This window comes from Panthera leo, chromosome C1 (genome assembly GCF_018350215.1).
Source record: "Panthera leo isolate Ple1 chromosome C1, P.leo_Ple1_pat1.1, whole genome shotgun sequence".
NCBI classification, from domain to species: Eukaryota; Metazoa; Chordata; class Mammalia; order Carnivora; family Felidae; genus Panthera; species Panthera leo.
In genome coordinates this window covers 105,799,026-105,867,729 of record NC_056686.1, presented here as the reverse complement: position 1 = coordinate 105,867,729, position 68,704 = coordinate 105,799,026, and the positions used below count along the sequence as shown (strand labels likewise).

The window sequence follows — 68,704 nt, the reverse complement described above, 5'->3', positions numbered from 1 at the left end:
TGGTTCTCTCATTCCTGGGGCCAGCTTCCCAGGTGGCTCAAGACTTCAGCAAGTCCCATCTTAGCCAGCGTTCAGTCTTCTTTCCCCCAAAGTCAGAAAATACTTTTCTCCAGGATTTTGGTGAAAGGTAGGCTGTGTCTGTGGTTTTGCTGACGCATCTCCCAGATCTCAGAGAATTACCAGTTTTGCATGACCAAAATCTTAAAGATCGATTTCTGCTGTTCAGTTTCTCCAACTGAAGCTCATTGGAAAAATAATGCATAATGTTATTTGTTTTGTTATAGTAATTATTCCTAATTAAAACAGTATTTAGTGCAATTTCCAGTTATTTTTCTTTGGAGAATTTTGCTATTACATTACCTTGAATGTTGGGAGGATGTAGTATGTGTTGCGTGTTCCTTACAAAAATAAGTAAGTACAATAAAGTGGATGCTAAACTATCAAACACATAAATGTCCCTGCCCTGTCCCTGAATGTGTAATAAGCAAGTATAATAAATATTTTAATTATAGTTTTGTTATAAACATAACTTATGAAAAAAATATTTGATAGGAATAATACCGTATATTCCTAATTTTTAACTTGTCCCTACTGGCAAACCTTATGATTGAGAGACCTTCCTCATATACAGTATTCAGTGCACAGAAATCCTAGGATTGGTTCAAGTACAGTAAGTTCAGTGAGTTCCAACTAAAACTCTTAAGTCCGAGTCTGTGTTTATAGTTCTTCTGGCGATATGTTTTTGGTTTCAGGGTTCATTATGCCCTTCATTCATCTTTGGGATTTGAGAGCACTGTATTTGGGAGAAAGTTAAGAAATATATTAGGAAAGAATGAAACAGTTAAAAGTTTTACTTTCAGAGATACTCTAGGTGCTACTGGATTTCATATTTCAGACTTGGTTTCCTTTATGGATCTGTTAGTTATTCAGTAAATCCCATCAGTCTGTGTAATATTTTAATTGTATAAAATTCCTTTGTTACTTTATAGCCTGTGATAATGTATGCCTTTTACACCTGTTGCAATAACTTTACTGAAATAATAACACATTAGTAAAGCTTTTCTTTTTTTAATTTAAAAAAATTTTTTAATGTTTATTTATTTTTGAGAGAGAGGGAGAGACAGAGCATGAACAGGGGAGGGGCAGAGAGAGAGGGAGACACAGAATCTGAAGGAGGCTCCAGGCTCTGAGCTGTCAGCACAGAGCCCGACACGGGGCTCAAATTCACGAACCGCGAGACCATGACCTGAACTGAAAGTCAGACATTCAGCCAACTAAGCTACCCAGGTGCCCCAGTAAAACTTTTCTTAAACAAACAAACAAGCAAAAAAGCCTTCACAGGACGTAATGAAAATATTTATATTCTAGTCTTCTGGGGCAGCCAAACACAGAAAGCAGGTGGGACAAAATCTGTAAACTTCCCTATTAAATCTGTTTGGTCTTTCAGAAACTGCCAAAAATCACCACCACCATCACCATCATCATCATCATCTCCACCATCATCATCATCACCACCACCACCATCACCATCATCACCACCACCATCATCATCATCATCACCACCATCATCATCACCACCATCACCACCATCATCATCACCATCACCACCATCATCATCACTGCCACCATCACCATCATCATCATCATCATCACCACCACCACCATCACCATCATCACCACCACCATCATCATCATCATCACCACCATCATCATCACCACCACCACCATCATCATCACCATCACCACCATCGTCATCACTGCCACCATCACCATCATCATCATCATCACCACCACCATCATCACCACCACCACCATCATCATCACCATCACCACCATCATCATCACCGCCACCATCACGATCATCATCATCATCACCACCACCATCATCACCACCACCACCACCATCATCACCACCACCATCATCATCATCACCACCACCACCATCATCATTATCATCACCACCACCACCACCATCATCATCACCACCACCATCATCATCACCATCACCACCATCATCATCACCGCCACCATCACGATCATCATCATCATCACCACCACCATCATCACCACCACCACCACCATCATCACCACCACCATCATCATCATCACCACCACCACCATCATCATTATCATCACCACCACCACCACCATCATCATCACCACCACCATCATCATCATCACCACAACCATCACCATCACCACCACCACCATCATCATCACCACCACCATCATCATCATCACCACAACCATCACCATCACCACCACCACCATCATCATCACCACCACCATCACCATCATCATCACCACCACCACCATCATCATCATCACCACCACCACCACCATCATCACCATCACCACCTTCATCATCACCACCACCATCATCATCATCATCTACCTTCACACAGTTCTGACCTTCAGAACATGCTTTTCTCCAATGAACTAAAAACTGGGACTTATAGTTGAAAACTGGCAGTTTTAATTCAACAGAACAAATATCATCACCAAAAAAGCCCACAGGCCTGCAGACACTGGCTGAACACTCCTCCGACCTTTCCCCTGAAAGCCACCTCTCTTCCAGGCTTGCCAGTGACAAGGCCACCACTGCCCATCTCCCCACCTCACCCTCAGCACACAACCTCTTCCCTGGGGTTCCAAAGCATGAGAGCACCTTGGCTAAGCTGCTTCCTTCCAAATAATTTCCTTTTTTTTTTTATTTTTTTAATGTTTATTTATTTTTGACAGAGAGAGAGAGACAGAGCATGAGCAGGGAAGGAGCAGAGAAAGAGGGAGACAGAATCCAAAGCAGGCTCCAGGCTCTGAGCTGTCAGCACAGAGTCCGACGTGGGGCTCAAACTCACAGACTGCGAGATCATGACCTGAGCCGAAGTTGGCCACTCAACTGACTGAGCCACCCAGGCGCCCCATCCAAATGATTTTCTGTCTCTGCCTCTAAGATCTTCCCCTTCTCGTGTGTATCCCCACGAGGGACCAGCAGGTGGAGGCTTCTCCGTGCCACCCCTTGTCTGGGATATCAGAAGGGGCAACTGAGAGCTGTGAGGTGGTTCTCTGAGGGCCAGGACCATACTAGGGCTTTTGTGGTCTTGCTGCAGAGCACATGCCCCAAAGGCTCCACCACCAACACACACAGGCCCTCCCCCAACATCCTCCAATCAAGAGACAGACCTCCATTATTCTGGGGATCTTCTTGGATTGTTCCCCAAACACTTCAGGGCAGCCCTCTGAGGCTCCATGTACCATATGCTATTTCTTTATGTATTTTTTTTGCCTCGTTAACAAATACTTCTTTCTGGACTCAGGCCAGTCCTGTTAAACCTTCATTCCCAAACAGCATTAGCCCCTCCCCAAGTGCTGGGTGGGGCTTGGGACCAGCTAAAGGCCCCAAGCATCTGTGGGTGTTGTGTCAAACCAGCCCCATCTTGCCTAATCATCTGCAGAAGCTTGCTGATGAAAACCTTGTGACAGAAGGGGAGAGAGACTTGTCTTAGAGTTGGCTGTACCAACAGCACCAGGGTGCAGCTAAAGAGCACTCACTCACTTTGCTGCTTCCTTAAGAGCCTGCCAGCAGCCCCACCAGCCCCAATCCTCACACTCAGCCATGATAAGGAGAGGCTTCCAGGCAGTAATAAGACTTGGCCACCACAGAGTCCTTCCTGGAGCCCCCCACGTCCTGCCCAGACTCAACCGCACCTCAGCGTTTGGATCCTCCACAGACTCCCTGGTGAGTAAGTTCCCAGCTCAGCCAGGCAGGCGGCCCTTCTCTTGGGGGCTTAAGGCATAAAGAGCACTCCAAATTTCCACTTCCCAGATCATGGATGGGCAGGTGGGCAGTGTGGTGGGAAGCTATTTGATTTGGCAAAGGGAAGGTGCTCTTGGAATACCCAGATCAAGGGGCTTCTGGCTGGCTCGGTAGAGCATGTGACTCTAGATGTTGGGGTCATGAGTTTGAGCCCCATGTCGGGCCCAGAGATTACAGAAGGAAGGAATGAAGGGAAGGAGGGAGGAAGGTGTGGAGGAAGGAAGACAAAGAAACCAAGGAGCCAGGATCCAAAACTAAGACCACTAGGACACTTTTGTCCTGGTCTTAATCTTGTGTGGCCACCAACAAGTCGCTTTCCTTCTATGGCACACAGACCACTGCAGCTGAGTTGGGGGGTTCCAGATGGAGGGGTCTGTGTGTTGGCAAAGCAGCTGGCCTACTGCCCAGAGCAGTGACTGATCCGTGAGCCTTCAATGCCATAGAGGGCTCACGTTGTCTCGCAGATGGTATCACACTTCTGTGGGTGCCAAAACCGTGTTTCAAAGGAACTACTCTGCCCAGGCACACTCACAGCTATAGTCAGAGCTGGAGTAGCCCCTCAGGTGTGGGGGTGGTAATAGTGGTCTTCAACAACTGTGGTCGCATCCTGTAGGGTAGACAGTGTCTCAGAACAGGCTCTAGTCTGACCATCAGTTCTCACACTCACAAGCTTCAATTAATAGGAGCAGTATTCGCTATTATGGGAAGTTTTATTCCCTGAAACTTTAGCCATATTTCCTCAGTCTCCCCATTTGTACAATGGGGCTCAGACTAGCAGTTCTCAGCCTCAAAGGAGAGTTCACAGGTTTTAAACGGGACTGCCACACAGCAGTATGCCTCTACCTGTCAGCCCTGGTTCCTTTTTTTCCCCTTCCTTTGCAGTTTAGCATCCCCTTACCAGTCACCCACAGGTGTCCCCAAACCCTCTACAAGGAAAATGGGCTGTTTCTTGTATGTCAACACTGGTGGAAGGGCTTGAGGAGCCAGGAACCCAGGAGCAAATCACCTAGAGGTCTCACAGCCCAAGCAGCAGCCTCCGTCCCCCAGGAAGCTGTTTGGTCTCCCTGATTTTGCTGCCCAGGTTTCAAGATTCTGCCTGGAGAAGACGGATTTGAAGGATTATGCCCTTCCCAATGCCAGCTGGTGTCCAGACATGCTGAACTTGTACCAGGAATTTCTGGAGAAGACCAAGACTGATGGCTGGATCAAACTACCCTCCTTCAAGTCCAACAGAGACCACATCCAGGGGCTCAAGCTCCCATTCGGGTTAGCAGCTACCTCAGGTAAGGGCTGGTCTGGGAGGACCCCTGGGCACACCCAGCCCACCTGGGGGTTCAGCCAATCCCTTGCCCTGCACTGACTCTCCACCCTCAGGAAGGAGATACACAAACTCCCTTCCAGTTCTCAGCTGGAAGTCCTTTCTGTGTCTGCCCCACTCCTTATACTGCAGCCCCAGCAGGTGGCGAAAAGAAGAGTATGCACTCTGGTCTCTAGCTCCCCACCTCCCATCCAAGAGAATATAATCAAGTGGCTACCTTTGCTCCCAGCCAAGAGCAGCCCCCCTGCCCTCTGCCTTCTTACCTGGTGTTCTTCCGTATTGTCAAGCCTTATCCCAAATCGTCCTCTCCACCCAGTCCCCACCCCCACTGCAGGCCTTGGCATACCATCCTTATTCTACTGGGCCCATAGCCAGTCTCTCAAAACACCCACCAGATGGATAGAACTTTCCACCTTCGTCTTTCTTCTTGTGTGTGCATGCATATGTGTGTGTCAGTGGGTGTCCCTATTTTCTTGTCTCATTCACATATGTGGTTTTCCTGCCTACTCATGAATGTGTGGTCCAGTAGACAGATGACCTTTAGGTTTATGTCACAAACAAAGCAGGTCACCAAAATAATTTTTTTTTTTCGAAGAACTTGGTATTCATCAAAAAAAGATGTAGTTGTTGTCGTTGTCTTTCTGGGGGGAAAAAAACAGAACTTTGGTAGACTTTTCTGCACTTATTTTACTTTTTGGGTTTTTTAAAGATTTTATTTTTAAGTAATCTCTACACCCATATGGGGCTTGAACTCATAAGCCTGAGACCAAGAGTCACATGCTCTACCAACTGAGCCAGCCAGCACTCCTATTTGACTATGTTTAGTATTTTACTGTTTGTTATTTTGAATTATATATGAATTACATGTTACATTTTAAATTTTCAGTGTTTAAGATCTGTTAAAGTCTTAATCTGGTCCTGATCCTATCTCTACACTCAGCCAGGGAACTTCCTGACTATTCCTCCTTCCAGACTGAGGGATCCCTGAGAAGAGGGCTCTGTCTCCACTCTCAGACTGAAGGCTCCCTGAGGGCAGAGACTGGGTGTCCTCTGGTTCTCTCCTAGACCCTGTGCCTGAGACAGGGCTCCAGACATGGTGCTGAATGGCTGGCCCTGCATCCCAACGGGCCCCATACAATCACGAACTCCTCCTCCAGCTGCAGCCCTTCCCGTCTCTCCCCAGACAAAAGCGACTGGCGCATCTTTACCAGGTGCCTCCAAGTGGAAGGACAAGGCTACGAGTATGTCATTTTTTTCCACCCGTCCAAGAAGAAGTCCATCTGTCTTTTCCAACCTGGCCCCTACCTGGAGGGGGCCCCAGGGTAAGGCCACAGGCAGGGCCTGGGTGGATGTCCTCAGCTGCTTCCTGGGCTTACTCAGTTGATGGATTAGCCACACACCAGGCCCTGGAGTCTGTACCTCTCCTTAAGGAGCTGGGTGGGGGTAGTGGGAACTGGGCTTCTGTCTCAACATCATGCCTGGGAGGGCATCCTGGGTCGTCTGCTCCAGTCCCCATTGTTCAGACAAGGAGAGCCTCCTTGTGGAGATCTGAACATTTCCCAATAAGAAGGTGGTTTTGGGGGCCACTTTGAGAGAAGGGTGTGGTGACCTTGGAAGAGGACAAGATGTGAAGCCAGGCTTCCAGTCCTGCTCTGTCTTGCTGGCCTTTGGACCCCAAGCAGGCAGTTTAACTTCTGGCCTTCAGCCTCATTACCTGAAACCTGGGGCAGTAATATCCATCTGCCTAAGTGGCTGAAAACTATAATATTGTATATACTCATGAACCATACAGCACAATATAGCTATCAGACACCATCTACCCAAACTTCATATTTTACCCGTGGACAAACTGAGGCACACAGAGGTAAGGTAACTTGCCCGCAGGAGCACGGGTAATCAAGGACAGATCAGGACTCTAATCTGGGTCCACCGATCTCTCTATTGTATTCTGCTGTCTTCAAACTTGGAATAGACTGCTAGACATAAATTCCACAAGGGAAATCAAGCTAGCCTTGAGCCTCTTGCCCAAGGCCACTGTGCCACTAAGTCCGTGGTTGTTTGCCTTCTGCTCTGTCACTGTTCCTTCTTTAAACAATCGCTGAAGGCTGTTGGTTCCAGAGTCCCTGCAAGACAGAGGGAGAAAGGGGGAGGCAGCTCTAGGGTCCCAAGGCCTGAGAGGGACTCAGTAGCCGTTAAATTCAGAGATTTGTTTTTTTTAATGTTTGTTTATTTTTGAGACAGAAAGAGACAGAGCATGAACAGGGGAGGGTCAGAGAGAGAGGGAGACACAGAATCCAAAGCAGGCTCCAGGCTCTGAGCTGTCAGTACAGAGCCTGACGCGGGGCTCAAACTCACGGACCGTGAGATCATGACCTGAGCCGAAGTAGGACACTTAACCGACTGAGCCACCCAGGTGCCCCATCGGAGATCTTAATCGATGTCAGCACCTCCACAGGCCATGGTTTCAGACTGCAGCCCTTGGTCGCCTTGGCAATACCAAAGCGGTCTTCCATGGGGACACTGGTTTTCATACTAATGCATGCTGACACTGAGGGACTAGGTCAGAGCCCTGCACAGGTCAGGGATCCCCTTCCTTCTAAAAAGGAAAACCCCAAGTAGGGGGTGAAGTGTAGCTTTTATTTAGGGGCTCATGGATGTGGGGCAGGAGAGACAGAGGAGGACCATCCAACACTGAGGTCAGTAGGTTGAGGGGTCCAGGAAAGAGATTAGTACTGAATAGAAAGAAACACCCAGTTCAGTCTACTGTGTAGGGAAAAACCCAGTTCTCCTCTACCATTTCTTTCTCTCCTGTGTGTCTCCTTACTGCTCACACAGGACACTTTACTTCTGACACTTCTTATCACCACACGGGTGAAGGCTTTTCCCCACACCAAGCAATTCTGTGACACCAGCTGGGTGTCCTGCAATTCAACTCCATTCTGACACCATCTATCTGGAGAGAGCATCAGATCCCTCAGAGTAAGGGCTAGTCCACAGGCCTGCCCCCCACTTCAGATGTCAATCACAAGTAGCAGGCCCCCAGGCTCCCATGACTTCTATCTGATTTGGCTATGTTGGGGAGCAAGAATTTCCTGCTGCCTTCAAGGGTCCTTCTAGCTGGATGAGGAATCATATTGATGTGAGACAGATGAACAAGAGGAAATCAAACGTAATAGTGTATAGGGGCGCCTGGGTGGCTCAGTCGGTTGAGCGTCCAACTTCGGCTCAGGTCATGATCTCATGGTTCGTGAGTTTGAGCCCCTCATCGGGCTCTGTGCTGACAGCTCGGAGCCCAGAGCTTGCTTCCAATTCTGTGTCTCCCTCTCTCTGCGCTCTTCCCCGGCTTACACTCTGTCTCTCTCTCAAAAATAAACATTTTAAAAACATTTAAAAAAATTATTTAAAATAATCTTCGTGTCAAACTGGCCCATCTTGGGGTGGCTTGCTTTGGCCTCTACCGTTACAATTTGGAGGTTCCTACTAGCACCTCCTCACGTTCAATTACTTTGCTAGAGAGGCTTACAGAACTCCAGGGAACACTTATGTTTACCAGTTTATTAAAGGGTCTGATAAAGGATACCGAAGAATGGTCAGATGAAGCACGTTCATGGGCAAGGTCTGGGAAGGTCCCCAATGCATGCAGGAGCTTCTGTCCCTGTGGAGTCAGAGTGCATCACCCTCCTACTGTGCCTGCGTTCACCACCCTGGAAGCTTTCCAAACCCTGCACCATTGGGATTTTATGGAGGCTTCCTCACACAGGCATGATCCGTCATTTACTCCCTTTCTAGCCATCCTCCCTTCTTGAGAGAATGGGGTGGGGGAAGGTGAAAGTGCCAAGATTTTAATCATAGCTTGGTCTTTCTGGGGACAGCCCCCATCCAGGAGCCATCCAGGAGCACGCCCAGAGTTGCCTCAATAGAACAAGACAGTCCCATCACCCAGGAAATTACGAGAGTTTCAGCAGCACTGTGTCAGGAATCAGAGGCAGACACCAATATATATTTTCTATCTTGTCATAAGTACCCACCCAGCCCATAGGCAATTAGGAGGGGTAGGTTACCGGCTGGCCAAGGGCTATCCTGCAGAATCCACGCACTTACCAATGGGCCCCTGCCTGGCCAGTGAGGATAAGGAAAGAGTGGGTTTGGGGTTCTTCGGCATCAACTCCTTTATCCCTCTTTCAAGCAATGTGGAAGTACACAAGGGGTTTTGTAAACATTACCTCATGTAATCTGATAGGAATTATTTTTGTTTAATTTTTTAAATATTTATTCATTTTTGAGAGAGAGAGTGTGAACGGGGGAAGGGCAGAAAGGGAGACACAGAATCTGAAGCAGGCTCCAGGCTCTGAGCTGTCAGCACAGAGCCTGACATGGGGCTCAAACCCACAAACCAGGACATCATCACCGGAAGTGTCCAAAGTCGGACACTCAACCAACAGAGCCACCCAGGCCCCTTAATAGGAATTCTTTTTATTCACAAATTATAGTGGAAAAACAGGCTCAGAACAGCTTAGCAATTTAGCAGCTCAACTATTTATTTAGGAACTTGCTCAAGATCAAACAGGTAGTGAGAGGTGGAGTCAAACCAGGTGGGTGTGTGGTTCCATGGCCCCAGCTCTCTCCCCTCCTGGTGGTGAGAACAGGAGGGGAATCCATGCTAGCACAGTGGGGCAGCTGGGCTGGTCCATGGAGAACCAGGCTTTTGAAAATGAGAACCCTGAATCTGTTTTGTGCTATCTGTTAGAGTTGGACACCCTTCTATGTTCCCCAACCTCACCAACAGTGAAGTAGCTTTGGCATGCAGGTCAGTTTACATAAGAATGAACATTTCTCTCACTTTAAGTAAAGCAAGAGTTTGCACATCCTGCTGAAGCAGGTCCTTTCTGCAGGCAGCCTGCTGGCTGCTCGGAAGGCACTAGAGAGGGCAGAGGTCACTTTTCACATTTAGCCGCCTTGAAAACGCAGGCTTGGCCCTGGCACTAGCTATAGTGACAGATAAGGTGGGGGCTGACCCCAGGCTGTGCCTCCAAGCCCAAGCCAAAAAGTACAGGGACTTTCCCCTCCCCTGTATGAGCGCACCTTTCCAAATGATGGCAATTGCTGCCAGCAGTTAGGTGATGAATCAGAAAAATGTTTTTCCATGAACTTTATCAGAAAAAAAAAAAGCCCAACATTTTCCTGGCAAAATAAGATAATTGTGTCAGGGGTGCTAACATGCTGAAGCAACACGGGAGAAAGGCTGAAGTGACTTTGGCCAGTTTGATCAGCTGGGATCCTACTCTGTTTCCTTTCCCGTCCTGGAGAAAGGTACAGGCAAGGTGGTTCCATGGGCAGGGTCGGGGTCAGGGGGAGGCCCATAGCCCAGGCCTTATTCTCCCCACCCCCAGGTTTGCACATGGAGGGTCCCTGGCCACCATGATGGATGAGACCTTCTCTAAAACTGCTTACCTGGCTGGAGAGGGGCTGTTCACACTAAGCCTCAACATCAGGTTCAAAAAGTAAGTATGAATCCTTGAGGTGTTGGCCAAAGTCACACCTTTTTTTATCACTGAGGGCTGGCCATCCTCAGTGTTGGGTGCAGGAGCCCTGTCTGCCGCTCTCCTCCCCCAGTTGCTGCTAAGCTGTTCCTCTAGTCCCTGGCCAGAGCACACCCTCTCCCATCAGATTCCAGGAGCCTACAAATGGGCCCTGAGCCCTGGGCCACTTGTTTCTTGGGGCAGGGTGGGTTGAAGAGAAGGATGAAGTGAAGAGGAGTGAAGGGATGGTGGCCAGGGGTTCACATGATGGCTGGGCTAAGCCACACCCTCTTTCAGTTTGATCCCTGTGGGCTCTCTGGCTGTGCTGAACGTTGACGTGGAAAAGATCGAGGACCAGAAGCTTTACATGTCCTGCATCGCCCAGAGCAGGGACCAGCAGAGAGTCTATGCCAAGTCCTCAGGTAAGGAGGTTCTCAGCCTCAGCCCAGACTCTGTCCTGCCACCATCACCCTCAGGACAAATGGAAGGAAGAATACTGAGGATCCGGTCCCAAACTGAGGTCCAGCTTTTTAGAGTGGGAATGGGCACCTGCTGTAGACTCTGATGAAATGAGGGAGAACCCGGCTAGGATTTTTTTTTTTTCTATGTATGAGTGGCCGGACCTGTACCACAAGGACAGGATCCGGTACTAGATAACAGGATGCAAATGCTCCGTGCACCACATCCAGCTCCTGCCACTCAGCTTGCCCTTCTCCTGCAGGTGTTTTCCTTCAGCTGCAGCTGGAAGAGGAATTGTCCCAGTGACAGTCACTGTGCCTGCTCAGGACCCGCTGCAGAGCAAGGAGGGGTCTCCAGGAAGTGACTGGTGAGATGAAGAAGAGGGCACTTTCCTCTGAGTAAATAAAGATTCACAACCTCCTTCTCAGGCTAAGACCCTTCTGTAGTGGGAAGCCAAGATCCTGCCAGCACCCCCCACACACCCACTTTCCCATCATCACCAACCAAGAGATTTCTTCAGCACCTGCACGTCGAGGCCCTGGGTGAGGCACCGAGCACACAGTAACGAGAGACAAAGACAGAGCCCCGGTGCTGAGGTGAACAACAGCAGGCCACAAGCAGGGGGCCCTCAGCTCCTGCCACCCCACCCTGGCTCCTGCCGTGGATGCAGTACAGACACAAAGGGAGGGGTCAATTTCACTCTATAAAGGAGATTTAGAAAAAAAAAACACTTTCTAGAGGAAGCAGTGCTTAAACTGAGTCTCAAAACTTGAGTGGTGTTCACCAGGCAAGCAAGGGAGGGGAGGACTCTCCAGGCAAAAGGGATAGTAAAAGCAAAGGAACGGGGTAAAAGGGCAGAGTGACTTTGGAGAAGAGCAAGGTTTTGAGTAGGGCAGGAGTTTAGGGAAAGAGAAGGGGGCAGGGCAGGAGCAGACCATGGAAACCTTCCCAAACCCAGCTAATGCAACTTGAACTTTGTCTTGTAGGCAAGAGGAAGCTTTTAAAGGGTTTAACGTGGAGGCCGGCAGGGGGCAGACATAAAGTTTTGTTTTTTAGGAAGACAACTCTGGTGGCAGTAAGGGGGGAGTCAGTAAGCCTGACGGTGGGAACACTGGCTAGGAGGCCCCTGCAAACCCCCCAGCTAGAGATAGGAAGGCCCTGTCGTGAGTCAGAGCTTTGACAATGAGAGAGATGGAAAATGTTACACACACAAGAGTGTGAGACTTTGCCACTTATTATATGTACTGGATTTGTGAAGAAGAATCTTCCAGAATGACTCCAAGTTTCTGGCCTGGGGATGGCGGGTGGCCTTGCTGGGAGAACAGAGGAGCAGTTCTGAGGTGGGGGTAGACAATGAGTTCAGTTTCTCACACATTGAGCCTGCCATGCCCGTGGTACTTTTGCCACGTGGCAAGCACCAGCAGGAACCTGGATGTTGTGGTCTGGAGCTGAAGACTGGTGAACAACTGACTCGGTTTGTAAGTCATCAATATGAAAACTGACACAGGACAGCTGGGAGAGAAGTCTACAGAGTGATGGGAGGGGAGGGGAAAGAAATGAAGGATAGGGAAGGGCTCAGAGATAGAACCTTTGGTCACACAAAGGGTTAACATTGGGGCAGAGGACCAAAGAGTCACTAGAGGCCTAAGATAGGACAGGAGTGACTATTCTGAAGAGGGAGAGGTCAGCAGTGTCAAATGCTTAAGAGAAAGCAAGACAGATGAGAACTAAAAACAGTCCTTTGCCTTTGGCAGTAAGGAATGTGAGGTCTTCTTTGCCGGAAGGTGGGCACAAAATCCAAATTATGTTGAATGAAAAATGGATGGAAATGACAAAGTGACTCTAGATGATTCTTTCTAAGAATTTTGTTTGTTGTTGTTGTTGTTGTCAATGTTATTTAAAGAAAGAGGGTTGAGTGTATTTATAAATTGCTTTGGAAGGAGCCAGTGGAGAGAGGCTGAAACTCTATAAGAGAGATTGGCGTCATCCAACAGAACAGCTGTCTGGTCTTAGAGATGGATCAAGAGCACAAATGGCAACAGCATCAGTGACTCTGATACCAAGCAGGATGGGACGCTGAGAGGATTCACGCCAGAGCACCTCAGCTTCCTCGGTGAAACAGGAGGCAAGGCCATCCTTGGGGAGAGAGGTCTGGAGGAAGGGCAGTGATTGGGATAGGCCACTGTGGGGATCAGGAGAACAAACCAACCAGGTCCATGTGGGCCAAGGCATGCAGAAGGCCCAGGTGCTGATGGAAAACGGGGAAGTGCACTGACCTGAGGTGAGGAGAAGGCGTGAGCCAGCTGGCAAGACCACGGGACAATGGCTGATAAATCAGGTGAAGAAACAGTGGTAAAGGAGAAAAGAGAACATGGCCAGAGTAATGGTCTGACATGGAGAAGATTACAGACAGGAGGAGGCACTAGTTATCCAGGAGAAATCAGAACCTCCATCTGAGCTACAGATGAGAGAAGTGGAAAACCGAGCAGCCTCCTCAGGGATGGCAGGATTCTGTTAAGACAACTGGGTGCAGGGGATGCCCAGGAAGAGGTCAAGGACTGGAGAAGTTTTACCAAAGAATGAGAATTCCAAAGGGCATATCACAAATGATTGTTAATTATTAAGTGTGGTGAAGCCAAATACTAAAACAGGTAAACCTTTACAGCTCCATAGCACAACCCATATCTTAAATAGAATGGACTTCTTACGCACATAAAGTCCAGTTGTTGGTGTATAGGAGTCATTCAGGAATCTGGCTGACAAAAGTTCTGCCATGTCCAGCATATAATTTCCAGACTCATCCTGGGTGTTGATATCCAGTTACCAGATGGGAGAGGAGAGAATCACAAGGGAGGTGTTTGGGGGCCAAGCTTCAATGTATTTCCATTGCCAGAACTCAGTCATGAGGCCCCAATAAACAGCAAAGGGAGGTTGGTTGGAGAATATGGTCTAACTATATGTTGTAGAAGAAAGAGAAAAGGGATTGGTGAGTAGCCAGCAACTACTGTCTCAGTCTGAGAGGAGGATCATCAGAGAAACAGTCTACGCCCAAACCCTTATCCTGGCAAGTGAAGAATTCAAGTTCAGGCCTAGGCTGAGGTTCCAGGATCTGGGGCTGGGGCTGGGGATTCAGGGGATCAGAGAGAATGGACCCCTTTGTGGCATGGAACAGGGCCAGAGAGTTGTACACAAAGTCAGCAGTGGTGGGGAGGTAGGGAAATCAGGTTCTCTTTCTAGTAATTAGACCACATACTTTCTAAGCCACCAATCTTGAATAATGGGTCAAAGATTGGTGGACCTAGATTTGAAAGGCCTTGACCCAGTGGTCCTCAAAAGCTAGAGTCATACCAGAGGCCATAGCCAGAAATCTCATGGCAGCCAACTTTCCACCCCCCCCCATATATTCACATCAAAACCCTATTTTTCTGTGTTTACAGTTGCCCTGATAATCTACAAACACAGTGCATACCAAAAACTTGATGGACCTGATGGACCTTTATTCACAGTCAAGGAGAGCCTATTTGTCATTAAAACACTTCCAATCAAGGAAAAGAATAAAAACAAAATAGTTGTACTTAAGTTTCCATCTTAAAACAGATTAGATTCATCTGATACTTCTAAAAGAAACAGGTAGAAATCTACAGAGGTGGGAAGGCCCCACAACCTGTCTGAGAGTGTCAGGCTTCACTGGATAGGACCAGGAGGGTGAGCAGGGACACTGGTAAGTGAAATGTTGTCATCATCTCTAGGCTCTAGGGCTTTGACAAACACCCCTCCCCTCCAGGAGGCCAAGTTGTGCAGCTTTCTAGGCAGAAACAGGGGAGGTGCTGCCTCCACACTTAAAACAAATTTACCTAGAATGCAACTATTGTAAAAGTAGATGGAGTGGAATCCAACTGGCCATCCAGACAAACGTGGCAGCTTCTCCTGCTTACAGCAGAGGATATGTGTTCTCCAGAAGCCTGAGTCAAGTGTCAAGAGAACTGAAGAGTAAATAAGACAGCTGTAAGAACAACCAGTTCAAGAAGGCAGGAGACATTGGGAGCTCACCCCAGCTCTTGAAGAAGGGACCCCTAAGGCCTTCCTGGAACTGCAAAGCTAGATCATTCATCAAAGGTCCTGGGTAAGGAGCCAGAGCTATCAGACACAGTAGATCACCAACCCCCTCACCTGCCAGCACCCATAGTGAGCACTGGTGGCCAAGTTATGCTACCTGAGGCCACCCCTCAAGGCCATGGGACAGACAGCTTAGCGAGACCCAAAAGCCCAGAGAGTCCTGTAACTGTTGCCTGTCTACCTGGAGGAAAGGCCTGTGCCCTGCCTGCCTCTTCATCAGGCTTCAACCCAGATAAACTCTTTAATGCCCCGTCCTCCAGGTGTGCCTCTACAATGGCATTGGCAGGAAAAAGGAGATGAGGGCCCTCAGTCACATGTAATGTCCCCCAGGAGCAGCAGTGATGGTGCTGGAGGAGGTGAGGAGGCAGCACTCTGGGCCTCATTCAAGGGAGTAGTTCTGCTCAAATCCAAAGACCTCTAGGGTATAAGAAAGAACAATGCTCTTTGAGACAGAAGATCTTGGCTTCTAGTCTCAACTCTGCTACTGTTTGGCAAATCATTTCTTTCCAGGTCTGATATCTTACTGTTCTCATTAAGTCATCTTATGACTACTCAGTGTGCCAGTCATTTGTTTGATGGCTCCCAGATCCCCACCCCTCCCCTACTCTGCCTTAGATTGTGCAGAGCTAGTGCATACAAACTACAGTTCCCAGTCTCCCTTGCCACCTGTCTTTGAGAGGCCCTAGTGGCCGACTGGAAGGTGGAAAGTAGAAAGAAGTAAGGGTAGTTCTCCCCTTCTCTTTGCTTTGAAAGGTGACTCAAGTAGTGCCTGTGTCTCCATGGTTCCAGATCCTGGTAGACAGTCCTCACCATCCTATTTGCCTTCTTAGCTTCTTCAATACCTTTGTAACAAGTTCCCTGTGTTAAAACTCCCTCTGTTGAACTACCCAGCAAGTGCTGTTTTCCTCACCTGACCCTGACGGATACAGCCAGGCTGTGGATTATTTGTAATCAGTTCTCAGTCCCCGCACTGTGCAGCCCAGGTGGTGTGCACTCTTATATGCACCCCTGACTTCATCCACCAAGAGAAGGAAATGGAAGGAGAGAGGGAGCCGGAAACTGAATCGTCAACCACTGAGCAACAGTCCTAAACCAAATCTCTGCCCATTTTCCCCCTACATCTGTACAGCTGAGCACAGCTAGAGAAAAATCTTGCAGCCATGCTGCCCAGTCTCAGCATAAAGTCATGGTTGCTCTCCTAAAGGTGAGCCTGCAGTACTGCCCAGGACCCATCTTGCATTTTCCCTAGAGCATCCAGTCCCCTGTCCTCCTGGGTGACTGTTCCTTTCCTGGTCCCCTCTACTCAAACCCTAAAGCCACCTTCTCCTGCATCAATCATCACTCTCAGCTGGTGACCTGAGTAATTAGAAGCATTCAGAGGAAACAAGTTCCCACCACCCACTCCTCCACCTTCTACCTCTATCCAGTTACTCTATGTTCTCCCCAGTAGCTGGGTGAACTGTTTACACAGCAGGCAAAGGACAATTCCCAGAATGATTTCTCACACACGACATCTATTTCTTCAGGAATATTGCTGCACCAATTCTCCTCTGTCTCTTCTACACCAATTTTCCCCTTCCTATGGGATCTTTCCCATCGGCATACAAACACACCACTATTTCTGTCATTTAAAATTTTTTCTCTTGATTCCACTCCCTCCCACCCCTGGCCACTACCCCATTCCCCCGTGCTCTTCTAGTAAATCCTTCAAGAGAATTGTTTTTGCTCTCTCTTTCCCCTAACCTTTCGGCAGCCCACTCCAACCAGGCTTTTGCTTCCGCCACCCCATTGAAACTGGTCTTCTCAAAGTCACCAGTGACTTTGCATTGCTAAATCCAGTGATCAATTCTCAGTCCTCACCTTACTGGATCTTGTCACAGCATCTGGCACAGCTCGTTCTCCTCCTCTCCCCTCTAAATATCGGCATGCCCAGGACTCAGTTTGAGTCTCAAGCCTCAGACCCTTACTCTTTTCTACCTACACTTCAAGTCTTGTGACTTTAAATTCCGTCTTCATTTCTCTTGGTGCCCACATTTATATTTCCAGTCTGGAACTCTCCTCTGAGTTCCAGGTTCATAAATCCAATTGCTTACCCAGCGTCTCCATTTAGATGTCTGGCACGCATCTCAAACTTAATAGATCCAAAGCTGAGCTCCTAAACTTTCCTCTTCTCAACAAATGATAACTCCATTCCTCCAGTTGTTCAGGCCAAAAACTTTGTATCGTTCTCTTCCTCTTCAGGTGGGGATGGGTCCATTTATTGGCTTTAGCTTCAGAATAGATCCAGATCCTGAGTCATGCCCCAATCATCTTGAACAAAGATTATTTCAATAGTCTCCCATCTGGTTTCTTTAATTATGCCTTTATCCCCTTCATTTCGTTCTCAACACAGCTGCCAGAGCAACTCTTTTAATACGTGTCAAGTCATGTCACTCCTCAGCTCATTATAAGTAAAAGCTAAAATTGTCACAGTGGCTATAAGCCCCAACAGCATCTGTCCCTGTTATCCCTCTGACTCCCTCTCTTCTTCACTCATTCTGTACCAGCTATGCTGGCTGCTTTGCCTCCTTGAAAACTCTAGGCATGCCTCCGCCTCAGAGCCTCTCACTGGTAATTCCTTCTGCCCAGAATGCTTTTCCCTCAGATAACCTTCCTCTCTCCTTCATGTCATTTCTAAAATGTTCTCTTCTCAAGATGGCCATCCCTGACCACCCCATTTAAAATTGAGTGCTCCTCTATAATCCTTTCCTACTTTTACTTTCTCCCCAAACACTGATTTCCTTCTAATAAACTGTACTATTTTTACTTTTTTTTTTTTTTTTTTTTTTTCTATTATCTTTCTTCCTCCACTAAAGCATCAACTTCAGCTGGCTAGGAGATGTATCTCTTTTTTCACTGCTATATCCTCAAGTCCAACACAGTGCCTGGCACATGGTAGGTAGTCAATGACTGAATGAATGAATGAATGAGGCCACAGAATCAAACTTGTCTGAATCCTACCCCACACCTGGACTTATTATAGAAGCAAAAAATGTCTTATTGTCAAGTCCAGATTGAGTTGGGTTTTCTGTTTTCTTGTACTTTTAGCAGAAGTGAGCTGAACTGATGCCCATGTATTATCTGACTTAGTCCTCATACTAACTCTGAGGATTAGGTATGTTCTCTCCGTCTTCCAGATGGGAAAAGTGAACCCTGGACAGATTAAGTTATATGCCAGAGATCACACAGCTAGTAAATCGCAGAGCTGAGATCCTCAACCCATCTGACTGATGCCAAAGCCATGAGTTCTTGGCTGCAGCACTCCGTGCAGACCACCCTCCCGAGAAAGGACACCAGGGCTGAGCTGAGTGAGGAGCTAAAAGGTCTGGGTCAGTACTAAAAGGTCTGGGGCCACCAGGGACCTCCATAAAAGAAACACTTGCTTTTTCAAAACTCTCAAGTATCAGATGTTAAAATACCATCGTGTTTCCTGCATTTCACCATTTGTCTTGTTGTTGTTGCTTGCATCTTTATTGTCTGTCTCTCCCCTTAGACTGCCCCCCATTCTATATATCCCCAGCACATAACACAGTGAATGGAAGACTGAATTGATTCAGGTATAATTCTGCTTAATGTCATTAATTCATTCAACAAATCCTGATTAAGAACTTGCCTGTACTAAGCACTGTCCTCATGATGCTTACGGTCTAGTAAGACACTAAATAATCACATACAAAAATCACAGAGAAAAAAAAAACCTGTGACCAATGCCAGAAAGGAAAGGTATGGGGCACTGTGAAAGTATACAAGAGAAGTCCCTAATTTATTTTTTTAAGTTTATTTATTTGAGAGAGAGACAGAAAGCCAGCACAGGAGGGTCAGAGAGGGGGAGACAGAGAATCCCAAGCAGGCTCCACACTGTCAGTGCAGAGCCTGATGCGGGGCTCTAACTCATGTACCAGGAGATCATAACTTGAGCTAAACCAGAGTCAGAGGCTCAACCAACTGAACCATGCAGAAGTCTCTAATTTAGATGGAAGGCTATCAGATCTGAAGGATGAAAGGGGGGTGTGGTCCTAGGGGAGGAAATAGCCTATGCAAAGATCCTAGGTAGGGAAAGAGCCTGACACCTTCGAGAGACTGAAGGATGGTGGGTGAAACTGAGGGTCGCATCTTGCCAGTGGTGGCCTGTGCTTCCTAGGATCTGCTTGCAGGAGAGGGGAAGGAAAGGCGAGGCAGCCTCCATGTTCACAGTTTAACAGCCTTCTGCCAAAGACAGGGAGCACAGGCCAGCTTGAGCTTGGCCCAAGGACAGAAGGAGCTTTGTCCTCAGTGTCTCTATGTTCAGACATTTGGATCCTGGTCACTTTTCCTTGGGCCAGTGTAATTCAGAGAACTAGTCACAGAAAGTCACTCTGTCTGGGAAGCTATTGTGATGGCTCCAGAACTGCACAGGGTGTTGGGGGGAGGGGAGGGGGTAGTCAAAGGATTCCAGCAAGGAAGGCTTTGCAGAATATGTGGTTTGTGTGATCAAGGCGATGGGTTTCACCCAGCAGGGCTAGGGTGTGGCCAGTGCAGCACACAGGGTGGTGGAGGCCACTGCCCGATGATAATGACCTCCTCACTGCAGCCCTCCCAGGGGCGGGGGGAGCAGAGGAGGCTGGGGTCCCAGGACCGGCTTGCTGCTAGAAAGCTGGAGGAAGGAGTTAAGAAGGACGGGCTGATGACCGTGGAGACAGAGCTCTGTTTATCCAGGAAAAGAGGTCGTACGTAGGCAGCGGAGGCCCCTGCCAGCTCCTCCCAGAAGGACTGGGCTGGGGGAGCAAGCCGGAGAGGAAGCTACTCCCCTCCTGGCTCTGAACGCCTGCTGATCAGAGGCCAGGAACCGGCGGCGGCCTACAGGTGAGGCCTGCACCCCGGACGTCCGACGGAGCCTGCCATGGGCTCGGACTCCCAGGCGGACGGCCGGAACGCCGCGGTCCCGCGGGTGGGGCGCGGGGGTGCGGTAAGCGAGCGGCAGCGGAGCCTCTGAGGGAGCCGCTCTGGGGGTGGCGGAGAATCAATACCGCCTTTGTGCTCAGTGGTTTCCTGGGGAGAAAAGGAGTGGAGAGTGGGAGTGGCGGCCCAACGGCCGGGCCCGCCCGGCAGACTCGGGATGTAGCGGGGCGGGGAGGCTGGGAACGGGACAGTCAGGGATTGGGGTGGAGAGGATTCTGTGTCCCCTAGAGGTGCATCTCCTTGGACGGCCCTGAGTGCTCGCAGGACAGCGGCCAGGTGTGCAGCGAGTCCGCTTCTGGCCTCGAGCCGCTCGGAAAGGAGAGGGAGGAGCAAGAGGAGGCAGGTGGGGCTGGGGCCAAAGGATGGCTCAGTCTTACGAGGATTTTGCCGAGGCGCGGGGAAGGCAGCCAAAGGGGACGCCGGACAAGATCTTGGAGGAGAGTCTGCGTCTTCGGGACGCGCGAGGGAGAAGGGGATGAGCTTGCCCAGGGCCTCTATGCCTCTTCAGGGGAGCAAGATGTACAAGCGGAGTTTGGGATCTGGGTCCGTGTTTGTGACTACAGACCTTTTGATGATTCGAGAATGTCCCTCTAATTCTCCTAACAGTAGCTAGAGTTCTTTCTAGTGGGTATGTTGGGCCTTCTTCTAACTCTTTAGAGTGAACACCGTTAGCACTAACTGCGGAGTCTGCATTTGCCGAGGCCTGCATCTGAAAATGTGACTGTCCGGTGTCCTCCATTTCTCCCCAGGCCTCCAGGCTTCACAGCCCCGTTTTTCCCGCCCAGAGAGGGGCCCGCGCGCTGGGGGCAAAGTGCTCGGCCCACCCGGTGTATGTTCGGAGCATCACCCACCTCAAGCCCTCTTCTCTCCTCCGAAGGCCTCCCCTCCCGGAACGCTGAAATTGCACTTTCTCGGCCTCGCGGAATTCGGACTTCCGCCATCCTCACCCCACTTCATGTGGCTCTTGGAGAAAGCCGGCTACAGGCTGGGGGCCCCGGAGTCCGGGCCCCGATGGGCGCCGTCCAACCTGCTCCCCAAGCGCCGAGCCCGGGGCCCTCCCGTGCGCGCCTGTCCTAACGTCCTCACCCCCGACCGCATTCCGCAGTTCTGCATCCCGCCCCGGCTCCCAGACCCCGGCGGCGCCCAGCCCCCGGCTGGGCGCGGCCTCCCCGCGGCCTGTTCGCTGCCGCACCTGGCGGGCCGCGAAGGCTGGGCCTTCCTGCCTGAGAGCCCGCACACACGCCGGCGCGAGTCCCTGTTCCACCCGCCGCCCCCCGCCGCCGCCAGGGGGCTGTCCCCGGCGCACGCCCGGCTGCACGTATCCGCCCCGGACCTGCGCCTCTGCCGGGCCCCCGACAGCGACACGGCCTCGTCGCCCGAGTCGTCGCCCTTGGGCTCGCCGCGGCCAGACCCCGGCCGGCCCCGGCCGCGCTCGGCGGCCCGGGAGGAGGCGAGCTCCGCCCGCACCAGCCCGTACGCGCCGCGCCGCGCAGGGCCGCCGCTCTTCCACCCGGACTTCCCGTGCTGCCGGCTGCGGCCCACCAAGGAGAGCGTGCTGCGCCTCGCGCCCGGAGGGGGGCAGCTGCGGCTCTCCGCCGAGTACCTGGCCGGGCCCGGGCGGCTGCGCCTGCGCCTGGTGAGCGCCGAGGGCCTGCCGCGGTCGCGGGCCGGGCCCGGGAGCGGCGGCGGCGGCTGTTGCGTGGTGCTGAGGCTGTGGCCGCGCGTCCGGCCGCGGGGCCAACGGAGCCGCGTGGTCAAGTGCAGCGCCAACCCCATCTTCAACGAGGACTTCTTCTTCGACGGGCTGGGGCCGCCAGACCTGGTGGCCCGCAGTCTGAGGGCCAAGGTGCTAGACCGGGGCGCGGGCTTCCGCCGAGATATCCTGCTGGGAGAGTGTGAGACGCCTCTTATGGCCCTGCTGCCCCCCTTGGGTGGGGAGCTGGGTCCAGGGGCCTCCCTGGCGCCTGGCCATCTCAGCCCATAGGCTGAGAACCTGTCTTTTCCTCAGGAGGCCTCCACTCGATCTGCAGTATTCGTTCTTTTCAGGCTGCCTGGCGGGTATTTATTTTTGCTAATAAAGTGCCTGCTTCTAGCAGGGTTTCTCCCCTGTTGGCACCCTATACTCTCAGATCTGCAGCCTACTCTCTTCCCTCTGCCATGGCTGTACCAGGGATGGAAGAAGCGCATTCACACTGAGTTGGAGCAGACCTCAAGTGGTGGTTCTCAAACTTGAATAAGCATTAGAATAATCAGACATCAGCAATGCTGAATGAGTGTGTTAAATATGCAGACTCCTGGGCTCCATCCCCAAGAGACCCTGAAGCTAGTTTAATAGGTCTGGGCTGCGTAGGTCCTAAGATCCTGTCCAAAAAGGCCTCCACCCCTCCTGGGGGCCCTCCAATCACTGAGTCACTCCAGAAAAAAGCTCTGTGACTGAAACAAACATCAGCCACACTCCCCCTGCCCCCCACCAGTCCCCCTATCTCCGGGGATTCCAGCAGTCCTCCACTCATCTACTCCCCACTTGTACCCACATCTGTCATGAAAAGAGATGAAATTTCTGTATCTTGATGAGTGAGTCAGGAGACATCAGACACAGTGCTGAGTTAGGTGTCCTGTCTCTTGCTTATTCCTGTGCCATCCTAGGAGGCAAAGCAGGAACCGAGAGTCAGACCAGCATGTGGGGACTGAATGATGGAGATAAAATGTCCCAGGGATTCATATGGGGAGGGAGTCCCACCTGAGTGTGAGAGCACTTCTTTTTTTTTTTTTTAATGTCTTTTAATTTATTTTTGAAGGAGAGAGAGAGACAGAGCATGAGTGGGGGAGGAGCAGAGAGAGAGGGAGACACAGAATTCGAAGCAGGCTCCAGGCTTGATGCTGTCAGCATAGACCCCGACCTGTGGCTCGAACTCATGAACTGCGAGATCATGACCTACGCAGAAGTTGGATGCTCAACCTACTGAGCCACCCAGGCACCCCGAGAGCACTTCTTAAGGATGCCCAGTGAATAGGGGGAGGGTGGGGATGATGGATAAATGTAGGTCAGATTCTGTCTACCTCCTACCTAAATGTCCCGATGTCAGCAGTGACCTTCTTCTCTCTCCACCTTCCCTGGAGTAGGTTCCTCTTGGCTCAGGCCAGGCTTAGAGAAAGGAAGGAGGGAGGAGGGGAAGAAAGGGAGGAAGGGAGGGAAGGAGGGAGGAGGAGAAGACACTGGGCCAACCAGCTTCTTTCCCCCTCCCCCTTGGGCCCTTTCTCAGTTTCCATGGTGCCCTGAATGGGGGCGGGGAGGGGCGGGAAGAGCCTGCTGGATCCTGATAGCCCTCGGTATGTGTAATGCTAACACAACACACACATACCTCCATTCAGATCGCCCAGATTCCTTCTCCATCCTCTAGTTAGGTACCCCCACCTGTTGCCCCAGCCCAAGACCAGTGAAATCGTGCTCCAGATGTCCACCAGGTGGTAGCATTGACCAAGCAATAATAAGTGCTAACAGCTACCAGGATTATCACCAAGCAAGGAACTGTTCAACAACTTGTCGACTCAGTTTCTTCTTCCCAGCAATTCCCAGAAGGGTTAAGTACTATTGTTATCCAATATGACCTTGGTCTCTACTCATCTACTGAGGAGTAAAGCTAGGATTTGAACCCAGAGAGTATGGCTTGAGTCTGGGCTCTTAATCCCCTCATTATCTAATATATAGGTGCCAGCTGCAAGTTCCCAACCAGGTCACTCTGAAAGGGGTCTCCTCCTGCCCTAGGATGACAGCACTCCAGTTTTTTCAATCTGTGAAGTCACCCATGGGTCTAGCTCTGTCCTTAGAACTGTCCTACTTCAACCCCACCCCACCCCTGCCCCCATAATAACCTTTGGTAAGCAACTGCATTTGATGCCCAATTGAAAGTCCCTGGAAAGAAATGTAGAGGCCCTTTAACTTTCATTCCTGCATTCCTGCAATACAAGGTAGGGAGGCCCTACGAGGTGCCAGGCAGTGATCAAAACAGACATGAGGTTCAAACAAGTTACAAAATGAGTAAGTAAAATGTAAAAAAAAAAAAAAAGTTATTTGGTAAGATAGAGAAAAAGAAAGCAGGAAAGGGGCATAGAAAAGGGGAGTCACTGAGGCGCCTGGGTGGTTCAGTCAGTTGAGTGTCCGACTTCAGCTCAGGTCAGGATCTCACAGTTTGTGAGTTTGAGTTTGAGCTCCGTGTCGGGGTCTGTGCTGACAGCTCAGAGCCTGGAGCCTATTTCAGATTCTGTGTCTCCCTCTCTCTGCCCCTTCGCTGCTCATGCTCTGTCTCCCTCTGTCAAAAATGAATAAACGTTAAAAAAATTTTTTTTAATTAAAAAAAAAGGGGGAGTCAGATAAAGAGAAGGGAGGACTATAGGAATGGAAAGAGAGAGGGATGGACCAAAACATCTTTTGTTAACCACAGTACTTTGTACCAGGTCTCATGCCTTACCTGTGTTATCCCAGTAATCATCACAACCACTCAGTAAGGTAGTTATTGTTTGTTAGTCCCATTTTCCTGACAGGCAGGTCAGGGAAAAGCCAGGCTGCAAGGAAGGTTTAGGACCCTGGCTCCATCAGATGCCCCACCCCACTCTGCTGCTCAGAGGCAGCTGTGAGGTGGGAATTCACAGAGCAATTCACTCAGTTCAAAGCTGTCAGCTGGCCCCTGTGATGGGGGCCACAATTGTCCCTGGAGAAACTTCCTGGCCAGCTAAAGCCACAGAAACATGCCCTAGGACAAATCAGGTCCTAAGAACCCCTCCTGTGTGCACACAGCTGGGGCCTCAAAGCCTCCAGGACAGTTATTGTTGTCCCCTTTTTACTGATGTGGTAACTGGAGACCAATAAATGGCAGGCCACCTTCTTATCCAAGTCTTTTGGCTCTAAAAACCAGAGCTCCTGCCTTTCAACCCTCCTTGCTGCATCCAAACCTAAGTGACCACAAATGTTAACTGACAGATGAGTGATACAGGCAGGGTCACCATAGAAAGTTCAGGGCCAGGAGCTGGGGTCAAACTCCTGCTGTTCCCTCCACCCACAGTGGCCTTTGTGACAGGAAAGGGGAGGGGTGGAGGCTGTGAGATCTACAGATGTTTATAGAGCACCGGTTGTGCTTCTTCTAATGGTTTGGGGAGGAGGAGGGACAACCCCCTCCTTGGGTCACTCCAGTGGGTTGGTGGGTTGAGGTCTCCCCCCCCCCCACCCCACCCCCTGCCCCGCATGGACCTCTTAGAGAAGACCCAGGAAAGGTTGTCCTAATCAATGAATCAGGCTTCCCAGAGGGGTGGCCCTTGGAGGATGGGGCTGGGGTAGTATGTGGTCCGCAGCCTGCCCAGGCCCCACATATACTTTCCACCTCCACACCCCCAGGCACCCCCCTGGAAGGGCAGGCTCGCACTGAGCTTCAAGTGGTTTCTGTGGCTTAGGGGGTGGGGGGGGGAGGGAAAACAAGTTGGTGACTGCTCTCCAGTTCCAAGCCACCACCACCACCCTCCACCCTCTCCAGGCTGCTTGCTGGCCCCCTGAGTTGAGATTCCCCAGCCTGATAAGGGAACTTGGGCACGTGGGGGGTGAAATGATTCTCAGATCCCTATCAGCCTCTTCCTTGCATAAGAATGTAAGAATGCATCGGAGGAAAAAACCACTGCCTGATTTTTGGAAGGACTGATTCCTCCAGAAAAAGGGGCTGTGATTGGAGCAGGAGGGAGGAAGGTTAGGCATGGGGGTGGGGGGTGGGGACTTCCAAAAGGATGACCATGGTACCTTCTTGCCCTAGGGAGAAAGAGCCCCAGGCATGTATGCTTAGGGCAGGGAAGGAGTAGAGACCTGAGAGTGTCCAGGAGGCACGTGACTCACAAAGACCCAGAGGCCAGGACCCTGTCTTCCCGACCCCCGGCACTTCATCCTCACCCTGCACAGTGGCACAATTAGCATGGCTAGGAGAGACAGCCATGCCTGTAGTATCTGGGGTGGGCAGGACCACCTGGCACAGTGCCAGGGCCTCCACTCTGTACCCACAACTGGGATGTCAGAAAAGACCCTGGGAGACCCAGAGTCACAGAGGAAGAGAGGCTGAAAGAGGAGAAAAGATGGAGAGGTACAGAAGACAGACCCATAGACAGGGAGGAGCTGGCAGGGAGAAACACAGATAGAGGATCCTGAGTGGAAGCAAAGCCAATCACCGGGCTAGGAAGTGGGGAGCAGTCCAACATGACCCCAGCCCTCCCCTGCAGCCCTGTCCCTCAGCCTCAGGCTGACTCCTCCTGTCTGCCAGGGGGCACTGGGTGCTTTGGAGAGTTTTGCCTCCCACTCCAAGCCTGCCCAAGGGGGAGAGCCCCCAAACCAGACCAGCATCCTGTTCTGTGCAAAGAAGTATATTTAGAGGCATGGACCATGCATTTACCAAAAGGACACGGGCTACTCAGAGGCACAGGCACACACAGTCAGACTCTCAGCATGAAAAGGTCCCCAGAAGGGTCCACTCCATTCCTCCTCTCTCCCTATCCCCTTGCCCACTATCCTAGGAGTTGGGGAGTCCTTCTCTACTTTTAACCTTTGTCCCTCAAGCTGCAGCCATTGGGAGACACTGGGGGGCTACCCAGGAATGGAGGTGCTGATGGTAGCAAGAGCGTGAAGCCTCCAAAGTGGGGCAGGAGTGGAGAAGGGCACGGTGGGGTGGCAGGAGAGGGAAAAGACAGCTGCCTGCCCCTCTCCACGCCAGGTGCCACGTGCTGCGGCGTGGCTGGCCCCCACTCTGCTGTTTACCAGCTGGGAGTGAGAGCAGGGGGAGGTGCCAGGGAGCCGCCCCACTGCAGCCTGGCCCCCGGCCAGCCGGCTTGTTGGGTAACCAGGAGAGCCAGGCCCAGCTAATCAAACTCTGGAGAGAAGTGGCGTCCAGGACCTGCTCTGCCCCGAGGCCCCTCTGCAGGACCCTTCCTCAGTACCGGCCCTGGTGCAGGTCAACCCAGTCTAGGGGCTCTGCTTCCTCCAACTGGTGCAGAGCGCGGCATCTCTCCTCTCCTCATCTCTCTCCTCCCATCTTCCTCTGCCCGTGCACACTCCCCTAGCCCTGCCCTGCGGCCCACCAACAGACCTGTGGAGGCATCAGGGAGTCAGAGAATTCTAGGGAAGGACAGCCAGGTGCAGGAGCTAAGCAGTCAGAGGCCTCAAGGAACTGAAGAACCATGGGAGGAGTCTGACCTCATCCTGGAGAAGAGTCACAGTCCGTGCTCCCCCACCCCACAGAGAAGCCACCCCTTTCCCATCTCCCCTTTGCACATCACCTATCTTGGTTCAGATAGAAAACACACCATTCCAAAGTCACAAAGTCCTGGGTTCAAATCACAGTGCAGCCACTTAGTGTTCTTGGGCAAATCTTTGGGCAAGTCAGTAATACTTTGAGCATCACATAGCTTATGGGTAAATCTGGAATAATGGCGGATGCTATGAGAATGGAAGAAATCATGGGTTTCTAAAGTGACTGGCAAAGGGCCTGGCACACAGTAGGTGATCAATAAATGCTGGCCTCCTTCCCTTCACTTATCCTGTTTCTCTCCAAAGCTCCAAACTCTGTTCCTCAGATCTCTCTCCTTGTCCCCTCCTGGTGCCAGGCCACTCTGCCAGCCACTCCTTTCCCCTGCCTGCTGACAGGCCAGGTGCTCCCTCCCTGCTCCCTCCTCCCTCCCCTGGGCCCTGCTCCCTGCCCTCCTGGGCAGCCGGGGCAGCAAGGACGGCACCAAGGGAGCTGCCCCATGGACAGGGCCCCACAGAGACAGCACCGAGCCTCTCAGGGTAAGAGGCCCATGGCCCTGCAGGCAGGTGGAAAGGACTTATCAGGAGGTTCAGGAGAGAGAAAGAGAGAGAGAGAGAGAGAGAGAGAGAGAGAGAGAGGAAGACTCTGGTCAAGAAGGAGGAGGAGGACAAGACAAGAGAGAAGGAGAGAGATGGATTGGCAGGGGTTGCAGGCCAGTCCTGATGGAAACTGAAGGAGAAGCAGGAGGAGGGGCTGGGGACACTGCAGAGGAAGAGACTGTAGAAAGGGGGATAAGCAGGAAACACAGGGAGGGGAAAGAAAGGGAGCAGTGGGGAAGGAAGACAGGTGTGGGGTGGTAGGGGGGGAGAACAGAGTGAAGGAAGCTAGATCCAGTGAAGGGCCAGAATGTGGGCAGGCCCTCCCAATGTCAGCACCCCCTGCGATGAGGTGGGGACACTGCTTTACTCAGCTGGCAAACAGCAGCAGTGGATGGAAGGCTGGCCACCCCACCTTCTGTTCATTCACCAATGGAGGAGCCCCTCCTGCCTTTAAGGGTGACAGACAAAGGGTGGGGGGAGGAAGCAACCACACCCTGTTTGCTGCCCATGCCCACTAGCCTGGCACTTTTCTCCCCACTGGCCCAGGGGTGCGAGGTTTCATTTGTGCAGAGAACGTGGGGAACCAGGCCGGGGGCAGTGGGATGCACAGAGTCAGGCAGTCCTTGTCCCCACCCACAGTCTATAACTCAGAGACCCTCTCAGAGCAGAATCCATGGCCACCTGCTTGGTCAGCTGTGAGCACCCAGGGGAGTGAGTGCCAGCAAGCTCCGGGGCCACCTGGTGGAGGAAGAACACCACCGCCTTGGCAGGGAAGCACCCCCACCCCAGGAGGCCAGAGAGAGGGTGCCACGTCAGGGAGGAAGCTGGGTGGGGCCAGGCAGGATCAGTGGGAGGGGGAGGGGCCGGATGGAGTCACTCCCTCTCTGGGCAGTCCTCCCCCACCCCACCCCAGCAGAGCCCAGCCCTTCTAGTGCATTCCCCCCCACCCCCACCCCGCCCCGTGAAGGAAACCTGCCTGTGGGGAGCATCTCCTGGGCAAAGGGACAGTGTGAGGGGGATGGTGGAGAGGTGTCCGGGAATGGCCAGCAGAAAGAAAACTCCAACAGCAGAGCAGATTCAGAGGTTAGGGAGCAAGCCTGTAGGGGGCCTAAGGCAGGGCTACAGGCTTTTCTGGTACAAAAGGCTAGCCTTGTGCTCTATGAGGAGCTGTTGTGTGGTTGTAGGAAATCAACCAACATCTGGCAGGGGAGGCCTCCTCCCAGGGTCTCCCTTGGTAGGTGTTCAATAAATGCCAAAGTGAATGACCATCGCCACCACCGGGTCGCCACAATGCTCTAGCAAAGGCTTGCTCCTCAGCAGCTGCCCCTCCAAGGTGTGTGCATCCCTGCCCACCCCACGTCAAGCCGCTGGGCACCCTACTGTCTGCTCTCTACCCAGACCCACCACAGGAAGGGACCCCCTCCTCTGCAGGCTGGTATGCCACAGGAGCCAGGGCTCAGAGGGCAGAGTCTGTGTTCCCAGTCTCCATCCTCTTCCTCCAAACATCCTCGCGGCCTCTCAACCTCCACACCTCTGGCACTCCCAGGTGCTTTCGGGCACGAAGGAGAGACCACAGAGATGTCACTCTGGCTGCAGAATATTTATTGTGCACCTCTAATGGGCCAGGCGCCACAGAAGGCTCTGGGAATAGCAAGGTCAACGAGACAGACACAGTCCCTTCCTCCACAGAGTTTACCGACCGGCAGGAAAGCGTCATTTCACGGATAGTGACACAATGATAGCAGTTAGGGAACAACGTGGTGAGTGTCAGGAAATCAAATACAAGGTGCCGAGTGTCAGCATGAGGGGAGGGGAGAGGGGCATGTACAGCTTCTCCAACTGGAAACTTGAGGGATGAGGGGAAGTTGGCTACACTGACTAGGGTGTCAGGGAAGAGCATTCTGAGAGAAGAGAAAAGGAAGAGCTTGGGGAACTCCCAGAGGCAGTGAGAAGCCCAGCACTTCTGAGGACCTGAAGGGCATAGAGCAAAGAGAGGGGTGTGTGCAGGAAGGTCCCACCTTCTGCTCAGACATCAGGTTCAGGAGAAAGGAATGGGGTGGGATAGGGCCAGTGATGGGGTGGTGTTCCTGGTGCCCATGGTCTTCAACTTTTGGCCCCGACCCTTCTCTTCTCTTTCCAGAGCTGCTGGCCGCAAAGAAGACCCACAGCTGTGAGTAGAGGGTTGGGGCAGCACCTGGTGCTGGGTGTGGAGAGATGGCAGGAGCTCAGCGAGGCTCCGGAGCTGGCCCAGAGACAGAGGAGCTAGGCAGAGGTGGCATCTAGGGAAACAGGGAGATGGGGAGCTGGGGGTGGGGTGTGAAGAAACCTCAAGATCAGGGTGATGGGAGGTCAGGAGGAAGCCTGTGGAGTCAGAGGGAGCACCACAGGCTGAAGGAGAGAGGGATTAGAAGAGAACTGTGGGAGAAGAAGAGGAGGGGTGCTGGACAGAGGCACAGGAGCTGGCAGCAGGAGGGAGGGAGACAGAGCAGGGGGAGGCAGGGGTGGCCTTTGGGACTCGGGGAGCCTGCACCAGGCTTTGCGACAGCTGAGCCACATTTGGTGTTCATCTTGGTGGTTAACACATCCTGAGGTGTGAACAAGCCAGGCAGTGCAGAGCTGGAGAGCAGGAAAACCTTCACCTCTGTAGGAAACATGACACACAGGGACACTCTGGACCCCGAAAGACTGAGGCCACAGCATGTAGGAAGGCTAGAGCTCAGGAAGGACTTCCCAATGGACACTGGTGGGGAAGCATCCCCTCTAGGGACCTCTCAGCACATGGGATCTAACCCCTTAGTTTGTAGAGGCCATTCCCCCAGAAAATGCACCCATCCAATCTCAGTCCCAAAGCTTATATCCCATCAGGGCCAGGCGCGCCCTTAACCGCCTGAGGGTACTCTGGGAAAGGCCTCCTCCAGAAGCACAGGTCCCCGCATTAATGAGAACCACTCTGGCGCAAGAGAGACCACCTGCCTTTCTCCATGGCGCTCCCCTGGATTGCCTACCAGTTCCTCCTGAGAGCTCACTGACCTTGCTCCGGCTGCCAAGATTGCCTAGAGCCTCCCTGTTCCAAGCAGGGACATCTCAGAGGGCAACAGCGTCCCCTCGTCCTTGAGCTGGGCGGACAGGCGCCGGGGGGCTATCCAGGATGCTGCGTCCTCCTGGGTGGGGGGTTGCTTGGCTCAGCACAATCCAGATCGGTGCCTCGCCTGCCCCTAGCCACAGGGCCCCACGGAAATGCTGAGCAGGGCCCTGGGAGGAAAGCAGGTCAAGGAGTGACGTGCTCAAGAACCGGGGGATGGGAACCAGGGACCATATGTGGGTGGGGGGGGGGGGAAGAAGGGGGACTTTCGGAGCAGCTGGAACTGGAGGAGCCTATACTCCATCCCGACCTTAACCTCTTACCACAGAAACCTTGACCAAGACCATGCCCCCTTCCCCTCTCCCAACCCCACTGGGCCTGTGCAACCAAGCCCTCGCCCCCACCCCAGAGTGTCCTATGAGAAGCCAGGGTGACAGGCCTTCCGTGCATGTGCATTCTGCTGCCCCGAGAGCCAGAGGAAGGCCAGCAGGGAAAGGTACTGTGCTGGGGAGCTATTAGAGGCCCGGCAAGACCAGAGACCTCTTAGAGGATCAGAGAATCCGGAAGAGATGAGGGACTCCCCCAGGCCGAGAGCCTCAGAAAAATAGGTTCTGAACTGAGACAACCCAAGGAGGAGATCCAGGACAGTCCCAAGAAGGGAGGAGCCCAGGAGGGACTCCCAGACCAAGAGAGGGCCTAATCACTAAAGGGCCCTGAAGAGGGAACCCTCAGGCCCAGGTACCCCACAGAGCAGATCTGAGGCTGAGCGGGACCCTCAGAAGGACCCCCAGGCCAATAAACTCTAGCCTCAAGTGCCAGGAAACCTCCCAAGCTGAGACATCCTCAAGAGCTAGAGGATGAACCAGAGAAGCTCTCCCATTCCTCAGGTGGGATCTGGGGCCAAACTGCCTGAGTTTGAATACTGACCCCACCACTAACTAGCTGTGTGACCTTGGGCAAGTTACTTAACCTCTCTGTGTCTCACTTTCTTCAAAATGGGGATAATGGTGCCTACTTCATAAAGTATTTTGTGAGTATTAGATAATCCACATAAGAAATTAATAACCGTTTCTGGCACATAGTAAACATTATTATTGTTTTATTACCACCACCACTACCATCATCATCGTCATTGTCGTTGCCAACATTATCTGCATTCCAGTTTCAGTAGTTTTGGTCCTGAGGAAATAACCCTACCTGCGGATAATGGATATTTGTCTGATGATTATTACTGCTGGTATTATCTTTAGTCCCTAGCCAAGGGCATATGCCATGTCTGGAGGGAGGTCATGAGCATGGCGGGTGGGGTGGTGGGGCGGCCTCTCAGACTGCACCCCACTGGGTGGCAGTTGACAGTCCACAGGGTCTCTGGTGGCACCAGCCACTGCCCCCCCGGGGGCAGACATCCTGTGACTTACCTCTAGAAACATCCCTGTCCCTGGAGTCGCCTGGCAAAGAGGGTCAGGCTGTGGTCCTCAGCGGGAGGGGGAGTAGGAACCTGGCCCCAGGCTCCCGTGAGCTCCATTCTGGCTCCCCAGCCAGAACTACCTTGACGGGTGGAAACAGCTTTTACCGCGTGTGGCTGTCGCATGTGGTTTTGGAATTTTCCAACGCCCCCTGCAATTGGCTGCCCCGCCCCTCACACCCTGCCCCAGGCCCAGATTGGCCACATTCGGCGCCTGTCATCCTACTCGCTGCACCCCAGAGCGGGTGGGGATGGAGTGGGGGGGTTGTCACTCGGCCACCTGTGTGGTGGTGGCTTCAACCCCCCTGGCCCAGAAGAACTGAGAGGGAGCTAGGTGAGGAGCTACAGGCTGAAGCTCGGCAGAGAGGGCCTCACCCCCAACCCAGCTGCCAGCTGTGCCCCATCCCCGGACCACCCCCCACTGAGGACAGAAAGCCAAGGCAGCAAAGCCCAAGGCTCAATCATGAGAAGTAAGTGAATGGGGCCACCTGGGAGTGGGGAAGCCTAGATGCCACTGTCATCCCTGGGCCTCTGGAACAGAGAGGTGTCTTGGGAACAGCATGAGCAAAGCTGAGGGCTCTTCCCCCCACCACAGGGTGTGTCCCAGTCAAGGCCAAGTTCTGTTGGGAGATGGGTGGAGTAGCTGTGGAGTCTCACTCCCCAGGCAATTTTCTTAGGGCAGGGTAATAGAGGGGGCTGTGGAGGACCACATATGTCATGAGCCCTGGAAAGGGTCTGCAGGAGTGTCTGAGGTGCTCTGCCCCGCGTTTAACAAGAAAGGACTGAGCCCCAGGGAGGCCAGTGCTTCATCCAGATCACATGGCTGCAGCAGAGGGAGGTTGGTGACTGACAGGCACACTCTCCCACTGCAGTAACTCCCTCCATGCCGCCAACCTGCCTCAGAGTGGGCTCAAAGAGGAGCCAGAGGGGTTGCTGTGCCCTGAAGCAGCAGGACAGGGAGAGGAGAGCCAGATCGGCAGATAGAGAGGGTCAGAACCCAACATCCAGGTCTCAGCATGTGTGTGTGTGTGTGTGTGTGTGTGTGTGTGTGTCCCCAGTTTCCGTCATTCATTTGATGAGGGGGGATCAGGCAGGGGAGACAGAGCAGAAAGCCTTCAGTTTCACCCCTTCCTGGTGTGAAGCCATGGGCCAACAGCTTGCGGGCAGATGTGTACAGTCCCTGTGCCTTCTAGCAGAGCAAGCACAAGTAAATCAGACAATCCCTCTGTTCACGTCAGGAAAGCTGGAGGGCCTCTCAGAGCACAGGGCAAATGAGGAAAAGGGAAGCCCCATGTCCCTGTGGCCTGAGGCCTGAGGCAGGCCCAGCCTCAACCTGGGGTCTTCCCACAAACCACAGAAGGGAGGCCATATTGGGTCCTGGAAAGACCCATGGGCTGAGAATCTAAAGACCAGATTCTGATGCCAGCTCTGTCACCAACTAGCCACGTAGTCTTAAACAAGTCACTGGGCTCTGGTCTCCTCATAAGCAAAATAAGAGCTAAATTTAAAAACAAAACTAACTCTGGAGAGGGTCCCAGTTCGAGGACCCACGACCAAGGAGAGAGCCCTGGTCCCCAAGGTGAGCACCCCCAAAGCTAGTGAAGGCATCTCAACTCTCCCAGGACATAGAGAGGCCATAGAAGAGAAGGAGCTTGGGACAGAGATTCCAGTGTTGGTGTATGAGCTGGGATGGGTCAGGAGGGGCAAGGAAAAAAGCCAAAGATTTCCACAGGAAGAGGGGCCCTTTGGAGCTTCAGTTTCCTTCTAGCTTCTTCCGACTAGCAGCAAAAGTTAGCAAACCAGTCTTCCCAGAAATGGTCCCCAGTCAGCAAATCCACCCTGGGAAGCAAGGATTGGGTGTGTTTCAGAGCCTGGCAGGAGAACAGGAGTCCCCAGGACTGGAGGAGGGAGCCACTAGGCAGTTCTACATAATTTCCCCCCAACAGCTCCATCCAGTCTGGTAGATAAGAGAAGGGGGTCCCCTCCGATCTGGGGGTAGATGCCACTAGTCCTTCTCACCTGGACATCTCTGGGTATCTCATAGCCCCAGGTTACCTGGCTGCCCCCATCCCCGCCCACACACACACCTAGTGAGTGCCAGCCACCTCTGCGCTCTCTGACTATAGCCAGGGAGAGTCTACACACTGGGGGCTGGGGACTATGACACACCCAGAGACTGAGGCGCAGACAAACAAGGAGCAGAAACATACCAGGAAATAGAGAGAGGTGCAGAGGCCAAACCCAAAGGACAGAGTCATGAAATACTTGGGGAAAGAATGATGCCCTGATGGAGCTGTAAGTGGAGAACTACCACCCAAACAGCACCGTGTGAAGCCCGACACAGAGCTGGAGCGCAGACAATGGAAAGGCACACAGACACAGGGAGAGATGGGGAGGAAAGAGGACAGGCTGCAGAGAGGAGATGCTGAGTACTGAGTGGGTCTAGGAAGGCAGGAAAGGGGAGGCATGGATTTTATGGAGGTTCTGGAAGGGTGATAGGGGCTCCCTGCCATGGCGAGCTGCAGCTAAGCAAAGAGGAAATGTCCATTAGCCAGAAAGACTCCCAGCCAGCCAGAGGGATGGTGGCCCTAGTCATCTCTCTCTGAGGGCACGGCCAGTGTGGAGGCAATAGGCATGAGCTCCCCCCACCAACCATTGAGTGTGCATGGGGCAGTAGGGGGAAGGGGAAGGGGAGGTATGAGGTCGCATGCCAGTCTTTGCTGTGCCCTGACCTTTCCAAGTCTGGTCATGATAATGAGGAGCCATGGGCCAGAAGTAGTCCAGGTCCCCAAGGGTGCCACAGCTATTATCCTGGGAGCCCTGGACCACCTGAAGACTTTACAAAGGGCCCCCTCCTTCCCTGCATCACCCCAGAACCTTTGCCTTTTCTTCTCTTCCCGTCCCTAACTGGAATCCCAAACACCCCTAGCCCAAGGTCCTAGAGGCCGCGGCGCTACAGCCTGTCCCATCACACTGAAGCAGTATTGCTGCCCTCCTGGGGGCCCCCTCATCTCCCCTGCCTCTGTGCCCCTGACTCAGACAGGGAACAGGGACTTTCCCATGCTAAGAGCCCTCTAAGGAAGGCAGCTCTGGGGTCTCCTCTTGTCCTCCACGGCCAGTCCTGAGATCTAATCTCTACTCTTCCTGCTACTGTAATGCTGTTCTGGGACTCTGGGCTCAGAAAAGATGGGGATGTGTGTTCGGGGCAGGGTCGGTTACAGGGCAGAGCGTCAGCACCCCAGCCAGAGTCTCTCTGGGTTCCTGGTCTCCTGGAACAGCAGAGCCCTGTGGAAAGGACGCACAAGGCTGGCGGCAGGGAAGGCCGCTGACTGTGTCTTGGGGCTCCCACTCCTCAGAGCTTCCTCCTGGTGATTCATCCCCTCCCCCCATTCACTGGTTGTTTTCACTCAATTCTTTTGTTTCCCCTCCTTTCTCCTGTCCCAGACTGCGGGGGTGGCGGGGGCACCCGGAGGGGTTTCAGGTGGCTGGCTGTCTTTCGTGGCTTTTCAGAACCCCAGACTCTCCCTCGCCCACCTGAGTTTTAGCTTCACTACTTTCTCAGCCCTGGGATCTGGGTGTATCAGCAGAAAACCCTCGCCCTACCTCGGGAGCAGTGTTCAGCAGATAGAAGTGCTTCTCTCCTGGCCCCCGCCACCCCTCCCCCTCCCGCTCCCCTGTGGGGGCACACACCAAAGTGGTTTCCAGCTTTGCAGAAGCTGCGGGAAGGAGAGCTGAGAAAGGAGGGAGGCTGGTGACAGGCTGGGGTACACTGGGACCCCTGGCCAGAGCTGTGGTCTCCATAGGGGTGGGGGTGGGGGAGCTAAGCTAAGAAAAGAGGTGCATTCCTCTTTCCTGTCCACTCATTCATCCCTGCAGAGGCCTACTACGTTGTATGAAAGCCAGCCCACACCCCCAGAGGAGCTCTGTTGGGTCAGGCGAGCTGGCCTTGGACACCTTGGCCCCAAGACATGAATACAGGCAGGAGGAGGTGGCACGGCAGATGAAGAGCAGGGAGCGAGGGGACCATGTCCCTGGGTGTTCTTACACCAGGCATGAGTCCCGGCTTTAGTTCCCCAGGGGGTCGTCTCTGAATTCTGTTCCCAGCCCACCTTTCCCTGTGGCCAGTAACCTTGTCCCGTATCCCATTTCCTTGGTTCACTTGGGCATCTCATCCTTACAGGGTGTATAGCTTAATGGTTGGGGACATGGGTTACAGAATTACAGAGACCTGGGTTCAAATGTCAGATCTGCCACTTCAGGCTGTGTGACCTTAGTCAAGCCACTTACTCCCTCCTTGACTGTTTTCTCATGTGTAAAATGGGGACAGTACAAGCAATGCCTGGTCCCTAGGGTTGTTGTAATCATTAATGAAACACGTATGCAAAGCCTGGCACCAAGGAAAATTCAGCCACGGCTTATGTCTATCATTATCATTGCCCTTGAACCCCTGTCGGCTGGAGAAACGGGTAGAGAAAGAGAAGGAAGGCCCATCTGGAGACTGACAAAACACCAGGAGAAGATAAAGACCCCAGGGTGCCTCTGGTTGCATCCACTCTACCAGGGCTGGTGGGGCAGCAGAGGGGGGGGTGGGGGAGTGGTTCTGGGGTTTGAGGGGAGAGATCCCCCTGGGCTAGAGCCCCTCCTTCGCTCCTACCACTTCCTCTCTGTGGCATAGGGCACCTGGACAAGGCCAAGGGCTGGCTTCCTAAGAGCCAGGCTCTGGATGCATTCAGAGAGCGCTATCAATGAATCTCACAGCTGTGGGAAGGGTGAGATTAGAGGGGTTGGAGGGAGGGAAAGACCACCTCCTCGCTACCGGATTTCCCCCAGAGCAGAGCAGAGGTGCACACAGCAAGCTCCCTGGGGATGCTTCAGTCTCTGAAGCAATCAAGAAGGGGTTCATTTTCTTTTCCCAGTGTCCTATCAGAATGCAGGTTTAGAGGCCTCACAGGCTGAGGAGAATAAATGAAAATGAGCTGGGGGAAAGACGGCCAACCCCACCCTTGTCCCCCAGGGAGGAGCAGCCCTGCACAAAAGCTTCAAGAGGGACTAAATTCTCGCTACTCAAAAGTACAGACTGAGGACCAGCAAGCTTGGGCACCAAGCAGAGCTTGTCCATATGCAGGATCTGGGCCCTCAGACCTGAGCAGGGACCTGCTCACAAAATTTTCACAAGATCCCTTGGTGGGGGCTAGAGCCATGTAATCACTAGCTGATTTCAGGAGCGTTTGTAAGTGGACACCTCTCTCTCCTGGGAGTGAGAGGGTTTCCTTTGATGGGCCCTGGGAGAGAGCAGCAGTGAGGTGCAAACATCTTCCTGAAGCAGCGGGGGCCGCAGGGGCTGGCCTAGACAGTCCTGACCTTTGCTTGGTTCAAGTTCCTGGCACCATCAGGCCCTTAGACGCTAAGTTCCTGGCAGGCCAGGCTCCAGGGCAACCGTTTGAGTAATCCCGTGATTACTCAGCTCCCCCTCCCCAACCTGGGTTCCCATCACCTGCTGCTGCAGGCAAGGGCTCGGGGGTAGGTTGTGAAGGTGAGGGGTGCGGGGTGCTTTCAGCTCCTGTTCACCTCACTGCCACCTCTGCCGGTTCTTCCCGTTCTCTCCCCACTCTCTCCACTCCCCGCCTCCACAAGTCCCCCTCGCGCGCAACGGGACTTTCTCTTTGAGGTTTCAAGCAGATGGCACTGAAAGGGGTACAGGTGGCAGGGGAAGGAGGGAGCAGGGAGAGCAGGGGCCTGGTGGTGCAGAAAGGGCCAGGGGCAGGGCACTGGGGGCAGAACATAGGTGTGGGTCTTTCTGTGTTTCTGCACCTGCATCTCCAGCTCAGGTTCTAAGTCTCTGTTGTCTGTTAGTCCTGAACCTCTTGGTCTCTCTAGCTCAGAAGCTACAAGAGTCTGAGCCTCCCAGCTCGGAACTTCTGACTCTGTGTTCATTCTCACTGTGTACCTCTGTCTTGGGACTGTGGTTGGGGAGCCCTGAGGAGTGGCTGGCCTGGTGGCTGGGGTCTAAACTCCAGCGTCCCCCTCAAGAATAGGTATTTGTGAAGGGCATCCATGGCTGGCCACATCAGCCTATGAGAACAATAAGGTCTTGGTTATAGTGCCACGAGGCTCCTGGGGCCAGGACCAGCAGTGGGTCAGGCATAGGGCAGGGAGATGTGTCTGGGTCACCTGTGTGGTTGGTGCACACACGCACACGGATGTGGCTCTTGGAGAAGGGAAGAGGCAGGGAGGCCTGTGGTTGACTGCTGGGCTGGAGTCCGAGTTCCCACTGTGGCTTGGCCTAATCTCCCTGCCGCTTACTTTTTTGGGTGACCCAAGGTGGTTTCTCCCCTCTCTGGGCTGAGGGCCACTACAGAGGGAGACCCACACTGTTGAAGGGGAAGGTGTTGACACAAGCACAGACTCCATGGGGCACAGGTGTTTCCATCAGGCCTCAAATGCCCACTGGCCTTCTTCACCTTTGGCCCTGCTCTGTAGTAACAGCATATGTAGAGTTTTGCCTCTTACACAGTGCTTCCCACAGGTAATGTCATTGCGCCTGCGAAACTACCTACAATCCCCCCATGGACAAACAGTGTTATTTGTACCCCGGCCTCACTGGCAAGGGAACCGAGGCCTAGAGAATCTAAGTGACTTGACATGCAGTGTCTCCATGTTTTCTGTCCCTTTTCCAGCTACCAATCCCCCGTCTTGTTCTCTCTTCCCCTCCACGAATTCCAATCTACTCCTAATTTACTGGAAAGAATCTGAAAGGCTCACTTTCCGTCACCACCCCCCCCCCCCCCCACGGTGATCACAGCCTCCTGCGTGGGGTTTGGGCAGTCGGATGGGGGCTGGGGTGGGGAAGAGAACGGACTTCTCACGGAGGGGTTTCAGATACTCATGGGCCCAGTCCCCCATGAGGAGGCGGCTGCTTACTCTGACTCAGCTCAAAGCTGGCTTGAGGGGACGGTGGTGTAAAGGCGCCCACTTCACATTGGGAGGCCCTACGCATATGCGTGACCAGGGCCCAGGCCAGAGCCAGAGGTAAGCTCACTGGAATATAGGTTTGCCCTATAGACAAGCTGCTGCTTCCACTGACCCTCAGAGTAGGACACGGATGGGGGACACGTCACCCATGAGCAGGGGCTGCAGTCCTAGACCACTTTTCTGGTCTGCTCCACCCCAGCCTCCCTGCTCAAAGGGGAGGCAGCAGGACACCAAAGGCACACAAGGGACCCCTGTCCCTTGGGAGGGACAGAGTCCCCCTGACATAGTGGGAATCCCAACTCCCCTTCAACGACGAGCTGGGAAAAGGCCAACTGCTGGTCCCTGAAATTCAAGAGAGAGCTGTGGGCATTGACGGGGCCAGGGCAAAGGAGAGAAGAATCTGGAGCCAGGTATAGGTCAGGGACCCTGTGGCCCAGAGAACAAACACTAACACGCCAACGTGCAGGTGAGACTGCTGGCTCAAGCAGACATGCCCACTGGCTCACAATTATGTGTACCTTCCGTGTGTACACACACCCTCAAACATGCCCACTGGTGTGTGTACCCCAAAAGCCATGTACACAGAACAGCATAATGGAAAGCAGGGGAGCTAGGATGTAGACCTGGCCCTGGGGCAAACTTACCTCATCTGGTCTATTCCCTCACCTGTAAAGGAAAGGAAAAAGTTTAAATGAGATGGTCCCTAGTCCCAGCCAAAGTTAGCATTCATGACGTGTGGGCATACAATGGGACCCAGAGGCCCTCGTGCACACGTAAACATCCACACTCTCATGTACTGATACACACAGAGCTGCCCACTCTCTGCTCCGGGGCCAGGAGCCTCAGCACCCTGTTTGATTCTCTCCCTGGGTCCCTGGCATCTGACAGACCTGGCTTGTTGAACCCTCTCCTGGGCTCTAACTCACTTCTCCATACCCCCTGGGCCCTACTCTGTGGACCCTGTCTGCTTGGCCCCGGGGTCTCTGCTCAACCCACCCCTGAGCCTTCACTGCCTTGCCAAGGATGGCTGGCATCTGTACCTGGCCCCCAGTGCCTCCTGGCTGGTTCACCACATCTCCCCCCCCACCCCGCCCCCACGCTTCACACTCTTCCCGTGGAAGCAGAGCCCTGGTTGGGGAGAGGGGCCTAGAGGAAGCCCCCTGCGCGGGAAGCAGGTGTTGTAAAGCAGCGAGGACTCTTAGGTCCCCAGGCGGGAGGGAGGCAACTGGAGCTTTTCCACTTGAAGGGCTGAGCAGGTGGCCTCTCGGCAGCTGCATTCTTGCCCCCTTGGGGCTGCAACAGCCCCCGGCTGCCCCACCAAACCAAACACAGCCCCCCTAGGCCTGTTGTGGAGCAGTGTTTGGCACTTTTTTCCTTCTTTCCATCTTGCAAGAGGGGAACAAGCTGGAGAAGGGCGAGTGAGGGGGCAGGAGGCAGATAAGGCTCCTGGGCTGACCTCCCGTTCTTTCTTTCTTCCAGCACAAATTGAAGTGATTCCTTGCAAAATTTGTGGGGACAGGTCATCTGGGATCCACTACGGGGTTATCACCTGTGAGGGGTGCAAGGTGAGCATGTGCGCGCGTACGGTCTCTTCCGAGGTGAGGAGAAGGGGTTCTGTGGCCTTTATTCTGGGATGGTCTACTGAAGCAGCTAGGGAGCTGCTTGGGAGGTGCCTTACCTGGGAGGCCCTGTGCACAGGAAGGCCTTGTCCTGAGCTGGGAACATGATGGCAGGGCAAACTGTCATCATGCTAAAACATGGAGGAGAGAAAACTGATGGGGGGTCGAATCTGGGAAAGCTGGGGCCAGAGCCGGGGCTGGAAGCACTGGGGACTGAGCTGGGCCTGGCCAGGAAAGACAGCCAAGGTCTCCTCGCCTGCCTTCCCCAGGGTTTCTTCCGCCGGAGCCAGCAGTGTAACGTGGTCTACTCCTGCACCCGCCAGCAGAACTGCCCCATCGACCGTACCAGCCGAAACCGGTGCCAGCACTGCCGGCTGCAGAAATGCCTGGCACTGGGCATGTCCCGAGATGGTGAGGCCAAGCAGGGAGCCCCCTGGGGTTTCCCTGGAGTCTCCAAAGAGGCAGCCTGGCCTGCTGTGCTAGGCAGAGGTTACCCTGTAGAAACGTCCTTCTGTGGGGCATGGGCTGGCCATGCACAACGGGGGTGCCCGGTGGGGTAGGCCCACCACCCTCACCAAAGGACTTTGCCGTCCCCAGTTTTAGGGTCTGCTAGAACAGTCCTCCATTCCCCAACATCCCCGACTCCTCCCTTTCCTCTTCCTGTGATGGATTCTCCTCAGTCCCCTCACCTGTGGCCCAGAAACCATCCAGCTTCCACATCCTCCCTGCTGCCCTGCTGCCCCATGGCTCCAGTACTAGCTCATCTCCCTTCCTGGTCTGCCAGCCCTATGATAGGACACAGGATGGTGGCTAGGAAGGGAGCCAGAGTGGGCCTGAGAACAACCCAGAAGTCATGAGCGTGGGGAGGGCTGCTGTCCCTGGCGCTTTCTCGTGTCCTCGCCCCCGCCTCAGCACAGCCCCCCATCACCACCCAGAGGGAGCCCAGGGAGGGGCTGGGGGAGGCATGAGGTGATGAGGAGCCAGAAAGAGTCTGTCAGCACTTTTCAGCGCCCAAAATAACAAAGTGAAAGGAAACACGCTGGGGTGCAAAGGGGCAGGCGGGGCGAGGGGCTGTGCCCCCACACCTGGGAGGGGTGTGCGGGGGGGAGTGAAAAGGCAGGAAAGAGAGAGCAGAAGAGGATGTTCAGAAACAAGCCGCGGAGCCTGGGTTGGGCTGTGGTGAGTATCTAGGTCACCAGGGAGCCTGCAGGCCTGACCACAGGGAGACCTGTGTTTTCAGCTCTCCTCTTCCTCCGACCCTCCTAGACAGGCGAGGTGACCCCAATACAGCTCGAGGCCCCCGACATGACCACCCCCAGCCCCAGCATCAGGAGGCCAGAGTCCTCAGTCCAGATTCATGCCATTAGCAGAAGCCAGTTTCCAGCCGGGAGAGTTTGCCTGGGAGACCAAAACGCCTGGGCTGGACTGGCCCTGCAGCAAACACCTAAGAGGTGGCAGGGGTCTCAAGCAACAGTGGGGGCCCCCGAGGAAGCTGTGCTCGGTGCCGGCTATTTAGGGGACAGCAAGTGAATTTGTAATGATCAAAATGCATGTTGGTGCCGCCCAGCACCCAAGTCCTCCTGCCTTGAACGCTCTTGGTCCCCGACCTCTTTCAGCTGTCAAGTTTGGCCGCATGTCCAAGAAGCAGAGGGACAGCCTGCATGCCGAGGTGCAGAAACAACTACAGCGGCAGCAACAGCAGCAGCGGGGACAAGTGGCCAAGACCCCGCCAGCGGGGGGCCAGGGAGCAGATGCCCTCGCGTGCCCCGTGGGGCTCCCAGATGGGCAGCTGCCCCTGGGCTCTTCGCCTGACCTGCCTGAGGCCTCAGCCTGCCCCCCCGGCCTTCTGAGAGCCCCAGGCTCTGGGCCCTCCTGCCCCAGCAGCCTGGCCAAGGCGGGGCCCAACGGGGCCTCATACCACCTGGGACACAGCCCCGAGCGGGGCAAGGCCGAGGCCAGAGACGGCTTCTATGGCACAGGCAGCCAGCTGCCCCCTGACACATGTAGGCTTCATTTCGAGGACCCCAGGCATCCTGGGCTTGAGGAACCAGGACAGGGCCCAGACAGCTACTGCAGCCCCAGCTTCCACAGCACCCCAGAGGTGCCCTATGCCTCCCTGACAGAGACTGGTGAGCAGCTGGGAGGTGGAGAGGGCAGGGACCATGAGGGAGGGGCTTCCAAGAGAGGGGCCTGAGCCAGCACTCCATGTACACCGAACCTGAGCCCAAGGGAGCCAAGGGGTCGAAGGGGGGCGGGAGGCAGAGCAGGGGTAGGACAGGCCAGGAGTGCCCTTTGTGTGGGTAGGGTGGCAGCTGGCTGACAGAGCCTGTGCCTTCCTCCTCTGGCCCCAGAGCACCTGGTGCAGAACGTTTGTAAGTCCTACCGAGAGACATGTCAGCTGCGACTGGAGGACCTGCTACGACAGCGCCCTAACATCTTCTCCCGGGAGGAGGTGGCTGGCTACCAGAGGAAGGTGAGGCCAGGAGAGCCCACGGGAAGGGGGGACATCCCGCCTCCACTGGGGGAGTGCAGAGATGGCCACCTGCACAGGCGAGCGGGCTGGAGCAACGCACAAGGGTGTTCCCACTTTGAAACATGGGGTGTGCGTGCGTGTGTGTGTGTGTGTGTGTGTGTGTGTGCATGTGTCTAGCCAATGGATGAGAGCTTTTCCTTGGCCCCTGCTGGTTAACATTTTGCCTGCCCTTCATCCTACCGCCTCCAGCACCCACACCTTGGCGTACAGACCTCGGCATACTCTCCTTCCTCGTCCTCTGATGGTAACAGTAGTCAGAACCCTGATGTTACACACCCCTTCTCTGCCGGGCGCTGTGCTGGACGCTTCACATAAATTATCTTCCATTCTTACGACAGCCACCTGGGAGCCTGGCATTTATTTCGGTTCTTAGCAGACCGGGAAACTGGGCTCAGAGAGGTTCACAGACTTTTCCTGGGCCACAAAGTCGTGGAGCCAAAGGCACGTTCGGATCCACTGGGCTCCAAAGTTTACACTCTTTTGCATCACACTCTCACAATACCACCTGTTCTAAAAATACTTGTTTGTCATTCAGCCTTCACTTCTCCAGGTTATCAAGACCTTTGGGTGTGTCTTTTTGGGAGAGGGGTCAGGGTGTCCTTCTCACCCCTACAAAATGCAAACTCTTTGAGGGCAAAGCTGCATCTCAGATGGGTTTTGTTTCCCCATGGACAGCTAACCGGGTGCCAGCTGCTGGTGGGGGCTCAGTGAGGGCAACCACGTGACAGGCATTGAACCCAAGTGTGCATCTGGGCTGAGAATAGGCTAAAATGCCGGAGTGGACAGTGTGGAAGTTCTGAACCTCACTCCTGATGTTTATCAGTCCAGGCTCCCGGGGGCTTGGGAGGGTGACAGGGTCATAAACCGGGCTACAGTGGGACCTCCTCCTTCCTTGCAGTCAATGTGGGAGATGTGGGAACGCTGTGCCCACCGCCTCACTGAGGCCATTCAGTACGTGGTGGAGTTCGCTAAGAGGCTCTCAGGCTTTATGGAGCTCTGCCAGAATGACCAGATTGTGCTTCTCAAAGCAGGTGCCCAGGGAGGGTGGGCAGGCCTGGGGGGAGGGGGACAGAGCTGGCTTCCTGCTTCGCTTGACTCCTGCCTGCATGTCCCTGCCCTCTCCAGGAGCAATGGAAGTGGTCCTGGTCAGGATGTGCCGGGCCTACAACGCTGACAACCACACAGTCTTTTTCGAAGGCAAATACGGAGGCACGGAGCTGTTCCGAGCCTTGGGTGAGGGGCAGGGGGAAATGGAGAGGGAGGGGTGGGATGGCAAGCCCCCTAGAGGTTCAAGAACCAGGGTATCCTCTTTTCAGGTCAGATCACCCCCTCTGCTCCAAACATCAAGAGGGTGGGTGTCCCCGGGCACCGTGGCCTCGTTCACCCGGCAAATCCTTTGGTTTTCCGTCCCTTAGGCTGTGGGGAGCTCATCAGCTCCATCTTTGACTTCTCCCGCTCCCTGAGCACATTGCGCTTTTCTGAGGATGAGATTGCTCTCTACACAGCCCTCGTGCTCATCAACGCCAGTGAGTGTTGCTGGGCCTGCCTGGGGGACATTCGGGTGGCAGGGGGGCAAGGGATAGTGAAGGGTCTGGACCTTCAAATGTGGTTAAGTCTGGAAAACTGCTTTAAAGAGCAGAATGAAGGAGGAGCCTGAGAGAGGGAAACGGCTCCCAAGGTGGAGTTGGGACAAGTGGGGGGCCAGGGAGCCGTGGGGATGAAAGGAAGTGAGCCACATCCCAGAGAGAAATTAGCTGGCCTGTGAGCTCACGCCAGAGTGTCCAGTGTGACCATGACCACACACTGTGATCACCCGGAAGCTCTAAAAATGATTCTTCTCCAGGCTCCACTCCTAGAGACTCTAAGGTCATTGATCTGGGGTGCAGCCTGTAGTATCAGGATTTTTAACAGCCTCGCACAGGTGATTGTCGTGTGCCACCAAATCTGAGAATCACTGCTCTGCGTGAGCTAATTTTAAAACTTTTTTTTATGTTTATTCATTTTTAAAAGACAGAGAGAGACAGAGCACAAGTAGGGGTGGGGTGGAGAGAGAGGGGACACAGAATCTGAAGCAGGCTCTGGGCTCCGAGCTGTCAGCATGGAGCCCGACGCAGGGGCTTGAACTCACGAACCGGAAGATCATGACCTGAGCTGAAGTCGGATGTTCAACCAACTGAGCCACCCAGACACCCCATGCGTGAGCTAATTTTAAGACTGTGTGCCATCACAATGGAACTCTGGACACCCTCCCCACTGGAATGGGGCGGGCTGGGCTGAGCCAGGGAATGCTAAGTATTTGGAGAACCTGGGCTAATGAGCTGAGCTACTAACCTGAGTTTGCAGATGAAGACGATCTGTTGTCTGGCTCTGCCAATGAGCAGAGACCTAATCATTTGAACTAGAAATAAAGACTTAAAAGATGACTTCTGGTGGGGTGCCTGGGTGGCTCAGTGAGTTAAGCATTCGACTTTGGCTCAGGTCATGATCTCGCGGTCTGTGAGTTCGAGCCCCACGTTGGGCTCTGTGCTGACAGCTCAGAGCCCGGAGCCTCCTTCCGATTCTGTGTCTTCCTCTCTCTCTGCCCCTCCCTAAGTCACGCTCTGTCTCTCTCAACAATAAATTAACATTTAGAAAAAAAAAAAGATGACTTCTGGCTATCTGATGGAGCCAGGGCAAAAGGTGCTTTGTCTGTTGAAGTTAGCCACCAATTGATGCAGAGGCCTTGATGCTGGCCTAGGAGGCTTCACCAAGGCAATCTCTCATCTGGTCTCAGCCTTGGCCAGGGGGCAGGGCTCTCTTCCATTTCATCCCCCCATAGTGGAATCCCAGCATCGAAAGGGCCATGTGAAATATCAGGGTATCATGGAGAAGGCAGCTTGGGCATCAGGAAATTGGGTGTTCTTATCCGCCTTATCTCTCCCCAGTTTGCCTTGTAGACAGCTAGCCCAGCCCCAGGCCCTAGAGCCCTTCTTTTTAAAAAAAAAAAAAAATTTTTTTAAGATTTATTCATTTTTCAGAGACAGAAAGTGAGTGGGGAAGGGGCAGAGAGAGAGAGGGAGACACAGAATGTGAAGCAGGCTCCAGGCTCTGAGCTGTCAGCACACAGCCCGATGTGGAGCTTGAACTCATGAACTATGAGATCATGACCTGAGCCAAGCCTGACACTTAAATGACTGAGCCACCCAGGCGCCACCCCCCAGCCCCCAGAGCTTTTCATTATCAAGCCAGGACACATGTGCATGTGCACGTGCACTGGAGGCCGTGCTCCAGCACAGATGCCCAACACGACACACCCTGTTGGGGGAATTTGACGTCCATGTTCTTTCTTCTTCTTGCCATGGTGCCGTGCCCTCCTTCAGACCGGCCAGGGCTCCAAGAAAAGAGGAAAGTAGAGCAGCTGCAGCACAACCTGGAGCTGGCTTTCCATCACCATCTCTACAAGACCCACCGCCAAGGTATCCTGGCCAAGGTAGGAGCAGTCCCCAAGGTGGAAGAGGTCAGGCCTGGCACGAGATCTGGGACCCTGGGGCTCTGTGGGGACAGAGTGCCATATGGTGTTAGAGAGCTTGCAGCAGCAGCACGGAAACCAAGGGGACAAGCAATCGCTGCCATTTGCGTACAGATGGAACATGAGAGAGCCTGGAATTGGGGGGCGAGGCCTCCAGGAATCAGTTCAGTTTAATATAGCCATCGCTTACCTAGCACCTGTTTGTGCAAGGCACCATGGAATGGAAAGCTACAGAGAAGTGATCCTTGCCCCCACTGAGGGTTCGTAGTGCAGTAGGAAGAGGCTCGTACTGGTACTCTGGTACAGAGTAGCATATGGTACGTGATAACAATAGTAGTACGATTAACAAGGTGCTGTCACAGACATGCTGTCATCCTCAGGGCAACTCAGTAATAGGACAGGTATTCAAATATCCCTTTAGCGGTGAGGAGACTTAAGCGACTTGCCGACGTTTGCATGATTGGCGAGTAATAAATACAAGATTGAATCCCAGTGCTCTCCCACTGTGTCCCCGCGCCCCTGATGGGTTCCTTCGGTAAGAGATATTGGGGAAATGTTATAAGCATAGAATAGGGATTAAAAATAATCTGGGGTAAAAAGAGTGGGTCATCAATGATTCCTAGGGAAGGTGGCATTTAAGGTAGGCCATGAAGTATGACAGATTTTAACAGACATTCATGGTGGTAGGACAGGCATGCCAGGCTACGGGAACAATATCAGCAAAAATAAGGAGGCAAAATAGTACATATATGGGGAATAGCTCATAGTACATTTTGACTGAAGCATAAGATTGGGAGCTGGCACTGACTGATGAGGGCAGGGAAGTAGCAGAAGACAAGAAGAAGCTGGAAATCAGGTCAGGTAGCAAATCAGAGAGGACTTTGAGTGCCATATTAAGGAGTGAAGGCTTTATTTCCAGGCAATGGAGAGCCATGAGGGCTGGAGGAATGATATCATCAGAGCTATTATTTAGGCAATTTAATTTGGAACCAGTGTAAAAGAACCTTTTATGTAATCATTCAAGCAATGGACCCTTGCTATGTGCCAGGCACAGTGAGTGCTAGGTGCCAAGGATACAGAAATGACTTACACAACGGTCTAGGCCCTAAAGAACTTCAAGTCCGGTTGGACAGCCTGGAAGGAGAGACTGACTGGACCGTGGGGGGGGGGGGGGGCAGCTGGAAAGCAGGTCTGACTCCACCTTCAGAATCACCCCCTCCACCATCACCCCCCACCTCCCCCAGCTATCAGTTCTCACTTGGCCTGTTACAGTGGCCCCTGCTCCTCCCTCCTCTGCCCTGCAGTAGCCACACAGCATAAGTCTCAGCCCTCCTATAGCCACCCATCCTGCTGAGACTCACCTGTAGGGTCTGTCATGGCTGACTGGCCTCATGTACAATATGACCCTGAATTTTTCTCACCTCCTCTCCTCTCCCTGCCCTCTCAGTCGCCTCCCGGCTATTCCTTTAACACATCACACACAGTTGCACCTCAGGCTTTTTGTATCTGCTGTTCCTGCTGCCTAGAAGGTTCCTCCCCTAGTTTTCCAAATGGCTTGCCCCATCCCTCCATTCTGGAGAGGTTTTCTGATGCAAAAAGCCCTCCACCCCACCCTGCATTACTGCTCTTTAAGAAATTCTCAGGCATATTATATTTTCTGGCTCCCTCACTAGAATATGCATTTAATAAAGCCAGATATTTTATTCTACCTTATTTTATCCATTGATCTATCCCCACACCCCATCACAGTGCCTAGCTGAGTAGGTTCTCAACAAACATTTATTGAATGGAAGGATGGATGGATGGATGGATGGAAGGATGGATGGAAGGAAGGAAGGAAGGAAGGAAGGATGGAAGGAAGGAAGGAAGGAAGGAAGGAAGGAAGGAAGGAAGGAAGGTTGGAAGGATGGATGGATGGATGGATGGAAGGAAGGATGGAAGGATGGATGGAAGGATGGATGGAAGGATGGATGGAAGGATGGATGGAAGGATGGATGGATGGAGGTACTGTGACAGTCCAGGCAAACTCAAAGTAAAGCAGTGGAAATGAAAAAAGAATGAATCTAAAAGATATCAAGGGATCCATGTTGCCTGGTCCTCTCTGACTGCCCCTTTGCTAGGAAACTAAGATGGTGGTGGGAGAGGAGGTGGGAGCTGGAGAGCTGGAGAGCGGTCTTTTCAAGCCTACTTTGGTTATACAGGAAGCTGCAGAAGATGAATGGTTTTCTTGGCCTTTCTTCAATAAGGTCTCCCTGCCTCTGTCTCCTCCTGGGTCTCTAGGAGAGACCCTCCAACTGAGTATTGGTAGCGTTGGGTACCTGCTTCAAAACTAGTTCAAATAGTTACTGAGCAACTGTCATGTGCCAAGCACTATGATAGGAACAAAAGGTACAGAGAGAGAGGCAGACAGGGAGAGAACCTACCTAAGGAGATTAGACCTAGGGTGGGAAGGCAGACAAATGAGACCATTTTCCTACAATCAGGTTTAAGTGCTACTACACAGAGAGAAGCCCAAAGGAAATGCCCTTAATCCAGGGAGGGGTAGTCAGGGAAATATTCCCAGAGGCGGTGACACTTGAAAGTGAGGAAGAATTAGCCAAGCAAAGAACTGGAAAGGCATTCCACATGAGAACAGCATCAATGAAGGCCAGTGATAGTACATAACAGAGTCGCAGGATCCAACCATCCTAAGAGCAGAAAGTGGGAGTTGGAGCACTTACCAGGTGAGTAGCGGAAATGTGATTGGGGGTTCACTCAGAAAACACACACCTGTCCTGCAGCAGCCCTCGCTTGTCTCCGGCTTCCTGAACACATACTTCCCCCGTGATGGGATCGAATCCGGCCACCCCTCCGATGCCAAGTGCAGAGGGGAAAGCAAGGAGGGTTGCCCTAGCCCGGGAGGGCTGAGAGGACATCTTGGCTCTGGGGAGGAGGCTGGCGTACTGACCCTCCCCCCCTGTTAACCCATGTCCAGCTGCCACCCAAGGGGAAGCTTCGGAGCCTGTGTAGCCAGCACGTGGAAAAGCTGCAAACCTTCCAGCATCTGCACCCCATCGTGGTCCAGGCTGCTTTCCCTCCACTCTACAAGGAACTCTTCAGCACTGAAATTGAGTCACCTGAAGGGCTGTCCGAGTGACCCAGAGGAGGGACTGCTTTTCCCTTCTCTGGAGCCCGCTGGCCCTCGCCCCAGCCCTCCTCCTACCCTCACCTTTTTCTTTCCTATGCTCTGAGAGGGTGGACCCTGCCTGTTCTTTGGGGGTGAGCGATTGCTCAGACTGGCTTTCTGCCCACAGGCTTGCCCAGCAGTGGGCCAAGAGCCAGAGAGGGTAGGGATGAAGGAACACCATCTCCAGCCTCAGCTTGGTCGCGTCTCCTTCACCATGACTCTTCACCCCCAGCTTCTGAGAGGCCTAGGGTGGCACATAGGGACCTCTAGGAGGACCACAGTGTCCTCAGGACACCAGGGGGATCCAGGACACCCTGGATGAATGGAACTCAACTCTGGGCTCAGAAGCTAAGAACAGGACTTTAAAATACCTCATTGCATTTCCCTGTGGGCTTTGGCTGGGGAGGTATGTCAAGCTCAGAGACTGGCAGCTGGAGCCCAGAAGGACCTGTATATAACATGAACACAGATCTTTAGATTTTCTGCCTTCCCTCTTCCTCTCAGCTCAGCAAGGAAGTGGTTGGACATGCTTCCCTTTACCCAGGGTCTAAAAAAAAACTGGATATGTGGAGGGTAAGGATGAGATGGGGGTAAGGGACTGGGATAATCTTTTACGGGATTTTATGGGATTTTTAGGGATAAGGTACAATGGAGGCCAAGAGCATCATAGATTGAGTTAGAACTCAAACCTCTTATGTGCACTTTAGAAATAGACTTTGGGGGTCAACACAAACCTGATGAGAGACACACACCCATGCACAGGTGAAACACATACTCACAAACTCAACCTGCAATTATGCACCTCTGCAGTACATTTAATCTGACACAGTCCCTGTCTTCCTTGAGGTCACAGCTCAGAGGTGCATAGTGGCCTCAGGAAAAGAGTCCCAACCCTGAGGGACCCCAGAACATTTTCATGGTGGTCCAGTCCACCAACCTTAGACCTGGGGTGGCCCAAACGCCATCCCAGCCCCAGATGTCTTCTAGCACAAGAAACCCCAGGAGAAGAAGAGATAGATGGCTGGACACTGGTCAGTCAGATGGTCCCAGACAGACGTTGGAGGAGTCCTGCTGTCATTATGGAGAAAGGAAACAGACACAATTTCTTCACTCTGTGACGGGGCACTACTGACTCTAGCAGGGAGGAGACCAGGGAACAGGGCAGACACCTGCCTCTCAGGCTGCCCCAAAACTTCTCTTGCTTGGCTTTACAAATAGCTATGAGCCATCCTGTGAGGGATAAACAGCAGGTGATGCGGGGGAGGGGGTTGTATTGCTCTCAGGGGAGGGTTTAATAGGCTAGACATAAATCCTAACTTGTGCTATTCTTTATAAAATGATTTTAAAGGCCAGGGGCATGTGTGGTGGGGGCCGGGAGGGGGGAGGGTCTTAAATCAGACCACCGACCAGCTGCTCTCTCCTGTCTCATTCCTGTGTGGAGACCCAGGTTTTCAGCCCAGCAACCCATGAGCATCAAAAGGATCGCAGCCCCCACTCTGAGCAGCCCCCAGGGAGGCTTGGGAGTTGCTCCTCAGAAACCCCCACAGGAGTCTCAAACTAAGCTCCACAGCAGATGTTCTGGATGGAGAACTTTCTCCACAAAATGATACCCATGGGGGGCATTTAGATTGAAAGGCCGCATCTGGGAGAGGAAGGTGCTTGTCCCTGAGCTCCCCAGAGGGCAGTCAGCATGTCCACCAGAGACCCTTTCGGAGCTGCTGGCTGCCTCCACTTCCTGACCCCTCCTAGACCCCAAAGTCTCCGTCTGCGCTCCCTCCCCTTCTCCATCCTGTAGTGGCGCTTGCTGCAGCTCTCCCTGGTTGCTTTATTTATTTATTTTGCACCAACAGGGTTGCTGCAGACTCATTCTCGCCTGGTTTAAAAAGAGAGAGAGGAAAAAAAAAAAAAGGAGAAATGCTTTCTGGCTCTTTTCTCTACCTCGGTCTTGGCAGCAGCGGCCACAGCAGCAACAGCAGCCCCAGCGGGCAGGCGGGCGGGAGGGCGGCGGGGCAGCGGGCAGTGAGGGAAGTGAGGCCCGGCGGCCCGGGGAGCAGCTTGAATGGGACGGCCCCCAGCCCTGGACAGAGGCAGTGTCCAACTTGATGCCGCCCTCCAGCTTCTCCGGTAAGTGCCCCCACCTCCTGTCCCAAAGCTGCAGCTGTCCTTCTCTACAATATTCTCAGAGACAAGGCCAGACCAGCGTCCCTTTCAGGCTAGAGGGTTTGCGCTCCTCCTGCCCCTCCCCCCTGCACCACCCCACCCCACCCCACCCCAACCAGCCATTGATCCTGGCCCCACCGGACTTTGATGGGAAAACTAAAATGTCCCAGACACCTCTATGGGGAAGGACTCTAAAGAGACCTCCCTCCGTCTCCCCAGGGCTTCCTCTACCTCTGGGAAGGGTTTCTCCACAATCAGTATGGAAATTCCAGAAATCTTTCCCCTAAGAGCCCCCTCCCCACGCAAGTCCCCATGTCTCCAGTCAGGTCTGCTTTAAAGGTTCATATGTGTCTCTGGATTGCCACATAGAGACAAGAAGAAGAAAGCTTCCTACTCCTTGAAGGGTTGATGCCCGAGACCCCACCCCATCTAAAGAAAGAAGTGGTTCTGACACCCATTTCTTCCGGCAAAGTGGCTGGAAGCCAGTCTTGTAGCCATGGAGACTGGCGAGGGAAGTTTGGGATTAAATTAGCCACGTTATAAATAAAGAAAAGGGGTTGTCCCTAGATCCCCCAGCCCCTAGGCCAGCAGGCTTTGGGGACTAAGAGGAAACTGACAGAAGGGGGAGGGAGGGAAGCTGGGTTACATGCTTCAGTGCACTTTTGCTGAGTGCAGAGCACAAAGGAGGAGCAGTAGCTGCAGCAGTAGTGATAAAGAGCTAGCTGTCGAGTGGACTTCCCAGAACAGGCGTAGGGACGAGGGAGACTGGGACACGTCTGTCCCTGGAGAACTCTCAGCATGCCAGAGATACCTGCCAGGTCGGTCTAGGGACAAGAGGAGCCTGGTCAGCTGCCTTTGCCTGCCCCGCACCATTCTCTCTCCTCCCAAGCCTCAGGATGGTGTCCTACATCCCTCTGCTCTCCGGGCCTCTTTGCTCTCTGGTTTCCTGCTACTACAGCGGGAGAGGTGCCAGAACAACTCTTCTAGAGGAGGGGTGCAGATCCTCACTCCAATCAGGATCCAGGGATGTGATCCCCCCTCCCCGACCCCGCAATGGGAAGAAGTCACACCACCTCGTAAAGTTCCACGTGGGAGAAAATGGGGTGTGTGACAGAAAGCTGACCCTTCAGGGCACAGACAGCCTGAAGCCCCAAAGGCCATCTGAATCTGCAGCTAGAAAGAAACCCAGGCATCCTGCCTCCCAGGGAGCATCACTTACCTCTTGGTCCCAACACCTCCCCTCCATGGTTCAATGCCCTGCTGACATTTAACACGGTGAGGTGAGAGTGAGTTCACCACCTATGGGGCCCCTTCTCCTCTGTCACCTCGACCAGTCCCCAGTGGCCATGATACCTGCCATTATCCTGATTCTGCCCAGGCCCTTGGTTCCCAGAAACCCACTTGCAGTCTACATGCTTTGCACACAGCCTGTGCCCAGAGATCAGCTGTGCCAGCCAAGGGCTCCCTTGCTCCCCACCCACACCATCTGGCCAGGTGCTGTCTCTCCTCCTTGTCTATGCCTCCCTGGCTCACAGTCTGTCTCTTGTGTATTGTTTGGGGACAAGAGATCTCCCTCAGATTCCCACGTTGGACTAAATCAAAACACTATCGAGGAGGGATGTAACAGGAGCCTGAACCTGAGGACCAAGCAACAACACTCAAAACCCAGGCATCCCTTGGGTCCCTCACACACCACAGTGTCATCTATAGGGGCTGCGCGTAGGGTTCTCATGAGGGACTCGGGTGCCCCCCGGTAGCCTGTGCCATGGCTAACGTGTTGCTTGGCTGTCAGCCACACAGGCATTCAGGGAGATTGGGTCTTGCTAATTCAGGGCCCCAGGCCCTGGGCCAGGCTCCAGAAGGGCAGAGGGGCAGTAGGTGGAGTCCAGGGGCACAGAGCTGAGCATACTTCCCAGCCCTGGAGGACTTCGTCAAGGTGAGGACTGCGCTCCCATCAGAATCCAAGCATGTGATTCCCCCTGAGCTATGGACAGATAGACAAAGCTATGGATAGATAACATGGGAGAACAGGGTGGGCAGAGAGTGGAGGGCAGAGCTTGGGGAGGACAAGTGTCAGGGAGAAGGGACCTGCGGTATTCCTGGATCTCACAGATATAGGAAAATGGGAAGACTCAACGTTACTTCCCTGCTTCCTGTCCATTCACATACAACTTTCCCGGCTGAAGTCAGGCTTCACTCACGTTCCATGAGCCAGGAGGCACTCGGCCTGTTACCCAGGGCTGGGAGGGAGAGCAAAGCAGAGATTCCCCAGAGAGGAGACCCAGGAGCCCCCCAAGGAGGCAGTCCCCCAGAACTGTTCCTGGGTCTGCCCTACTTGCTGGTGATGCTGACACAGGTAGCTCAATCTCCCTCTCCTCTACGGAGGCCCAGGAGGTCCAGGGTCACCATCGTCTGAAGTCACTTTCCAAACAGGACCATGTCATCATCTATTCCAGGACTGAAGAGGGGAAGGCTATGGGTCCAGCTCCAAAGCAAGCCTGGCCCCCATGGCCCCCTCTCCTGTTCCTGCTCCTCCTGTCTGGAGGCAGTTGTGGTGGGTGCCCTGCCGTGTGTGACTGTGCCTCCCAGCCCCGGGCAGTGCTCTGCCCCCTTCGGCGACTGGAGGCTGTGCCTGGGGGACTCCCGGCGGACACTGAGCTCCTGGACCTGAGTGGAAATCGCCTGTGGGGGCTTCAGCGCGGAATGCTCTCCCGCCTGGGCCTGCTCCAGGAACTGGACCTCAGCTACAACCAGCTGTCCACCCTTGAGCCTGGGGCCTTCTATGGCCTCCAAAGCCTCCTGACCCTGAGGCTGCAGGGCAACCGGCTGCGAATCATGGGGCCTGGGGTCTTTTCAGGCCTGTCTGCCCTCACGCTGCTCGACCTCCGCCTCAACCACATTGTCCTCTTCCTTGACGGAGCCTTTGGGGAGCTGGGCAGCCTCCGGCAGCTGGAGGTGGGGGACAACCACCTGGTGTTCGTGGCTCCAGGGGCGTTGGCAGGGCTGGCCCAGCTGAGCACCCTCACCCTGGAACGCTGCAACCTCAGCACAGTGCCCGGCCTGGCCCTGGCCCGCCTCCCAGCACTAGTGGCCCTGAGGCTTCGAGAACTGGATATTGGGAGGCTGCCAGCTGGGGCACTACGGGGGCTGGGGCAGCTAAAGGAGCTGGAGATCCACTCCTGGCCATCTCTGGGGGCTCTGGAGCCTGGGAGCCTGGCTGGGCTCAATCTTAGCAACCTGGCCATCACCCGCTGCAATCTGAGCGCAGTACCCTGCCAAGCGCTCCGCCACCTGAGCTTCCTCAGGGTCCTGGATCTGTCTCAGAACCCCATCTCAGCCATCCCCGCCCGAAGCCTCAGTCCCCTGGTGCGGCTGCAGGAGCTCCGGCTGGCAGGAGCGTGCCTCACCTCCATCGCTGCCCATGCCTTCCAAGGCCTGACCGCTTTCCACCTCCTGGACGTGGCAGATAATGCCCTTCAGACGCTGGAGGAAACGGCCTTCCCTTCCCCAGACCAACTAGTCACCCTGCGGCTGTCGGGTAACCCCCTGGCATGTGACTGCCGCCTCCTCTGGCTGCTCCGGCTGCGCAGGCGCCTGGACTTCGGCGTGGCACCCCCTGCCTGTGCCAGCCCCCGGCACATGCAGGGCAAGAGCCTGAGGGAGTTCTCAGACATCCTGCCTCCAGGGCACTTCACTTGCCAACCAGCCCTGATCCAAAAGTCTGGGCCACGATGGGTCATCGCAGAGGAGGGGGGGCAGGCTGTTTTCTCCTGCTCTGGAGACGGAGACCCAGCGCCCACGGTCTCTTGGAGGAGGCCTCAGGGCCCTTGGCTGGGAAGGGCTGGGCGAGTGAGGGTCCTGGAGGATGGGACGCTGGAGATCCGCTCGGTGCAGCTGCAGGACAGAGGGGCCTATGTCTGCGTGGTCAGCAATGTTGCCGGGAATGACTCCCTGAGGACCTGGCTCGAAGTACTCCAAGTTGAACCACCAAATGGCACTCTCTCTGACCCTAACATCACCATGCCAGGGATCCCAAGGCCCTTCTTCCTGGATAGCAGAGGCGTAGCTATGGTGCTAGCAGTTGGCTTCCTCCCCTTCCTCACCTCGGTGACCCTCTGCTTTGGCCTCATTGCCCTCTGGAGCAAGGGCAAAGGCCGGGTCAAACATCACATGACCTTTGACTTTGTGGCACCTCGGCCCTCAGGGGATAAGAACTCCGGGGGTAACCGGGTCACCGCCAAGCTCTTCTGACCTTTACTTCCACATCGGAGCTCCAGCCAAGACAGCTCCGGATACCAAAAGGGAAGAAAACCAAGGTTGCTTGAACCAGAACCTAGGCCCACCCCCGCCTGCATTGTGCCAACAGCTAATGACGCCTCTCAAGAAGGTCTGCCTCACCCCTCCTTTTGCAGTTTGAGGATGGGAGCAGAAGCTGTAGACCTGTAGTCAGTCTAGCCCTCCCCGCACCCCCCTCCACCAAGCAGGAAACATCCCCAAGGCTCCAGTCTACTCGTTCACACACACTGACGACACCCTTTAACAACCAGTACCAATTGCCAACCACAGCTACGAGATTATTGCAGAGGTGAGGCTGAGAAGCGCTGCTTGCTTCTCAACCATGCAGTCTACCTCTCTTTTCTGGTCTGTATCCTCCCCAGGAGCAAGGAACTAGGGCCAAGGATCTCAGGCTCAGAAGATGTGAGTGTACAATGCAGGGGGGCGGGGGGGGGGGCAGACTGCACACTGGCTGTGTCTGCATGAGGCCTCCAGCACCTGCCCCATCTGTCACATCATTAAACTTGCTGCCAAAAGGCCATGACAGCAGCAGTCTAAACTAATGTGATATCCGGAGTTTTCTTTACTTCACTCTTTCTCCCCTCTCATTTTTATCAAATCTCTCCCTTCCTACCCTTTCTGCCTGCCCACTGAGCATGTACCCCAGCAGCCTCCCCGACATATAAGCTTAACACCAAAGGAGGCCCAGAGATGTTCTGGAGAAACTCTCAGTCTGTTTCCATTTCGGCCCTTTCCCTGTACTCTGGAGTTAGAGAAGGAGGGATCCTCCACCTTCCAAGGGATCCCTCTGAAGAAATTCCAGCCTGGGGTACCTGGCTCCTTCCCTCCTTTCCAGTTCTTGTTGGGATCCCCCAATCACAGACCCCTAGTACCCTAGGGGGAAAGTACAAAGGGAACTCCTAGAAAATGCCTAGCAAAAGCACAGATCTGCAGTTGTCCCAGCAGGCAGACTGAGAACCTGGCAGGACCAGGCTTGGAGGAACCAGGCAGGAAGGGCACTGCACACTGTAGGGAGAGCGGAGGGAAGGGGCCGCAGCAGGATCTGGCTGCCTAGTTAATTTCCACTGCCCTTTTGCAGGGGCCTCTTGTTCCCTGTTCAGTGCAGCCCAGGTGGGAAGCTGTCTCTGGATGGAGGCTACTGTCTAACGGAGACCCCAGATGCAGAGGCAGGCTGAGAGGAGACGCTGACTGCTCTGAGCATGCTTCAAATAGGTGGCAAAGCCAAGCCAGGGAAAAGGAGAGATTCAAGAGGCAGCAGCTTCAGCATCTCAGACAGGGAGGAGTGAAGGGACAGGAGGGGCAGGGAGGAAGGACTGAGAAGTGGGGAGTCACGAGGCCCTGGGGAGCCTCTCTCTGCAGCAGCATCTGCTCAGTGTCCTTAGCTCCCCTCCACCCTCGAGGGCCCCCACCCACCCCTCAGGATGCAAGCATCATCAGCTTCCTGCTGATTCCTGCTGCTCTTGTCCTTGCTCCTTGCTCCGAGGAGACTCTACTCATTAGAAGATTCCCAGCTCAAACTATCCCCACAGGGGAGAGGAGCAGACGCCATCCAGGAGGCAGCCAGACTTGACCAGCAGGCAAGCTCTTCAGTGGGGCCCTGGTGGGCCTCTGGGGGTGGGTCAGAGATGAGAACAGGAGGTTGGGAGAGGGAGGCTGGAGAATCCAACAATCTAGAGAAAAGCGTATCCCTGAGCCTCCAACCCTGCCCCTGCCACGCACTCACAATTCTCTTAGCATCCTGACAACCTCCCCTCTCCAGTTTATAAGGCACCGGAAAGATTCCACCACGCTTCCCCCCAGCCCCCACACAGCCCTTTCTCTCCTCTCCAAAACCTTCCATCCACGGCTTACTAGGTTGGGACTTGGGGGTCAAGTACTAGAGGTTCTCACTCTCATTGCCCACCCTGCAATGCAGAAGACAGCAGAAACAGCAATATTGTGCAGAGAAATCTCAGGGAAGCCCCCAGAGACAGTGGGGCACAGGTGACGCAGGGAGCAGGGGCCACAGCTGCCGAGTCCCAAAGTCTCCCGAGCAGCTCTGCCCAGAAATCGAACGTGAGGTACCCATGTCATCTCAAATTTTCTAGTATCACGTTTAAAAAGCAAAAAAACCCAGATACAATGAACTTTGATACTATATTTTATTTAACCCAAGGTACCCAAACTATTATCATTTCAGCATGTTATCAATATGAAAATTACTATTGAAATATTTTACATTATTTTTTCATATTAGGTCTCTAAAATCCAGTGTATATTTTACATTTATAGCACATCTCACTGAATTTTCACCAGAAAGATCTGATCTGTTCTTAGGTTTCATAAAATTCATTGTTGAAAAAGTAGGTTCACACAAGTTGTTCCAAACATGTTAAAAAGTTTTCCACCAAATCAAGTATCAGTTTTAACATTTCAATTAACTTAACTGAAATAAACTTAAAATTCCACTCCTCAGGGACACCAGCCATCTTTCAAGTGCTCAAAAGCCACACGTGGCCAGTACCAATCTCCTGGACAGCACAGCTGCAGACACACCACCTCTGGGCATGACAGGGCCTTCTCAGCAGAGGTGGGCGTGGCATCCCTTGAGAGGCACATTCCTGGGGCAGGGCGGGGCGCCGGACGCCAGTGGACTTACCCCCAATTACCACCCCTTGTTTCCTTAACACGGTTTTTCCTAAAGCCTTTTGATGTGACAGGTTACTGTGATGGGCACTTCCACAGCTTGTCTAATCATCAGCAAGCCAGGTCCCTATCTGACCTGCTGGGGAAGGCTGCCCTTAGCCAAGTGCGACTGTACAGGCTGGGTGTGTGTGTGTGTGTGTGTGTGTGTGTGTGTGTGTGTACCAGTATGTAAATGCAACCAGAGACATGTGCTAGTGGTGTGTGTTCACATTCAGGGATGTTACAGGTCACATTGTGGGGAAATCCCCAGGGCGGTGCAGGAGTGGAGAGAGAAGACACTTATCCAGAGCCTATGCTGTGTCGGTGGCTTTGTATCTGTTTTCTTATTTAATCCTTCCATGAACTCTGTAACACAGGACACTTTAACTGATGCCACTGAAGGTCAAATAGATTCACTTGCTTGAGGACACACAGCTAGTTAGTGAGGGAGCTGCTTTTGAACTCGGGGCTGTCAGACTCAAAATCCAAATGCCTGGGGCACCTGGGTGGCTCAGTGGGTTAAGCATCCGACTGCAGCTCAGGTCATGATCTTGCTGCTCATGCGTTCGAGCTCGCGTCGGGCTGTGTTTCATATTCTGTCTCCATGTCTCTGCCCTTCCCCTGCTCACATTGTCTCTCAAATATAAAATAAAACATTAAAAAATCAAATTAAATTAAAAGCCCAAATGCCTTCCACCACCTGTGCTGTCCTAGTCACTGCCTACTCTTTCAGCCCGTCTGCAGGGCCTCTCAGCCATGGGGCCCTGACCCAGGTGCTCTTCCACCTGCCACTCTGAGCCAGCCCCTTAGGGGGACGAAGCCAGTTGCTGGTGGTGCCCCACCTTCAGGACCCCTGAGGCACCCGACTCAGGAAGCTGAGGGTTGTTTGGCTGGTGGCTACCCTTTCTTCTCAGTGCCCTCTGCTGCCTCTGCCCCAGGGACTGGCCAGAAAGGGGCAGCAATTCCCGGGATCAGATGGGCCAAATTGAAATCCTGGCTGCCAGAAACAGAGCCTCTCACGATTTGGGGGCTTCACATTTCTAGGTCCTTTTCTGGGTTCTAATCTCAGCAAGCTCTTAGGGTATAGGAAGCTGCTCAGGAATCTAGTACAGCAGGACAGTCTACAGGCCTTGTCCGCTCTGGAAGAGTGTGCCCACCCCTCCCTGACAGAACCTTCCTGAGGTCACCCCACCCTGCCCTCTCCACCCCCTCTCTTCCATTTCAGAGACAGTCTCACCTCAGCTAAGAGAAGCTTGGACCCCAAGATACTCTGGCAGCATTTGGGCACTCCCCACCATTTTGGTCCCTGATATATTCTTTTTTTTTTTTTTAATGTTTATTGATTTTTGAGAGAGTATGAGCAGGGGAGGGGCAGAGAGAGAGAGGGAGACACAGGATCTGAAGCAGGCTCCAGGCTCTGAGCTGTCAGCACAGAGCCTGACACGGGGCTTGAACCCACGAACCGTGAGATCATGACCTGAGCCGAAGTCGGACACTTAACTGACTGAGCCACCCAGGAGCCCCGGTCCCTGATATATTCTAATTTCTCTATTTCCTTTGCTGTGCTGGATCCCTGATTCAAGGATGAAAGCCTTGCGAGCATTTTTGAGTCACAGACCCCTCTGCAAATGCCTGGTGTGAGCTATGAACAAAAATGTGCATGGATTGTTCTCAGTCACCCTGAAGCCACTGCAGCCTGGATGGAAAGCAGGTGAAGAAGGTCTACTGTGAGAAGCATCGGGTGGGGAGGGGAGGCTGAGCACCGGCCTGTCCGTACTCTCCGGGTCCATCACACACAAGGAGAAAAGGCTGGCAAGGACTATAGCACAAAGCACACACTAGCATGGGTCATAGCAGGTCCCTAGGGCCTCCAGCTTCTCCCCTCCCCTGCTCTCCTCCTAGAGCCAGCTTCCATCTCTCAGGAGGAGGCAGAAGACTTCGGGGTAGGGGCACTTTTGCTTAAAGAAGTGAGTGTGGTGGTGATTCAGGATGGAGAGCACTTGAGACCAGGGATCCTGAGTCCTTCTTCTCCAAACTACTCTAAGGGGAAATAAGTAGGAAGACTAGAGCTGAGTGGTGGAGGCCAGAGAAGCAGCGCTTTCTTATGACGCCCACCAAAATCCATCAGTCAGAGTTAAAGAGCAAGGCCAGGGTAATTGCTGATACTAAGGCCCACCCTCTGGGTTGCTGCTTTCTGATGCAGAACCTTGAGTCATGGGGAAGAAGGGGTAACTCTTACAACAGGCAAAGGGAGATATGAGTGCTGTTTTCCAAAAACCCAAGTGGCTCAATGTTGTTTGACTGGACTGTTTGCCTGCTGTCCAGGAAGGGAACTCTGGGAGCAGCAAAGGCTCTGGAACCAGCCTACTGCCTTTGAGAACCCCTCACTGCCTGGCCCTCTAGCTGAAGTCTGCTCTTCTGCTTGGCTTATTGAATGGAAACACCTGTTCACTGAATGCTCTGGAAAACACAGACCTTTAACTGGTATCACCTACTCCCACACCCTGTTCAGAACACCCTTCGAGGAAAGAGGACTCTTCAGAACTGGAGATGAGAACACAGAAATTGCAATTTACCCAATCCCATCCTCATAACCCAATCTTTCAATCCTGACTTGAACTCTTGGGGGATGCGTGAGATGACAGATCCCAGATAGGATTGGAATCATCCCTTCTACTCCCCAACCTCCCTGCCCAGCCAGTTAGAAGTCAACCCTCCTTCAAAATGTTTCTGGGAAAAGTGATTACACCTGGCTCTTTGCTGCTCTGATTAAGAAATTCCTTGGGGCGCCTGGGTGGCTCAGTCGGTTAAACGTCCGACTTCAGCTCAGGTCACGATCTCATGGTCCGTGAATTCGAGCCCTGCGTCGGGCTCTGGGCTGATGGCCCGGAGCCTGGAGTCTGCTTCCGATTCTGTGTCTCCCTCTCTCTGCTCCTCCCCCGTTCATGCTCTGTCTCTCTCTGTCTCAAAAATAAACAAACGTTAAAAAAAATAAATAAATAAAAGAAATTCCTCCTGTGGTTTGTTAATTTGTAATCCTTCTTGGACTTTCACTTCATTACTTTTTGCCCACCAAGTCCTATTGGAGCTAAAAGATAATGGTTTCATAAAGCAGGCCTACACTTTTTATTGTAATAATGGGTCTGAACTACTCGTTTACCTTTTTAAAAGTAAAAATGGATATTGCAATCAAGGCACTCAAATACTTAGGAATAATTTTAACAAGAAATAAAGTCTATAAGACAAAAACGTTAATATGCTACTGATGGGACACCAATGGCTTAAATGTGTATATAGTAAGAAGAATCTGTATCATAAATACAATTCTCCTTTGGGTAATCTAACAATATGAGGCTCCAATCAAAATTAAATTAACAGCACAATCAAAAAGTAAATTGTGGGGGCGCCTGGGTGGCGCAGTCGGTTAAGCGTCCGACTTCAGCCAGGTCACGATCTCGCGGTCTGTGAGTTCGAGCCCCGCGTCAGGCTCTGGGCTGATGGCTCGGAGCCTGGAGCCTGTTTCCGATTCTGTGTCTCCCTCTCTCTCTGCCCCTCCCCTGTTCATGCTCTGTCTCTCTCTGTCCCAAAAATAAATAAAAAACGTTGAAAAAAAAAATTTTAAAAAGTAAATTGTGGTATATTTCCACAATATACTATGTAGTAATGAGAACGAATGGACTAAAACCACACACAACAAGGACACCTGGGTGGCTCAGTTGGTTAAGCATCCCACTGCGGCTCAGGTCACAATCCCGAGGTTCACAAGTTCGAGCCTCACATTGGGCTCTGTACTCTCTCTCTTTCAAAAATAAATAAAACATGAAAAAAATTGTTTTAAACTACACACAACAATATGGCTGAATCTCACAAAAATAATGTCAAACAAAAAAAGCCAGACCCCAAGAAAGTACATACCGTGTGATTCTCTTTATATAAAAAAACAAAAACAGGCAAAACTAGTTTGTGCCATTAGAAGTCAGAAGAGTGGTTTACCCTTGAGGGGAGTATGACTACCCCCTTGTGTAGAGTGGTTTTGGGTACAGTGGTAATGTTCTGTTTCTTGACCTGGGTGTTGGTTACATTTCTGAAAATTCATCAAGATGTATTCTTTTCATCTGTGCACTTTTCTGTTTGTATATTGTACATTAGTTTTTTTATTTTTTTTAATGTTTATTTATTTTTGAGAGAGAGAGATTGAGACGGAGAGAGAATGAGCGGGGGAGGGGCAGAGACAGAGGGAGACACAGAATCAGAAGCAGGCTCCAGGTTCTGGGCTCGAACTCCCCCACCTGAGCCATCATGGCCTGAGCCAAAATTGGACGCTTAACTGACTAAGCCACCCAGATGCCCCATGTACATCACTTTTTAAAGTTGTGTTGAAAAAACACATAAAGTACATTAATTTTTTAAAACAGTATGGAATTACAATGTGAATAGACAGATCAATGGAACATGAAAAGTCCAGAAACAGGTCTGAATACAATTCAGGCAATTGGGTCTTATAAAGGTAGCATTCAAAAATAATGGAGGAAATATGGGTTTATTCAATAAGTAGGAATGGATAAAACAAAGTTGTTGGATCTCTATCTCACACTTTTACACCAAAATTAATTCCAGGAGAATATTTACATATACAAAAAGACACTATTAAAGTATTTTTAAAAACACACACACATAGGAGAATTTCTGGGGCACCTGGGTGGTTCAGTCAGTTAAGCCTAGGATTCTTGGTTTTGGCTCAGGTCATGATCTCATGGTTGCCAGATTAAGCCCCATATTGGGAGCCTGTTTTAAGATTCTCCCTCTCCCTCTGCCTCCTCCAACCCCGCCCCGCAAATGTACACATGTGCTCTCAAAAAAAAAAAAAAAAAAAAAAAAAAAAAGTGAAATAAAAACTGAAAAAATAAAAAACATGAATTTCTTAATAATCTTAGTGGGAGATTTTTCTAAATATCATAGGAAACCCAGAAGTTATTTTTTAAATGGTGACAAATTTGGGGTGCCTGGGTGGCTCAGTGGGTTAAGCCCCCCACTTTGGCTCAGGTCATGATCTCGTGGTTCCTGATGTTCGAGCCCCGAATCAGGCTCTGTTTCAGATTCTGTGTTTCCCTCTCTCTGCCCCTCCCTTCCTTTCTCTCTCTCTCAAAAATAAACATTTAAAAAATTATATAAAAAATAAAATGGTGACAAATTCAAATACATAAAAAATAAAAAAGATTTGCACAACAAAACTACCACCATAAGCAAAAGTAAAAAGACATAGGACAAACTGAGAAAAGGGAAAACCATTTTTAACTTATATACCAACAAGGAGCAAATATTAAGACAAAATAACCAATACAAATATGAACAAAGTATATGAACAATTTACCAACAAAATACAACAGCCACTTAAAACATTAAAAGATGTTCAACCTGACTTAAAAGAAATGGAAATTAAAATTACAATGAAATAACATTTACACTACGAGACTGTCAAAAATCAGAAAGTATACGTTATCAAACAGGTCCCTTGCATACACTGCTGATGGGAGAGAGAATTTAAAGCTTCTGTGGAAGGCAGTTTGGCAATACATACTATACTTACCAATTTTTTTTTTCAAACATTGCTGATGGAACGAAAATGAGAAGAGTCTTTGCAAGGGAGGGATTTTGCAAAATTGTATCTATCCAATTAAAAAACAATGCACACATTTCTTTGACCTAGTATTTGCAGTCCTAAGCATTTATTATACAGATATACAAGAGCCAAATGACATATATTTGGCATCAACATGTGAAAGGATTGACTAAACATATGTTAATACATCCCTTAGGCTTACCGTGAAACATACTATGAAGCAAATACATGTGCTACTATGGTAAGCTATCTAGGCTACATAAAAGGAAATTGCAAAAACAGTATGGACAGTAAGTTATCGACTGAGTAATAAATATATATAAATACATAAAATATGTATATATTTACTATAGAATATCTCGTGAAAATTTTACAAGAATCTGGTAAAACTGGTTGCCTCTTGAGGGAAAGGAGACGGTATTCACTGTAATCACCCGTTATGCTTACGAATTTTGTAGAATGTGTATTACTTATTCAAAATACACATTTAAAAAATTAATACAAAACGAAAACCTGAGGCCCCAAGGCATAGATCGCTTTAGTTCACCAAAGAGACAATCTCGCGTTCATTAAACATTCAGAGTGCTTATCGTGTGCCCGGCACAGCAATAGAAGCTAAAGCAAAAGCCCTCCGCGCGTTACCAGGAGCGCCCAACCCAGCGTCCCAGGGTGAGCCCGGGTGCGGAGCGGGGAGGGGTGGGGTGCAGGGTCCGGCTTGCGAGGCTTGCGCAGAGGCGGTAGTAGGGCCCAACCGTCCTTAACGGTTGAGGGCCCTGGACCGCGGCTGGAATGCCCGCTTCCAAAGAAAACTACGCCCCTCCCCCCCGAGAAATGACCCCCGGCTTGTGCGTTTGCGCTGATCCCCCGACCCGTTCCCCTCCATCCCTAGGGAAAGGGGAACCCCTGACGCCGGCACCACCCGCAGCTCCCTTACCACGGGGCGCTCGAACTCGGGTTCCTCTCCATCTCTCCTGCTGCCTTGTCCGTCCACATCGTCTCTTCACTCCTCCGCGTAGCTCCTTCCCCTCAACCTCTCCAACTCTACGCCGCCTGTTTTAGGTTTTCCCCCAAAAATGTTTCCCATACCACCTGAGTCACTGCCACAGTAGATATAGGACCAATCAAGGCAAAAGATCGCAGAGGAAACAAGTGGCAGAGCATCACCCATCATAAGGCTGCTTTCTCCATGGTCACTGGGCTGTGGAGTGACACTGGCTCTGCACAAAGGCACTAATTTTTTGCGAACGATGACACACATGAGTGATTCCACGCTCTCGCACTTCGGTCCCAGCTTCGGGAGCGCTGATTTTCTCCGAGGTTAGGGGAGGTGGAAGCTTCTTCGGTAATTGGCCTAGAGGGAGCCTGGAAGGATTCCTTGAAGCCTCTAATTGGCTGTTTAATTCTCAGCAGGTGCAATCTCAATTAACAACGTCTGGTTTCCCGGGCTCCAATTGGCTGACGCGGTGGCCGGCTTTGAATTCCATCCGGGTAATTGGGTCTGAGCAGGCAGCAGCCCCGTCGCTCAGGGGCAGCCCGCTGAAGGATTGGTTGCGGCTCGGCAGGCGATTGGTCGGACTGTGAGCCGGGCGTTGATTGGTGCAGGCGGGCTGTGGGGGTGGGGAAGAGGCGGCTGAAGCGGGGCAGGCGGGGCTTGGAGTCGCGGTGCGAAAGGGAGGAGGTGACGGCCGCTGGGGTGAGGTGCGAGGCGAAGCGCGCGACGGCTGAGTCGAGGAGCGGTAAAGGCGGGGACGCGGCGCGGAGGCTTGGGGAGTGCGAGAGGCTGAGCCTGGGGTGCCCGGGCCACAAGCAGGCGGGAAAGTGGGGCCGAGCGAAGGGAGGCGTCCGAGGGCGTGGTCAGCGGAACCCCGGGGCTACTAACAGAATCCAAAGAAGTGCTCTGGCCCCACCACGAACCCCCAGGCCAGTTTGGACTACAAGACTGGTGTTTTTGGTCTTTTTTGACACTGAGAACCGCCATCAGTTTATCGGTTTGCCTTTGATTTTTCTCCAGTGTTTTCTTTATCTCTAATAGGATGACTGTTTCCAGTTGTCAGAAAATAATAAATTGGGGTTTTTGTTTGTTTTTCCAGTTTCCCTCCTTACTAATGCTGAAGACTCCCGTGTCAAAGTTAAATTTTTACTCTTTTCACAGCTTGAAGTGGGTTGATGCTTTCCCCCCCCCCCCCCCCCCCCCACTCACTAGTTAAAGATAAATATAGCAAGGATGGGAAAACTGAGCTGTTTCAGTTCCACAAGCCTATCCCCGTGTTTTAGCCACTTTGTAGGTTCTGGTTATCAGGAGATACTGGGGATGAGAAATCTACCCCCTCCCCCCCCCCCCCCCCCCCCCCCGCTCCCGTGGAGCTTGCAGTGATTTGCTAACGATGTTTTTGAAATGATAATGTAAAAGTAAGCCATAGTTATGCATATCAGGTAGTTAGCAACTGTTTCATGTAAATGTCAAATTTCAAAATCAGTATTTACTGAAAACCATTATTTAGTTGAATTTCTTCCCTTGAAATGAGCCACGTGTCTCCTCCTCTTCACTCTGCTTCCCCTGGGAACTATGGTTCTCAGTTCCAAACCTCCTTTTCACATTCATTTTTGAAGTCCTAAAATCAAACACAAGCTGGCATTCAGTACATACAGTTACATCTCCGTTGGTGCCGTGTTATTTACCACTTAAAGAGACACCGTATGAAATATGTATATTATAAATAAAATCATACTTGATTAATCAAGTAGATACTCCTTCTTTGAGACCGCTAACTCAATTAGCGCAAACTTCATTTGTAATATGTGAAAAGGAGTTAAGTGGAAATTAGCTTTGGATTCAAAGAAAAGCCGTGCAATAAAGTTATCCTGGTCGCAGACATTCATCTTCCCATCACGCACATTCCTTCCACCGCCAGATCATTAACATTCTCTCTCAAACACTACATCTACCAGGTGCTCAAATGAAAAACCTGATAGCTCCCTGGCTCACCCTCTAACCTTTCCCTGAATCAGTTGCTAGGTCTTGTGTATTCTACCTGTCAAAACTACTCTCCGTCTCCATCATTAACACCTGGACTAGCCTGTGAATTGGTCTCCCTACCCCCACAGTTGCTGCCTTCAATTCATTCTCCTGTAGACTGTCATTAGTCAAGAATTGCAAGCAATGCATGTGTTATGAAGGGATGTTTGGAGAACTATGGAAGCCCATAGTGATAAAACCCCAAGCACAGAAGTTCGGGATTAAGGGGGGTTTGGCTGCAGAGCCAGAGGAATATCATATATTTTTGCCTTGATCTTGATAGTTTCTGAATTGGAGGGGAAATGCTGTTGGGGTTTTGTTTTGTTTTGTTTTGTTTTGTTTGAGTCTCCTTAAAGAGGTGCCATTGTGACTGGTCTTCCAACCACTTTGCATACCGCATTGTATGGAAATGACTAACTGTGTAACCTTAGGGAAATCTCTTTATTTCCCTGGGCCTTGGTTTCCCCAGTGGGAACATTATTAGTAGAATCAGATCATCTCTTTGGTCCTTCCAATTCCAAAATTCT

The 68,704-nt window shown here is 52.5% G+C and overlaps 5 protein-coding genes across 14 annotated transcripts in view; all 5 read left to right on the top strand.

The window, feature by feature from the left end:
• Positions 1 to 3,465: 3,465 nt before the first annotated feature.
• On the top strand, positions 3,466 to 11,794 carry THEM5 (thioesterase superfamily member 5). 3 transcript variants are annotated; one of them, XM_042954012.1, is made up of 6 exons: positions 3,466 to 3,739; positions 4,899 to 5,100; positions 6,319 to 6,457; positions 10,526 to 10,636; positions 10,952 to 11,076; positions 11,376 to 11,456. In XM_042954012.1, the coding sequence occupies exons 1-6, from the start codon at positions 3,617 to 3,619 to the stop codon at positions 11,417 to 11,419; spliced, it is 744 nt and encodes a 247-aa protein (XP_042809946.1). In that variant the 5' UTR covers positions 3,466 to 3,616; the 3' UTR covers positions 11,420 to 11,456. The 3 variants fall into 3 exon arrangements, with proteins under 3 accessions (XP_042809946.1, XP_042809947.1, XP_042809945.1); XM_042954013.1 differs by lacking the exon at positions 10,952 to 11,076 and having other exon boundaries at positions 11,376 to 11,794; XM_042954011.1 differs by lacking the exon at positions 11,376 to 11,456 and having other exon boundaries at positions 10,952 to 11,261.
• An 8,234-nt stretch (positions 11,795 to 20,028) lies between these two features.
• Positions 20,029 to 22,239, top strand: C2CD4D (C2 calcium dependent domain containing 4D). Its single transcript, XM_042953241.1, has 2 exons — positions 20,029 to 20,110; positions 20,956 to 22,239. Exon 2 carries the CDS (start codon positions 21,162 to 21,164, stop codon positions 22,188 to 22,190), a length of 1,029 nt encoding a protein of 342 aa, XP_042809175.1. The 5' UTR covers positions 20,029 to 20,110; positions 20,956 to 21,161; the 3' UTR covers positions 22,191 to 22,239.
• A 7,648-nt stretch (positions 22,240 to 29,887) lies between these two features.
• Positions 29,888 to 50,471, top strand: RORC (RAR related orphan receptor C). Of its 2 annotated transcripts, XM_042954010.1 has the most exons (10): positions 29,888 to 30,246; positions 41,075 to 41,160; positions 41,484 to 41,625; positions 42,831 to 43,343; positions 43,566 to 43,687; positions 44,646 to 44,778; positions 44,873 to 44,980; positions 45,163 to 45,273; positions 47,107 to 47,216; positions 50,230 to 50,471. In XM_042954010.1, exons 1-10 carry the CDS (start codon positions 30,150 to 30,152, stop codon positions 50,389 to 50,391), a joined length of 1,584 nt encoding a protein of 527 aa, XP_042809944.1. In that variant the 5' UTR covers positions 29,888 to 30,149; the 3' UTR covers positions 50,392 to 50,471. The 2 variants fall into 2 exon arrangements, with proteins under 2 accessions (XP_042809944.1, XP_042809943.1); XM_042954009.1 differs by lacking the exon at positions 50,230 to 50,471 and having other exon boundaries at positions 47,107 to 47,681.
• Positions 47,204 to 57,560, top strand: LINGO4 (leucine rich repeat and Ig domain containing 4). Its single transcript, XM_042954000.1, has 2 exons — positions 47,204 to 47,216; positions 55,038 to 57,560. The coding sequence occupies exon 2, from the start codon at positions 55,057 to 55,059 to the stop codon at positions 56,830 to 56,832; it is 1,776 nt and encodes a 591-aa protein (XP_042809934.1). The 5' UTR covers positions 47,204 to 47,216; positions 55,038 to 55,056; the 3' UTR covers positions 56,833 to 57,560.
• A 9,251-nt stretch (positions 57,561 to 66,811) lies between these two features.
• TDRKH (tudor and KH domain containing) overlaps positions 66,812 to 68,704 on the top strand; it is a 14,999-nt gene continuing 13,106 nt past the window's right edge. For 4 of the 7 annotated variants that reach the window (XM_042954008.1, XM_042954006.1, XM_042954001.1 and 1 more), the window contains exon 1: positions 66,812 to 66,897. The gene's annotated coding sequence lies outside the window, so the exon portion shown is untranslated. The remainder of the gene's footprint in view (positions 66,898 to 68,704) is intronic. The other 3 variants (XM_042954002.1, XM_042954005.1, XM_042954007.1) reach the window with 3 other exon arrangements.

Coding starts and splice junctions, on each gene's coding strand:
- LINGO4 (XM_042954000.1), top strand. CDS start 55,057: ATGGGTCCAGCTCCAAAGCAAGCCTGGCCCCCATGGCCCCCTCTCCTG.
- RORC (XM_042954009.1), top strand. CDS start 30,150: ATGGGGTGGTGTTCCTGGTGCCCATGGTCTTCAACTTTTGGCCCCGAC. Junction 41,161..41,483: donor TCACCTGTGAGGGGTGCAAG/GTGAGCATGTGC, acceptor TGCCTTCCCCAG/GGTTTCTTCCGCCGGAGCCA. Junction 43,344..43,565: donor TGCCTCCCTGACAGAGACTG/GTGAGCAGCTGG, acceptor CTCTGGCCCCAG/AGCACCTGGTGCAGAACGTT.
- THEM5 (XM_042954011.1), top strand. CDS start 3,617: ATGATAAGGAGAGGCTTCCAGGCAGTAATAAGACTTGGCCACCACAGA. Junction 3,740..4,898: donor GATCCTCCACAGACTCCCTG/GTGAGTAAGTTC, acceptor TTTGCTGCCCAG/GTTTCAAGATTCTGCCTGGA. Junction 6,458..10,525: donor TACCTGGAGGGGGCCCCAGG/GTAAGGCCACAG, acceptor CCCCACCCCCAG/GTTTGCACATGGAGGGTCCC.
- C2CD4D (XM_042953241.1), top strand. CDS start 21,162: ATGTGGCTCTTGGAGAAAGCCGGCTACAGGCTGGGGGCCCCGGAGTCC.